The sequence below is a fragment of the Sorex fumeus genome, unplaced genomic scaffold, assembly GCF_029834395.1.
Source record: "Sorex fumeus unplaced genomic scaffold, SorFum_2.1 ptg000265l, whole genome shotgun sequence".
NCBI lineage: Eukaryota > Metazoa > Chordata > Mammalia > Eulipotyphla > Soricidae > Sorex > Sorex fumeus.
In genome coordinates this window covers 30,643,058-30,715,146 of record NW_026606322.1, presented here as the reverse complement: position 1 = coordinate 30,715,146, position 72,089 = coordinate 30,643,058, and the positions used below count along the sequence as shown (strand labels likewise).

The 72,089-nt window shown below is 40.2% G+C and overlaps 6 protein-coding genes and 1 non-coding gene across 7 annotated transcripts in view; 6 read left to right on the top strand and 1 right to left on the bottom strand.

Annotated features, from left to right (window-relative positions):
- Positions 1-426: 426 nt before the first annotated feature.
- On the top strand, positions 427-1,002 carry LOC130018485 (keratin-associated protein 13-1-like). The gene has a single exon (XM_056109177.1). It carries the CDS (start codon positions 439-441, stop codon positions 1,000-1,002), a length of 564 nt encoding a protein of 187 aa, XP_055965152.1. The 5' UTR covers positions 427-438.
- A 15,437-nt stretch (positions 1,003-16,439) lies between these two features.
- On the top strand, positions 16,440-17,050 carry LOC130018484 (keratin-associated protein 13-1-like). The gene has a single exon (XM_056109175.1). It carries the CDS (start codon positions 16,487-16,489, stop codon positions 17,048-17,050), a length of 564 nt encoding a protein of 187 aa, XP_055965150.1. The 5' UTR covers positions 16,440-16,486.
- Positions 17,051-24,100: 7,050 nt separating this feature from the next.
- Positions 24,101-24,203, top strand: LOC130018690 (U6 spliceosomal RNA). Its single transcript, XR_008791590.1, has one exon. It is a non-coding gene; the product is annotated as a U6 spliceosomal RNA (small nuclear RNA).
- Positions 24,204-31,599: 7,396 nt separating this feature from the next.
- LOC130018483 (keratin-associated protein 13-1-like) lies at positions 31,600-35,449 on the top strand. The gene is made up of 2 exons (XM_056109174.1): positions 31,600-31,609; positions 34,866-35,449. Exon 2 carries the CDS (start codon positions 34,886-34,888, stop codon positions 35,447-35,449), a length of 564 nt encoding a protein of 187 aa, XP_055965149.1. The 5' UTR covers positions 31,600-31,609; positions 34,866-34,885.
- Positions 35,450-40,342: 4,893 nt separating this feature from the next.
- LOC130018482 (keratin-associated protein 13-1-like) lies at positions 40,343-40,924 on the top strand. The gene has a single exon (XM_056109173.1). It carries the CDS (start codon positions 40,361-40,363, stop codon positions 40,922-40,924), a length of 564 nt encoding a protein of 187 aa, XP_055965148.1. The 5' UTR covers positions 40,343-40,360.
- Positions 40,925-64,848: 23,924 nt separating this feature from the next.
- On the bottom strand, positions 64,849-65,349 carry LOC130018480 (keratin-associated protein 13-1-like). The gene has a single exon (XM_056109172.1). The coding sequence runs from the start codon at positions 65,332-65,334 to the stop codon at positions 64,849-64,851; it is 486 nt and encodes a 161-aa protein (XP_055965147.1). The 5' UTR covers positions 65,335-65,349.
- A 6,355-nt stretch (positions 65,350-71,704) lies between these two features.
- LOC130018479 (keratin-associated protein 13-1-like) overlaps positions 71,705-72,089 on the top strand; it is a 576-nt gene continuing 191 nt past the window's right edge. The window contains exon 1 of the mRNA XM_056109171.1: positions 71,705-72,089. This exon is cut by the window's right edge and continues 191 nt beyond it. Coding sequence (XP_055965146.1) covers positions 71,705-72,089 — 385 coding nt within the window.

The following is a 72,089-nucleotide window of genomic DNA, read 5'->3' as shown; positions in this document are numbered from 1 at the left end:
TGTTTCTACAGAAATGATAAAGAAATAGACTTGATCAATTTCTGTGATTGCTTTCACCAAAAACAAGATGGCACATTCACAAGGGCTCAGTGCCTCTTGATCAAGTGGTAGTGTACTAACATTCCAGTCAGTGAATAGACTGAACATGGCATTAATTGCCTAGAGTCATAGCATTTCTGACACTGTTGGAATCTTTAACTTAGTAGTAAAGAACATAATGAAATTATCTATGGAGGTAAAAAAAGATGCTGAGTACTAATTCATTGCAATTAAAATTTATTGAGTAACCACGTGTAAAATGAGATAATCCTAGTACTAGTCATGTGATTGTAAAGCCACACCCATGTTTGAGAGTATAAAAGCCTCTCTCTTCAAGGAACACACATTCAACATCAGAAACCTCCCTCTCATACTCCACTCATCTCTTCTCCTGCCAAAATGTCCAGCAACTGCTGCTCTGGAAACTTCTCCTCCAGATCCCTGGGGAGCTGCCAGCGCTACTCAGCATCGGCCTGTGGCTCTTCTTACCCCAGCAACCTGGTCTACCACACCGATGCCTGCTCCCCAAGTCCCTGCCAGCTGGGATCCTCTCTCCACACCGGCTGTGGGGAAACCATCTGCAAGCCCACCAGGTGCCAGGCTCCCTGCGTGGTGCCCATCTCCTGCCAACCCTCCTGCTACCGACCTGCGACCTCCATCCTCTGCACACCTTGCCAGTCATCCTGCTCCCGCCCCAGGCCCTCCACCCTCTGCAGCCCCTGCGGGTCCCCCTACTATGCAGGGGCTCGGGGATGGAGCTCCAGCAGCAGCTGCTCCCTGGGCTATGGGGCTGGAAGTCGCTACTCCGTGAGCTGTGGCCCTAGCGTCTTCACACCCCTGGCTTGCGGGGCCAGTGGCTTCCCTTCTCTGACCTATGGCTCTGCGTTCTGCCGCCCTTCCTACCTGACTTCTCTGCCCTGCCAGTCTTCTTGTTATAGACCAATCTTTGGGTCTAACTGCTAATGATCACCTCATTATCTCCCTCACTTTGTGTTCCAATCTAATCAATGCTTCTCTTCTTGAGCTGTGTTAACCTCATCATCTCTACATGGAACTTCTCTCTTACTTTCTGACAGTTATTCTCAACTCTCTGTTACCTCAAATACTGGACACATGCTACAGAATTTATCTGAGTGTTGTATAACCCATATTATCCAAAAATAAAGTCTATATTCGGTTCTAAAATGAATTTGTATTTCTTCCAGATTCTTTCAAAAAATTCCTATTCTTATACTTTTGTGAGTTTATTAATGCTCTCATCCAGCTCTTTTATTCCTGCTGTGAGTTGAATAATAACAGAGTTTGTGAGAAGAAAAGGATGTTATCAGTGGATTTGGATTTCAGAATCATTATCAGAATTGATTTCTCACTAGATATGTATCTTCAGATATATACTTATAGGTAATCAATTGAGACTAGTTGAGAGTTCTTTTTTGTTTGCATGCTTTCTCTCTCTCTCTCTCTCTTTCTTTCCTTCTTTCTTTCTCATAAAAATGAAACTCAATGAAAATATAGAGAAGGGGTGAAAAAACTTGGCTCATTATGTTTGAGCCAAATTCAGTGGTGCTTGTTCCTGGCTCTGAGCTCTGAGATCTCTCTTGGAGGTACTTGAGAGACAGAGTGTGGTACTGGGAAATGAACAAGTGTCGGTTGCTTATCTCTTGGAATCTGATAGTTTTCCAAAAAAAATATTTTACTATAGCTTAGGTAACATGGTTAAAATAATGTCAATGCCAAGTGGTATTGATTTACAATATAGCTCCATCTCACTGTCACCAAATACACTCTGTAATACCTTCTACAAATATCTTTATGTCACTTCTGATCTATCTTGCTTCCATTCTTTCTCTGATCAGTTGTACACTGCTTTTTGTAATTCAAGGTCAAGGATTTGTTGTTCTAAATACTATATTTACTTTTTTTGATACCATCTACACAAATAAGTGAGATTGATAGTTTTTTTCATAAACTTCAAAAGGAGTAATTATATTTAGGTTTTTATGTAAGTATTTTATATGACATAAGAAAACATTAACTGAAGGCAAAGGACAATATGTACAAATAGGTAATTTTGCTTGATCATCCAATATTGGTGGTAAAATTTATCATTTGCCTTCATTTCCTACTGAAACTTCCACCTGAAGGTTTCAGATATATAAGGACATATAGCACTGTAACACTGTCCTCCCTTTGTTCATCGATTTGCTTGAACAGGCATCAGTAACATCTCCATTGTGAGACTTGTTGTTACTGTTTTTGGCATATTGAATCTGCCACCGGGAGCTTGCCAGGCTTGATAGATGTATACATTATTCTTGAGCTTATATTTTTCTTTTTCTTTAGAACTATATTTTTCATGGACATATTCATGCTTCAAAACAATGTCTGAATGTTTGTGTTTTGGTCTCACATATTAATGTACATATCAACCAAAAATGGAGGCAATGTTATTTTTCATTTTAAGGAAATATAATTCCAGAAAAACTAAATTAAGAAAAATTAAGTTGGAAGAGAAGGACAACATGGAGGGCGGAATCCACAGATCCCGAAGGGGAAATAAAAAACCAGGTTCCAAAAAGAGCCGAGATCATCGGGAAGCCCCAGATGGGGTAGGTACCGCATCCCGCCTCCCCCAGATGGAACCCCGGTGACCAGAAGTCTCTACAACCACAGCTCGAGTATGCGGGAACTAGGACTTTTCCTCAAAACCGCGCGGCCGCTTACGCATGATACAAAGTGATCCATGGGAAGTAAACCACCCAACGTTTCTCTGTGAAAATCATAGTTAAGTTTGGAGCACGGCCACAGCCCCAGAAACACTAAGACTTAATGCAAAACCCAGCAGCTTGGAGCAGAAAAGTGAATGGACTATGCGTTAATCCAGGCCATCAGGTCTGTCCGGAGGGGAAAGGTTGTTGCCCCAGTCGCCTTCTCCTCTCTGGAAAGAAAGATGGCGGCCACATGGGAGCCTTGTGGACAGCAGGTATGAGCCGGGGGACTGGGGGCGACTAAAACCTCATGGGAAGGGGGGCGTTTCGGTCCACCCTTCATGCCCTACCGAGGCCACCAGTTGCCCCCCACGAGCGGATCTCCAGCACGGCCACGTCTCCAGAGCACAGAAACCAATTTCTTAACTATCTGACTTTCAGTAGAAATACTTCCAGGGTCAATAGGTAAAATAGCAGAAATCCAAAACCAACATATAATTCTTGAACCCAGCTGTAGAAAGCAAATTACTTCACAATGCTTTTTCAGCATGTCTGATTTGGGGGGGGGGGTAAACTCTAAATAATAGTGGTGAATCTTTTATTGAAACAATGAATCTAATCAAAGCAGATAGAGTGTTAACTAGAATTCATCTGCCCCACAGGGACTGGGAGGGGTGGGGGGTGGGGTTTTATTGGGGTTCTTCATGGTAAAAAATAAGTTTTGGTAAAGGGAAATGTGTTTGATATTTGCATGACTGAGACCTAAACCTGAAAGCTTTGTAAACTTTCCCACGGTGATTCAATAAATAAATAAATAAATAAATAAAAAGAAAAAATAAGTTTGACACAAACCTTAAATGTGAAATTAAAAATATTTAAATAATGTTTAATAAATACTTTCACACACTATTTCTCATGACTGTACAATAGATTGTAGAGAAAGTTGTCCCTTATGGAAATTTTTATGTTAAATGTAAGAAAAACACAGGGGCACTATGAAAGGGAACTTAGAGAAAATCCATTTATGATCTTAAGAAATAGAATATATTCAATATAGCATGACACAGGAACATGAAAATAACAGTGGAAGCTGAATTAAATGAAGTAGAAAAGGATGAATATGCCCTCCATATACATTCAAGTGATAACTGAATATTTAATACAAAGAAAGTTTCACATGACATTACAATAACAAATATCACCTAAGATGTTTGATAAATAGCAACTACTGTAACCTATATTCAATTTTTAAAAAACATTTTTAGTTCACATAATAAATAACAAATTAAGTCTCTACATTTTTAAAAACTCATCACTGATTCAAAACCCTAAGCCACTGTTCTGACTGAGCATATTTATTTATATTTCTTTACTATTTAAATCACTTTCCTTTTTATATTTATTTATTTGTTTTTAATGTAGGCATATTATTCTTTATTCAGCGATTGATTGGGCATGGACTTCACCTTACTTTTTTTTCTTTTTTATAAATTTATTTATTGAATCACCATGAGAGAGTTTACAAAATTTTGGGTTTAAGTCTCAGTCATACATTGATAAAACACCCGTCCCTTCACCAGTGCCCATTTTCCACCACCAAAAACCCCAGTATACCCCCCATCCCACACCCTCCCCCAACCTGTGAGGCAGATTATTTCCACATTACCCTCTCTCTACTTTGATTTCATTCAATATTTCGACCCTAGACCCACCATTATTATTTGGGATTTTACCCCAACACTCAAATCAGCCAAAAACGCAACTGTAGACAAATTGTTTTCTATAGCTTAATCAATCACTTAACTTCCCGTTAGTCATCAATTTGCTCGAGCGGGTGCCAGTAATGTCTCCATTTGTCCCTGTCACGTGCTAGTGTAGCCCAATGGCATCTGTTCACTCTGGGAAAATGAAGGGCCTCAAACCGATCCTTCATGATCTTCACGAAGAACTCTGACCATCTGGTAGGTGGGCGGCCACAGGGTCTTTTGACATCCCGAGGAATCCAGTCAGTAACAGCTCTACTCCAGCGGTCATCTTTAAATCTCGTTACGTGACCAGCCCATCTGATTTTTGACACCTTGGCAAATGAGACAGCATCCCTGATTCTTGATCGTCAACGGATGTTGGAACTCTGGATTTGTTCTCTCATTTGAGTGAAACGTGATATTCCAGGCATAGCTCTTTCTATTCTTCTTTGAGAGACCTGAATAGCGTTCTCATCCTGTTTGCGTAGGGCCCAGGTCTCTGAGGCATATGTTAATGCAGGAAGAACAGTGGAATCAAAGAGATGTGCCCGGAGCCGGAGGTTCTTCATCCTCTTAGCTATTTCTTCGACGTTCTTGAAGGCGTTCCAAGCCGCTCTCTTCCTCCTGTGCAGCTTGGTTGCCAGGTCATTTGTCATGTTGACTTCTTGACCTAGGTACACATAGCTGTTGCATTCGGAGATGGTCGTTCTGTTGAGAGCGATTGGGGCATCAGGAACGAGGCTGTTTCTCATAAACATTGTCTTCATAAGATTCAGCTGTAGTCCTACCTTTCCACACTCACGGTCAAAGCATTTGTGCCGCTTGGCTGATGTTTGGTGTTATTAAAACAGTGTCATCAGCAAAGCGGAGGTGGTGTAATTGCCGACCATCTATCTTCACTCCCATTCCTTCCCATTCCAGTCGTCGCATGATGTTCTCAAGGGTGGCACTGAAGAGTTTCGGTGAAATGGTATCATCCCGCCAAACCCCTCTCTTGACATCAATGATCACTTCTTTGTAGAATGGTGAGATCCTGGTAGTGAATCCGCAATACAGTTCACGGAGGATCTTGATGTATTGGGCTTGAATGCCCTGATTGGCTAGGGCTTCAATGACCGCTTCCGTCTCAACAGAATCAAAGGCCTTCTTTAAATCAATGAAAGTTAAACAGAGCGGCATCTTGAACTCCCAAGAAACCTCAAAGAGTTTGGTTAATGTGTGAATATGGTCGATGGTGCTGAATCCTTTGCGGAACCCGGCTTGCTCGCATGGTTGTCCTTCATCTAGTGTTCTGCCAATCCTATTTAGGATGACTCGAGTGAACAACTTTTAGATGACAGACAATAGGCAGATCGGGCGATAGTTACCAATGTCATGGATGTCTCCCTTCTTGAACAGTAGTACGGTCCTGCTGGTTTTCCACTGGGACGGAACCTTGCATTCAGACAGGTAGCGAGTGAAGAGCTGAGCCAGTGTATTGATGAGTACTGATGGCAGGTTCTTCAGGTGTTCAGGTCTGACCTTGTCTGGGCCACATGCTGGTTGTTTCTTTACTGACGAAATGGCGTGTCGGATTTCGGAAGGGAGAACTTTGGGAATGACATATTCATCCTGTGGAATTTGGTGTGTCGGCAAGTGGACATGGCTATCGAAGAGATTTGAGTAGAAGTCATGGATAATCTTCTCCATTGCCGTTCTGGAGGATGTGATGGATCCATCAGGATGTCGGAGGGCAGTCATCTTGTTCTTGTAGTTGGCAAAGGACAGGCGAAGAACAGGCTTAACTATAGCTAGTTAAGAATAACATATGTCACGCAGTTGCAGTAGAGGCCATGCAATTTTGGAATTCCAAAATTTTAACAATTAAATCTGGAGGGATTTCTGCCAAAACCTGCTGGGTTGAGAGATTTGTTCCTGAATCTCTGGGATCATGGCGGTTAAGCAGCTTGAGCAGGAGCCAGAGAGTTAGTTTGTGGGCGGTGACTTGGGGTTTCATAGGGGGGCGGAGGAAAAGGGCCAGCTCCACCCCCATCCCATGAGGCCCTGCATGTTTTGTCACCGTGGGCCCAAACTTGACTGTACAATGGCCTCTGGAGGATGGTGTCACTGAGCTGCCGGAGGGAACAGGCCAGGGCACGAAACCTATTCCCATCTGGGGTGGCCCAGTGGCAGAAACCTCTTGCAGGGACAGATGCATCTCTGCCAAAAGCCATTGAGTTCTGAGATTTGTTTCTGAGCCTCTGGGATCATTGCTATTAAGCAGCTTGATCAGGAGCCAAAGAGGCCGTTTCTGGGTGGCAACTCAGGGTCTCCTTTGGTTGGGGAGGAAAGGCCCAGCTCCATCCCTATCCCATTAGGCCCCACGTGTCTCATCACTGAGGGCCTAAATTGATGGCAGCCACTGAGCTGACAGGCCAAGGCACAAAACTGATTCCCATCTGGGGTGGCCTGGTGCTGGTAACCTACTGCAGGGACCGGACACATTTCTGCCAAAAGCCGCTGGGTTCTGAGATTTGTTTCTGAGTCTCTGGGATCATGGTCGTTAAGCAGTTTCATCAGACACCAGAGAGGTCTTGCTTCCAATTATATAGCTGAGCCGGAGGTGGTTTGTGGGTGTGTCTCCCACATACCTAACTTTTGGCCGTATACTTTCTTGGTAAACTTGGCCCCAAGTTGTTTGGGTGTAGAAAAAGGCACAGCAGCAATTTTGGGGTATCTAGAAGTCTGAAGGAATCATCAGGCTGCTGATGCACTTGCCTCACAGTTACAGATTGACCTGCTGGGGGCACCATACCCCCATATTTTTTCTATTTAAATCACTTTCTTTTTATAACAAATAAAACGTAAATCGAAGACTGTCGTCTTTTTGTGGCTATCTCTCTCTTGGCGTTCCTCGCACAATCATGGAGGTACTGGACCAGTCAATCGTATTCCTTGTCAATGTTGTCAACAATGGCATCTTCCTATGTTGCAGCAATAGTGCCAAAGACCTCCTAGTTGGTGGTTTTCTGAGAGTTTTCTTCTTAAACTTTGCAGCCTTTTCTTCCTGCTCTGTGAAGTAGAAATTTGCATGACAGAGGTGGTGGTCTGATCCCGTTTGGAATTTTGGGACAACAGCGACATTGGTTAGACAAAAGAGTCGATTGAATATGATGTGGTCTATTGCATTGTGGAACCATCCACTGGGAGATTCCCATGTCCAATATTTAGATTTGGCCTTCTGGAACTTTGAGTTACCATGGATGGTCTTGGTCGACATGATGAACTCAGTCTCTACCCTGTTCATTCCATTCTAGGCCATGGGTCCTGATGTGGAGTTCTTTGGCTGATCTTCTCGGTCCTGTCTTGGCATTAACATCAAGAATAATGATCTTGTAGAAGGTATGGTCTTCTTTATAGAACTTCTCCAGCTCCATGTAGAACTCCTCAATTTCTCCTTCATCATAATTGGATGTTGGTGCATAGACAATGAAGATAGAAACTGCCAGTAGTGAGCCACATCTACTCAAGAGTATTCACCAACATGGTTTGGCACATGCCTCAGGCAACTGCAAGCGAATGTCTGAGCTTGCAAAGCAGTGCAGGGATGCCATCAAGGAAGATCTCAAAGAGAGAAGAGCAGTACTGGTAGATGTGGCAGAAGCTGGGAAAAGCATTCGTAACGCCCGCCTGTCCTTCGCCAACTACAAGACCATGATGACAGCCCTCTGATGTTCTGATGGATCTATCACATATTCCAGAAGGGCAACGGAGAAGATTATTCATGACCTCTACTCAGATCTCTTTGATAGCCATGTCCACTTGTCTGCATACCAAATTCCACAGGATGGATATGTCATTCCCAAAGTTCTCCCTTCCAAAATCCGACACACCATTTCCTCAGTAAAGAAATAACCAGCACCCGGCCCGGACAAGGTCAGACCTGAACACCTGAAGAACCTACTGTCAGTACTCATCAATACACTGGCTCAGCTCTTCACACGCTACCTATCCTAATGCAAGTTTCCGTCCCAATGGAAAACCAGCAGGACTGTACTACTGTACAAGAAGGGAGACGTCCACGACATTGGCAATTATCACCCAATCTGCCTATTGTCTGTCATCTACAAGCAGTTAATTCGAGTCATCCTGAATAGGATTGACAGAGCACTGAATGAAGGACAACCATGTGAGCAAGCCGGGTTCTGCAAAGGATTCAGCACCATCAACCATATCCACATGATAACCAAGCTTGTTGAGGTTTCTCGGGATTTCAAGATGCCACTCTGTCTAATGTTCATTGATTTAAAGAAGGCCTTTGATTGTGTTGAGACTGAAGTGATCATTGAAGCCCTAGCCAATCAGGGCACTCAAACTCAATACATCAGGATCCTCCATAAGCTGTATTACGGATTCACTACCAGGATCTCACCATTCTACAAAGATGTAATCATCGATGTCAAGAGAGGGGTTCGGCAGGGTTACACCATTTCACCGAAATTCTTCAGTGCCACCCTTGAGAATATCATGCGATGACTGGAATGGGAAGGAATGGGAATGAAGTTAGATGGTTGGCAACTACACCACCTCCGCTTTGCTGATGACGTTGTTCTAATAACACTAAACATTAGTCAAGTGGCACAAATGGTGGCCGACTTTGACCGTGAATGTGGAAAGGTCGGACTACAGCTGAATCTTATGAAGACAATGTTTATGAGAAACAGCCTCATTCCTGATGCCCCATTCGCTCTCAATGGAACAACCATCTCTGAATGCAACAGCTATGTGTACCTAGGTTGAGAATTCAACATGAAGAATGACCTGGTACCTGAATTGTGCAGGAGGAAGACAGCGACTTGGAACGCCTTCAAGAGTGTCAAAGAAATAGCTAAGAGGATGAAGAACCTCCAGCTCTGGGCACACCTCTTTGATTCCACTGTTCTTCCTGCATTAACATATGCCTCAGAGACCTGGGCCCTACACAAACAGGATGAGAATACTATTTGGGTCTCCCAAAGAGGAATCGAAAGAGCTATGCTTGAAGTATCACATTTCACTCAAATGAGAGAAAGAATCCGGAGTTCTGACCTCCGTCAATGATCAAGAGTCAGGGATGCTGTCTCATTTGCCAAGGTATCAAAAATCAGATGGGCTGGTCACATAATGAGATTTGGAGATGACCACTGGACTAGAGCCATTACCAACTGGATTCCACGGGACGTCAAAAGACCGCGTGGCCGCCCACCTACCAGATGGTCAGACTTTTTCATCAAAATCCTGAACTATCAGTTTGAGGCTCTTTGTGTTCCTAGAATGAGTAGATGCCATTGGGTTACTCTAGCACATGACAGGGACAAATGGAGACGTTACTGACACCCGCTCGAGCAAATCAATGATTAACGGAAAGTCAAGTGATCAAAACATAAATCTAGGGTTAGGTTCAAACTTTAAGTTCATTTCTAAGTGTGGAGAGTAAAAGTAATATCCTTACACATCAAAACAATTCTTGAAATACAACCAATGTATTTAACCTAGAAAATATAGACAAAAAATTATATGTTGAAATTCAGAAATTAGCATTGTCAAAACTTTTTAAAACTCACTTTCGTTATAGGTTAGGTAATATAGTAAGTTTTTAAGCTGAAAATATTGATTTAAAAAGTTACTGCTCACCATCACCTCCAACGGGACCATGAACCTCCACTACTGTCTTAGGACACCTTTGGACCTGTCCAGCTAAAAAAGAAATTAAAAGATGTTTAAATAACAATAAAACTTATAGATGAGTATTTTTTGTTAATGGTTTTAGATTAATGATGTTTTTTACTAAGCTTAAGAATGAATAAGTCTCATGATCTGGGAAAGAGAAATTAAAGGTCAGAAATATATAATAAAATTTTCTGGCACACCTCAAACCACTTTAGGACAGGATAAATAACCAGCGTTTCCCTTCCTACAAGCTCAGTTCCAAATCATTGCCATAGATGACTACATAAATATTATAGAGGGATGAACCTTAAGTTATTTAGTTATAAGTTTAAAAAAATTTAACTATAATTTTAAGTATATTTTACCTATATTTACATTAATATCTAATTAAAGTTAATGTAAATAAAGTTAATTATGAAGATTTAAATATAAATAATTTTAGAAATATATGGAATACATAAAAATGAACACATAGACATTATATATAGAGGAGTTATAGATAATATAAGTTTTGGTAATCAAACCTAAAACATTTTAAGATGCTTCAAGAAATAAAGAAATAATTAAATAAAAATGTTTTTGCAATAGAAAAACTCTTCCTTTCATTGTAGGAAACATTAGATATAGATACTATTATCTAACATTATCTAAATTATGTGATGAATTAAGTGTATAATTGATGAAATCATCAAAATATCTTAGACACAAGTGAAGAAATACTTGATGGAGAGTAGAAAATTTCACTCTAACAACTAAACAGTACACTTGTTGAATGGTGCGTTAGGAAAAATGAAACACGGTGAAGATAGCAAGGTCTGACAACATGGTACTGGCAATTCTGTATCCACAGTGTGACTGATATGTACATGTAGGGCGTTTGCCTTGCACGCAATCAACATGGCCGACCCGAGTTCGATTCCTCCGCCCCTCTCGGAGAGCCCAGCAAGCTACAGAGAGTATCTCGCCCGCACGGCAGAGCCTGGCAAGCTCCCCGTGACGTATTCGATATGCCAGACACAGTAAAAACAAAGTCTCCAATGGAGACGTTACTGGGCCCATTTGAGCAAATCGATGATCAACGGAAGGGCCTTTATCGTTTAAAAATACCTTACTCTACAGCTCCCGGAAGAGAACAACACAGAGTCTCCTGTCCCTGCGCCTGGCTGTCCTCACCCTGGCCCCTTGGAGGGGGAAGGTTGAGTTTCCCTCCCTGCCCTAAGCAGAGCTCCAGCAGCAAAGACCTCCCGGAACCAGCCACATCCATGCTTGGGACCATTCTCCACACATTCCGCCAAACCTCACACATGAAGGGACCGGCGGAGGAGCCCAGGCATGCAGGACCCGAGGCTGAGATCTCCAGGTCTGTTCAGATGGGCGCTGGGCCTTCTCCACCCAGATCTCCCATCTTTCAGTAGGTAGGCGTTACACATACCAACTGCCCCGGTGCTATGTTATCCCATCAATGGCCAAGACCCAGAGACTATAAAACCCAGCTCCAGGAAGAGAACAGTGCAGAGTCTCCTGCCCCCATGCCTGGCTGTCTTTGCTCCCCAAAGCGACCTCTTATCTAGTTCTTACTCTGGGAGAACCCAGCAGGCTACCGAGAGTATCCTGTTTACATGGCAGAGTTTGGCAAATTCCGCATGGCATATTCGATATGCCGAAATCCAGTAACAATGATGTGTCTCATTGCCCTGATCCTGAAAGAGACTCGAATGTGCCACTTTCTAAAATCTCAGGGCTAGGATGAAGGAGACATTACTGGCACCTGCTCGAGGAAGTCGATGAACAACATGATGACACTGATACAGTGATAGTGATACTCTACAACTAATAATTCTTGTTTGCTATTTTGAGATGAGTAAAGCAGGATTAAATTATTTTTGCTTTCTTTCGCAGGATGCAGCATTTCAAAATATTCCCCTTTTGTGTTGACGAATTTAAGAATATCTGTTTTAAGTAAAAAGGTTTTTTTTGTTTGCTTTTTGGGTCACACCCGGCAATGCACAGGGGTTACTCCTGGCTCTGCACTCGGGAGATACTCCTGGCGGTGCTCAGGGGACCACACAGGATGCTGGGAATTGAACCCGGGTCGGCCGCGTGCAAGGCAAAACGCCCTACCCACTGTGCTATCGCTCCAGGCCCTAAAAAAGAGTTTTAATATTTGGTTCAGGATCACAGACAGCCCTTTTTGGATTCAGTTTTGTTTGGAGGAAGGTGCACATGCAGCTGTGCTCAAGGCTTTTGTTCTGGGTTTATACTTGGTGGTGCCAGGTTCAAAGTGGACTTGGACTTCAAGATAATCTTTTATACCAGTGTGCTATCTCTGTGGCACAAATTATTTATTTTCATGGAGGTCATGTGATTTAAAGCAGTTTACACCTGGCTGTCTTACAGATGCAGTGATTCTGCTTCATCCTCAGCAAACACAGTGTCAAAGACCCTCATCCACAATCCCACAGTTCTCACTCTGGAATCCTCTGTTCATTGTTCTGCTGACATTATCTCAGGGTTTGTTCACATTATCTCAGGGTTTTGCTGTCATTCCCCTCCTTTGTTTCTTTATACTCCACAAATCAGTTCATCGGTGCTTTGTCTCTCATTCTGACACATGATGTAGAATTATTCCTCCAATTTCATCCAGGTTGCAGTAAACAGCAATATTCCATATTTTCTCATGGCTTTAGATTCTACATGCATTATATATATACTGCAATCATTCACCTTTTGTTGTATGCTTGGGTTACTTTCAGCTCTCTGGAACAACATTGTTATGCACATATGCATGTGAATATATTTGTGGATTAATACATTAGAGCTATTGGTTAAATAACCAAGAAGGGAGTAAATGGCTAATAAGTATGTTCTATTCTAGAAAATTTAAGAATTGACGCTTATTTATCTTAAAGGCTAGCAGAGTCTCCTGCCCCCACGCCTGGCTGTCCTCACAGGGGCCCCTTGGAGGGGAGCAGGTTGAGTTTCCCTCCCCGCCCCAAGCAGAGCCCCAGCAGCCAAAAACCTCCAGAACTAGTCACAGCCATGCTGAGACCACTCTCCACATGCATGAAGGAACCGGCAAAGGAACACAGGCATGAGGGTCCCAGGGCTGAGATCTCCAAGCCTGCTCGGATCGGGACGGGGCCTCTACCACCCAGAACCCCCCAAACCCCCATCTTCCAGTAGGTAGGCGTCACACCCACCAACTGCCCCCGTCGCCAGGTAACCCCATCAATGCCCAAGACCCAGAGACTATAAAACCCAGCTCTTGGAAGCTTATTATCCCGACATCTTATTATCTAGTTCTTATCTGGAAAACCCAGCAGACTACTGAAAGCATCCTGCCTGCACGGCAGAGTCTGGCAAATTCCCCGTGGCGTACTCAATATGCCAAAAACCAGTAACAATGATGGGTCTCTTTCTGACCCTGAAAGAGCCTTGAATATGGCACTTTTTAAAATCTCAAGGGCTAGGACAAAGGAGACGCTACTGGTGCCTACTCGAGGAAATTGATGAACAACAGGATGATCGTGATCGTGATCGTGATCTTAAAGGCTGAATCAGAAAACAGTGCCGAAAAGAGCATTAAGGTGCCATTTTCATGGATTCACCCTCCAAGCATTAGTATTTTCCATCTTTTTGATACCTGCCAATCTCACTGGCATTATGCGATAACTCATTTTTGTTCTGATTATCATTTCCCTGATAATTTGTAATGATGTGACCTTTTGTAAGTAGTTGGTCAATTCTTCTTTGAAGAAGTATCTGTTCATATTCCTTATTTCTTGATGGAATTTATCAGATTTTTATGTGGAACAATGAGATGCTTCAGATATCATGAAAACCAGTCATTTATCCTATGTAGGACACACAAATAGTTTCTCCTAGTCAGAAAGATATCTCTTCAAATATCAATTTTTCTCTGAAATAAAAATAATTTAGTTGTTCTGTGAAGTAGCTATTCCATTTTCCATAGTCTCATTTGTATACGCATGACTTCTTTGCCAGGCATATATTCTCATTCACAAATCTCCTGGAATCAATATTGTGGATAAATAGGCCTAAGTTTTCCTTAGTCTATGTAATAAAAGCCTGATGTTGGGGTCTTTACTGTATTTTGAATTAACCTTTATATATGGTGTGAGAATTCTAGTGTTAACTTTTTTGCACAGGGCTTTTTCCTTCAGAATCATTTGAAGAGAACTTTTCTTGATCCACTTCTAGCTGTAACAGATATTGTCACAGGTTAACTGCTCCTACTTTAAGGGTTTACCTCTGGACTCTCAATTAAATTACATATTTCAGAGGAAAGTTTGCTTCTGGTATTGTGCAGTTTTGCTTAATGTAAGTTTGTGGTAGAGTTTCAAAAGAAACCAAGAGACATTGCATTCTGTCTTTAAACTATATTTCAATGAAAGTCTTCAACAATGTAGTGGTTTAAATTCCCTCCTGTAATACCAAACCTACACTTTAGTTTTTCATCTGAATAAAATTATTTTCTCATTATTAATTTTTGTCTAGTTATACCTCTAAATATACATGTTATAGGACAAACATAATCTTAATGTTAATTGGAGGAAATGTAAATTGTACAAATATATAAATTATATATAATTACATGAATTATATGAAATTATCTGGTGCTAAAGATGTACAGGCATTGCCTAATGTGAGCTGTTCCAGAAATGGATATTCTCTGGACACATTTTAAGTGTAAATAAAATATAAGTGATGTGCATATAAAATCTGATGAACTCTTTAGATGCTACACCATATTTAATTTGAATGAAAAGGATTGGCAAAACAGTCATAAGTTTCCTTCTCTTTCCTCAGGAATACAGCTTATCTTCAAATATGCTAGGAAAAGGGTAAGTATATTTGTTCCCAGATTCGGCTATAATTTCCAGATGCATAATGCTTAATTCATTTGTGTAAAATGATACGGTATTTTCATATAATCTACACAAACTCCTATATTCAAAAAATAAAATCATTTCATATGTAGAAAATAACACAATGTTCTCCTAGTAAGAATTGCAATAGTGTAGTTTGGGGATAAAAGCAACAGTCAGAGAGATACAAATGTTCATATATTTATTTTATTTCAGTTTTAAAATCAAACCCAGTGATACTCAGAGCTGATTCCAGAATTAGATATTCTCTGGACATATTTTAATCATTTTAATTCTGATTCCTGGCTCTCAGAATTGGTATCACTCCTGGCAGGGTTGGGAGGGACCAAATGTAGTGCAGGCATCAAAGTTGGTTCATGACAGGACAAATGTCCTACACATTTTTCTATCTCCTTTGATAACAGAATATGGAATTCCACTTTTGTTTGAATTAATATTTGCAATATAAGTTTATGTGAATGGATTTCTGTATAATTGATATACAGATATTTTCAGTTATATATATATACAACAAAGGTAGAATTCACATAAATTCTATTCCAATGTAATTTTCATAATCATTTGCTTCTAAATATCTTGCTTGATCTATATAATCTATAAATATTCTGTTATAAATAAAAATGCAAAAAATCATGTATTTTCAGTCAACTTTATTCTGCTTCCCGTTTTGCAAAACTTTATATAGCAAGTAAAACATAGGGCAATATCTGTGAAATTGGGAAAAGAGAAAATTAAAGTTTTAAAATGGGAGATGGTATTGATGTCCAAGTGTTTCTACAGAATTGATAGAAGGAAAAAGAATCTTTTTTGTAAAATTTTTTGGGTTACACTGGTGATGCTCAGAGGTTACTCCTGGCTCTGCACTCATGAATTACTCCTGGAGGTGCTCAGTGGAACAAACGGGATGCTGAGAATCTAATCCAGGTTGGCCAGGTGCAAGGAAAACCCTGTGCCCAGTGTACGATAGCTCCAGCCTGAAAAAGAATCATTTAAATTTATATGGCTGCCATTAGCACCAACCAGACAACACATGCACAAAAGCTCAATGGGTTCCTGACTAAGAGGTAGTATGCTGAATTTCCAATCAGTGAATCCGTGATTTATGACATTAATTCCAGAGAGTCTTGGCATTTGTGACACTGTTGGAGTCATTGACTTAGTGTTAATAGAACATGATGAATTTACCTATGGAAAGCAATGATGCTAAGGAGTAATTCAATGCAATTAAAATTTATTGCATAATTCATATTTAAATGAGCTATTCCCAGTGCTAGTCATGTGATTGTAAAGCATGTTACACCCATATTTGAGAGTATAAAAGGACTCTTTCTTCCAGGAGCACACATTCAACATCAGAAACCTCTCCCTCAAACTCCTCATCTCTTCTCCTGCCAAAATGTCCAGCAACTGCTGCTCTGGAAACTTCTCCTCCAGATCCCTTGGGAGCTGCCAGCGCTACTCAGCATCTGTCTGTGGCTCCTCTTACCCCAGCAACCTGGTCTACCGCACCGACGCCTGCTCCCCAAGCCCCTGCCACCTGGGATCCTCTCTCCACACTGGCTGTGGGGAAACCATCTGCAAGCCCACCAGGTGCCAGGTCCCCTGCGTGGTGCCCGTCTCCTGCCAACCCTCCTGCTACCGACCCGCGACCTCCATCCTCTGCACACCTTGCCAGTCATCCTGCTCCCGCCCCAGGCCCTCCACCCTCTGCAGCCCCTGCGGGTCCCCCTACTATGCAGGGGCTCGGGGCTGGAGCTCCAGCAGCAGCTGCTCCCTGGGTTATGGGGCTGGAAGTCGCTACACCGTGAGCTGCGCCCCCAGCGCCTTCACACCCCTGGCTTGCGGGGCCAGTGGCTTCCCTTCTCTGACCTATGGCTCTGTGTTCTGCCGCCCTTCCTACCTGACTTCTCTGCCCTGCCAGTCTTCTTGTTATAGACCAATCTTTGGGTCTAACTGCTAATGATCACCTCATTACCTTCTTCACTTTTGTTCCGAGTGTATCAATGATTCTGTGCTTAAGATGTTTAAACCTCATCATCTCTACATAAGATCATACTCTCACTCATTGACAATCTTCATTGTTTATAATCTTAAATATTGGGCACTTAGATCATTCATTTGAGAATTGTTTATCTTAATTATAATTAAAAATAAAGTCTATTTTATTCCTGAACATTGAATACTTTTGCTTGCTTTTTATTTATAATTCATTTTAAATTGTAAATTTCTCATAATGCAATGTTTTTATCAACATTAATTAAGCTACAGATTCTTGTTTTGAGTTCATAAATGACAGGATTTTATTTTGTAGATTAAAGAAATACCCTTAGTGAGTTAAAATATCAAAATCATGAAGAGCAATATTTCTTCACTAAATATGGGTATTTATTCATAAAACTACTAGTGTATACTAGCAAAAATATTTCATTCTTTCTATAGAGAATCTAAAAGAAATGTTAGATTTAGACATATATGAAAATGATATTAAATGCAAAAAGATTAATTAAATAAAAATAGCACAGTAAGTTATATTTTAGAGAAATGTTGATTGAAGGTACCTAATTTTTTTTGAATGATCAAGTAACTTCATTTTCTTAATGATGCTTCCTGATAGTTTTCTTTGGAAATCAAGAGTGTAAGGAACTATATTGTGAAAACTGATAGAAGGTATTGGATCTTAGATTTTGTATTTATCCTAGGATTTAATCATGCTTAATACAACCTCTGAATAATATCAAGCGTTTGATCTTGTAAGAAGAAATTTGATATATTTTTCATCCAAAAATCTGTCAATATCATTTCTCCTTTATATGGTAATTTTTTCTGTCACATACTAAAATTCCAAAACTATAACTGGGGATATAAACAGTTTAGATAAGAAAAAAACATATTTAAAGTACTTATTGAATGCTTAATAGATAACTCAATATACATGTATTAGTTCTTTGACATATGGAAGATCTTAGAAAAGCGCGATAGCACAGTGGATAAGGTGTTTGCCTTGCATGTGGCCGATATGGCCGACCCAAGTTCAATTCCTACACCCATCTCTCTCGGAGAGCCCGGCAAGCAACCAAGAGTATCTTCTCTGCACAGCAAAGCCTCGCAAGCTACCCGTGACGTATTTGATATGCCATATTCGATATGCCAAACCCAGTAACAACAAGTCGAAGAAGACGTTACTGGGCCAGCTTGAGCAAATGGATGAACAACAGGAGGACAGTGCTACAGTGCATTATAGTTTTATGCTAAGAAAAAGAACACTTAGTCAATAGGAATCTTACATGAAAACCTATTTCATGACATCTTAAAAGACATAATCTACTCTAAACTATCAAGATGCATAAATGTGAAGAGGACAATCTTACGGTTTTAGAAGATAAATACAATAAACACAGCATGAAAAGATGAACATGCACTGAATATGAAAGTGATAATTGAGTATTTTGTAAACTTACACATTAAGGATATTTTTCATGGTGTTTCAATGACAAATATGGCTAAAGTATTTGATAAATACCCACTACTCCAACATAAACTCATTTGTATCATCAAACGCATTGCATTTTGTATCACCATAATTCTTATTTGCTTTACCTCCATTTCAAAACACTAAACCATTTTTGTGATAAATCATCTTTAATTCTATCTCTACTATCTGTGTAACTTTCATATTGAAGAAAACGGACCCTCAGTTTAAACTCTAAGTTCATTTCTGTGAGTGAATAGTAAAAATATACATTTATTTTTTAGTAAAGGCCCTATTTTTTAGTAAAGAGAAATAGTTTTAATTAAAAGAATTTACTTAAATAAGTGTGAGAGGATCTAAAGGAAGATACCCCGGTAAAAGGGAAAATAAGACTTCTCCAGAGTTAAAAAAAAAAGGCAAAATATGGGCCTGGAGCATTAGCACAGCAGGTAAGGCATTTGCCTTGCAAGCACCCGATCCGGGTTCAATTCCCAGCATCCCATAGGGTCCCTGGAGCAGTGCCAGGAGAAATTCCTGAGTGCAGAGCCAGGAGTAACCCCTGAGCAACACTGATAGTGACCCAAAAAGCAAAAAAAAAGGCAAAATATATAGTCATAAATCAAAACAATTCTTGGAACTAGAACTGATATATTTAATTAAAAAAAATCTAAACAAAAAGTTATATGTGAAATTATCTTCGGAGATAGTGCCCTTAACAAAACCCAAACCCAAGCTGAGCATAGTCCCCTAGGGAAAATACAGGTAAATTCTTAGATTATAAAGTGGCACCAAACCTACTCCAAGGAAATAACAGAATAGACTACAGAGCAAGGAAAGAAATGAACAGGAAATAATAGAATAGAAAAAATTAGGATCTTGTAGATGAAGAGGACAATATGAACAAAAATAGAATAAGAAACTCTCATGATATTACTTTATACTTTAAGGATGTCTGCTAATTGGCTTTGTGTTAAATGCATGTCTTTGCTCTGAATGTAGCCACTGAAATGCGATGTGCTTAGAAACTGTTTTAGTGCGTCTGCCAACTTAAACAATAACTTGCAGACTGAGAGCAAGGGTGGAGGTGAGAGGTATTGAATCAATGGCCTGGCTGCAAGCTCACTTGTGGCTGCTCAAGCAACCCTAAAGCTTGGACAATCCTGTTTGTTTGTGTCCTTATGTATTATTTGTGGGTCTAATTATCCGTGACTTGATGGAATTGTCCCACTTGATGGTGGCTGAAGACCCAGGTCCTATTAGCTTTAGATAATTATCCAGACATTAGGAGAGCGAAAAATTAATATATATATATGTAATTATATATAATTAATATGGTAGGAGGATTGTTTTCAGTTAATAGTTCTAATGTTCAAATTACTTCTTGGCCACAACACAAAGGCCCATGACTCTCCATGACTGTCTTAAGTTACCTCTGGCGGATCTAGCAGAACCAAAACTCAAGAGAAGTTTAAGTTAAAACAAAAATTACATAGTTTGTGACTAGTTTTAGATTACTGATGCTGTTTCACATAAAATGGTTAGAAAGAGCAGCATCTTGAACTCCCGAGAAACTTCAATGAGCTTGGTTATCATGTAGATATGGTTTATGGTGCTAAATCCTTTGCGGAACCCTACTTGCTCGCATGGTTGTCCTTCATCTAGTATACTGCCAATCCTATTCAGGATGACTCGAGTGAACAGCTTGTAGATGACAGACAATAGGCAGATTGGATGATAGTTGCCAATGTCATGGATGTCTCCCTTCTTGTACAGTAGTACAGTCCTGCAGGTTTTCCATTGGCACAGAACCTTGAATTCAGACAGGTAGTGTGTGAAGAGCCAAGTCAGTGTATTGATGAGTACTCACGCCAGTTTCTTCAGGTATTCAGGTCTGACCTTTCCTGAACCAGGTGCTGTTTGCTTCTTTACTGACGAAATGGCATGTCGAATTTCACAAGTCAGAACGTTGGAAACGACATATCCATCCTGTGGAATCTGGTATGTGGGCAGGTGGACCTGACTATTGAAGAGATCTGAGTAGAAGTCATGGATAATCTTCTCCGTTGCCCTTCTGGAAGATGTGATAGATCCATCAGGACGTTTGAAGTCAGTCATCATGGTCTTGTAGTTGGCGAGCGACAGGTGGGCATTAGGAAGGCTTTTCCTGACTTCTGCTGCATCTACCAGCACTTCTGCTCTTCTCTCTTTGAAGTCTTCCTTGATCACATCTCTGCACTGCTTTGCGAGCTTGGACATTCACTTGCAGTTGCCAGAGGCATGCACCAAACCACGTTGGTGAATAAGCTCAAGAGTTTTAAAAGTCAGGCGTTTATTTTTTTTTTTTGTGGCTATCTCTTTCTTGGCATTCCTTGCACAATCATAGAGGTGCTACACCAGTCGATTGTATTTCTCGTCAATGTTGTCAATGATGGCATCTTCCCATTTTGAAGCAATAGTGCCAAAGAGCTCCCAGTTGGTGGTTGTTCTGAGAGTTTTCTTCTTAAACTTTGCAGCCTTTTCTCCCTGCTCTATGAAGTAGAATTTTGCATGAAGGAGGTGGTGGTCCAATCCCGTTTGGAATTTTGTGACAACAGCAACATTGGTCAGGCAAAACAGTCGATTAAATATGATGTGGCCAATTTCCTTGTGGAACCTTCCACCGGGAGACTCCCATGTCCAACGTTTAGATTGGGCCTTCTGGAACTGTTACTTACCATAGATGGTCTTAGTCAACATGCTGAACTCAGACAGTCTCTCACCCTGTTCATTCCATTCTAGGCCATGGGTCCCGATGTGGAGTTCTATGGCTGATCTTTTCGGTTCTATATTGGCATTAAAATCACCAACAATGTTCTTGTAGAAGGTGTGGTCCTCTTTATTATTTATTATTTATTGCATCTTATATTCGATATGTATCCTTGGATGTAATCATGCTTAATTACAACATTGGAATAAAATCAAGCTTTTGATCTCATAAGAAGAATTTGATATATACCTCAATCAAAAATCTGTCAAAATCATTTCTCCTTTACATGGCAATTATTTTTGTCAGACACTAAAATTCCAAAAATATAACTGGAGGTATAAACTGTTTTAATAAGAAAAATAAAACAACTTCAATCAAATAAAGTAAATAAAATAAATAAAATCAAGTAAAACATTTTCAAGTATTCAATCAAAGCTTAATAGATAAATCCAGTATATATGCATTAAATCATTGAGATATGGCAGATCCTAGAGAATATGTGATTATGATATTTTTATGCTAAAGAAATAGAATACTTAATCGATAGGTATCTTGCAGGAAGATACCTATCTCATGACATCTTAAAAGAAATACTATACTCTAAATTATCAAGATGCATGAATATGAAGAGGACAATCTTACAGTCTTAGAAGATGAATAAGCACAGAATGAAAAGATGAATATGCACTGAATATGAAAGTGATAATTGATTATTTTGTAAACTTACACTCTACGGATATTTTTCATGGCATTTCAATGACAAATATGGCTAAAGTATTTGATAAATACACACTACTCCAACATCAGTGGAACAAATATTTGTATCATCAAATGCATTGCATTTTGTATCACCATAATTATTTGCTTCACCTTCGTTTCAAAACACTATGCCATTTTTGTGATCGAGCATGTTAATTTCTATATCTACTATTTGAGTAACTTTCATATTGAAGAAAATGAACCCTCAATATGTTCAGTTTAAACTCTAAATTCATTTCTCTGAGTGAATAGTAAAAATATGCATTTATTTTTTAGTAAAATAATAGTTTTAATAAAAAACATTTACTTAGAGAAGTGTGAGAGGAACAAAACGAAGGTATCCCAGTTAAAGGTAGAACAAGATTTCTCCAGAGTTTAAAAAAGGCAAAATATGGTGCTGGAGCAATAGCACAGCAACTAAGGCATTTGCCTTGTAAGCGGCTGAACCCGGGTTTAATTGCCAGCATCCCATAGGGTCCCTGGAGCACTGCCAGGAGTAATTCCTGAGTGCAGAGCCAGGAATGACCCCTGAGCTTCGCTGAATGTAACCCAAAAAGCAAAAGAAAAGGCAAAATATATAGTTATAAATCAAAACAATTCTTTGAACTAGAACTGATATGTTTAATTTTAAAAAAATCTAAACAAAGAAAATATATCAAAAATTATCTATGGGAGATAGTTCACTTAACAACCTCCCACCCCCCACAGCTGAACATAGTCCCCTAAGAAAAATACAGGTAAATTCTTAGATTATAAAGTGGCAGCAAACCTACTCTAAGGATATAACAGAATAAACTACAGGGCAAGCAAAAATTTGACCAGGAAATAATAGAATAAAAAAATAGCATCTTCTAGATGAAGAGGACAATATGAACAAAGATAGAATAGGAACTCTCATGACCTTACTTTATACTTTAAAGATGTCTGCTAATTGGCTTTGTGTTAAATGCATGCCTCTGCTCTGAATGCAGCCACTGAAATGTGATGTGCTTAGTAACTGTTCTTAGTGTGTCTGCCAACTTAAACAATAATTCGCAGGCTGGGAACAAGGGTGGAGGAGAGAAATATTGAATCAATGGCCTGGCTGCAAGCTCACTTTTGGCTGCTCAAGCAACCCTAAAGCTTGGACAATCCTGTTTGTTTGTATCCTTATGTATTATTTGTGGGTCTAATTATCCGTGACTTGATGGAATTGTCCCACTTGATGGTGAGTGAAGACCCAGGTCCTATTAGCTTTAGATAATTATCCAGACATTAGGAGAGTGAAAAATTAAAAAAAAAATATATATATATATATACTTTAGGTGATATGGTAGGAGGATTGTTTTCAGTTAATAGTTCCAATGTTCAAATTACTTCTCGGCCACAACACAAAGGCCCATGACCCTCCATGACTGTCTTAAGTTACCTCTGGTGGATCTAGCAGAACCAAAACTCAAAAGAAGTTTAAGCTAAAACAAAAAATTACTGTTTGTGACTAGTTTTAGATTACTGATGCAGTTTAACATAAAATCAAGGACAATGGAAATCACAGCTGGGAAACTGAAATTTAATGTTGAAATTTCCAGTAAAATTTTCTAGGACCATTAACTATGACTCTAGTGTAAACCATTAAGCAGTTATTTTTCTTAGCTAGTGGTTTAGTTAAAAATAATTACTATACACATTTACATTAGCATTATACAAGTATGAAATCTAAATCACTTAATTATGAGAAATATATGTAAATGTAAATGTCAGAGACTTAAAAACTGATACAGACATCATTTAGAAATATACAATATATAAAACAAACCAGCACTGTCCTCCCATTGTTCATTGATTTTGTTCGAGCGGGCCCAGTAATGTCTCCATTTTGAGACTTCTTGTTACTGTGTTTGGCATATCAAATATGTCACGGGTATCTTTCCAGGCTCTGCCGTGGGGCGATACTCATGGCAGCTTGACGGGCTTTCTGAGAGGGGTGGAGGAATCGAATCAAGCTCAGCCGGGTTGGCAAGGCAAACACCCTACTGCTGTGCTATCGCTCCAGCCACATCTTCAGCAGCACATATACTAAAATTGGAACAATACAGAGAAGATTTGCATGGCCCCTGCGCAAGGATGACAACATATATAAGAATGATTATATTCATTTTAATATATATATGTGATGCATAGATGATATACATACAGACTTTAATATTCAGGAATAAGAAAAATACTAGACCTTTTGAATAGAAGAAATTAACAACACTAAAATAGGTACTTGCAATAGAAAGGGATTCTCATATGGTTGAAGGAACTAGTGCATAGATGTTGATTATCTAGTCTATATATGCTTGAAATGAAAAACCTTCAAAGTTTTGCAGAGCCCTGAAACATACATATCAAAAGAATTATGTAGATTTTCCAAAATTAATAAATGTGATTAATTAAATATAGCACTGTAGCAATGTCATTCATCAATTTGCTCGAGTGAGCACCAGTAACGTCTCCATTGTGAGACTTGTTACTCTTTTTGGCATATCAAATATGCTACTGGGAGCTTGCCAGGCTCTGTTGTGTGGGAAGGATACTCTCGGTAGCTTGCCAGGCTTTCCATGAAGGAAGGAGGAATCGGACCTGGTTCAGCCCCTTGCAAGGCAAATGCTTTATCTGCTGTGCTATTGCTCCACCACCTGTAAAAAATATTTTTCACGGAGGGAAAGGATGAGATGATGATGTATGTGCGTTCACATGCTCTGTGAGCAGCTCTCTCTCGCCGCCCACGTTGGGTGCTCTCAAGCTGCTGTGTATGGACCGGATCTGTATGGCTCCTCCTTTGTGCTCTGCGTCTGTGTGTGCCGCTGTGCTCTCTTCTGTCTGTCTCTCTATTTCTGACTCTGTCTCTGCAGTCTCTCCTCTGGTCTCGTAGATCTCTCTCTGGAGCCTTTCTGCTTCTCTCTCTGGAGTGCATTAAATGTATAATTATATATATATATAAAATTATATGTTATATTGTATATATTATATATATAAAATTATTGGCTGGAATGATAACACAGCAGGAGGGCATTTGCCTTGCACTCAGCCAACATGGCTGACCCTGAGTTCGATTCCTCCACCGCTCTCAGAGAACCCAGCAATCTACCGAGAGTATCTCGCCCACATGGCAAAGCCTGGCAAGCTACCCGTGATGTATTCAATATGCCAAACACAGTAACAAGTCTCACGATGGAGATGTTACTGGGCCCGCTCGAGCAAATCAATGAACAATGGGAGGACAGTGACAGTGATACATAATTGTATACTGTATTATATGTCCACTGTTCACTGTCCTGTTGCATGAAGGAATCGGCAGAGGAACCCAGGCATGCGGTTCCCGCAGTTGAGATCTCCAAGTCTGCTTGGATCAGGGCTGAGCATCCTCCACCCAGATCCCCATCTTCCAGTAGGCAGGCGTCACACCCACCAACTGCCCCCGGCATCAGGTAATCCCATCAATGGCCAAGACCAGAGACTATAAAACCCAGCTCCCAGAAGCGTGCGGCCGCATTTGTGGCTGTGCAACATATTATTATCTCGTTGTTACTTATGACAACCCGGCAGGCTACCGAATGTATCCTGCCCACATGACAGAGTTTGACAACCTCGCTGTGGTGTCCTCAATATGACAAATACCAGTAACAATGATGGGTCTCATTCTCCTAACCCTGAAAGAGCATTTCACAGGGCTAGGACGAAGGAGGCGTTACTGGTGCCTGCTCAAGGCAATCGATGAACAACAGGATGATCGTGATCATGATTAAACATATAATTGTCACTGTCACTGTCCTCCTGTTGTTCATCGATTTGCTCGAGTGGGCCCAGTAACGTCTCCATTGGAGACTTTTGTTGGTACTGTGTTTGGCATATAGAATACATCACGGGTAGCTTGCCAGGCTCTGCGGTGCGGGCAAGATACTTTCGGTAGCTTGCTGGGCTCTCCAAGAGGGGCAGAGAAATCGAACTCCGGTCAGGCATGTTGGCTGCGTGCAAGGCAAACGCCCTACCTCCGTGCTATCGCTCCAGCCCATATAATTGATAAAATGGTTATATATTACATACACAACTGAGGAGAAACAACGTGCTTTTTTCAATATAATATGTACATCTGAAAAATAATTATATTTATAATTATATAAAATATATTGAATAGAACATCAGACAAGATGAGCAATGTGAGTATGGTAAGGTATAGCTAATTATAGTGGTAATCCTAAAATCATCACATTATGAAAGAAATATTAAAATTAAATTTTCATATTGAATATTGTGTGCAGTAATGATATAGATTTTTTCAGGTAACAAACCACTTAGAGAATTGTAACTGGATCTCCATCATTGAAATAATAATAAATAAAAACTGTAAGTCAAAAGGGAAAAATGCCTCAAAACAAAAAATGTAAGAAAGAATGAAAATTAAATAAACATTTGCCTGGGTAAATCTACAGAAATGTTGCCCAAGAAAGTATATGTACAATTATATATCAACATACATTAATATAACTCATATGAAATCAAAGCAAAAATATCCTAGGAAAGAATTATATTAACTGGGACAATGATAACTGGCATCAAAATTTCTAATGCCCCTGTACTGTTCGGAAATAAGTAAATTTTAAATATATTATTGAAAATACTATATATGTTGGGATATCTAGTTTTATGCTAAATTTCAGAGCTTTAAGCTATGATGTTGAAAATGTGTTGATCTTTGTTTCATCTCTGGCACCTATTAGCCACATTAAATCTTCTTTATAAATGTTGGTCCTATGACAAAGAAATGGAATGTATGATATAATGTTGTTTTAAGCGTGGTCATTCACTTATGTGTCACTTTTGGGGACACTACAGGAGGATTACGTTTTGAAGTAATATTAATATTAATATTTATTCTTAAAAAAGTAAAGGCCCTCCTGTTGATCATCGATTTGCTCGAGCGGGTCCAGTAACGTCTCCACTGGAGACTTTGTTGTTACTGTGTTTGGCATATCGAATACGTCACGGGGAGCTTGCCAGGCTCTGCCGTGCGGGCGAGATACTCTCGGTAGCTTGCCGGGCTCTCCGAGAGGGGCAGAAGAATCAAACTCGGGTCGGCCATGTTGGCTGCATGCAAGGCAAACACCCTACTGCTATGCTATCACTCCAGCCCAAAGAATTATATATCATTCAGAAGATGGCATAAAGATTTTTTTTTTTTTATTTATTGAATCACTGTGGGAAAGGTTACAAAGCTTTCAGGTTTATGTCTCATTCATGCAAATATCAAACACATTTCCCTTTACCAATACTTATTTTTTCCCATGAAGAACCCCAATAAAACCCCACCCCCCACCCCTTCCCATCCCTGTGAGGCAGATGAATTCTAGTTAACACTCTATCCGCTTTGATTAGATTGTTTCAATAAAAGATTCACCACTATTATTTAGAGTTTACCCCCCCCCCCCCAAATCAGACATGCTGAAAAAGCATTGTGAAATGATTTGCTTTCTCCAGCTGGGTTCAAGAATTAAATGTTGGTTTTGGATTTCTGCTATTTTACTTATTGACCCTGGAAGTATTTCTACTGAAAGTCAGATAGTTAAGAAATTGGTTTCTGTGTTCTGGAGTCGTGGCCGTGCTGGAGAGCCGCTCGTGGGGGGCAACTGGTGGCCTCGGTAGGGCGTGAAGGGCGGAGCGAAACGCCCCCCTTCCCATGAGGTTTTAGTCGCCCCCACACTCCCGGCTCATACCTGCTGTCCACAAGGCTCCCATGTGGCCGCCATCTTTCTTTCCAGAGAGGAGAGGGCGAATGGGGCAACAGCCTTTCCCCTCCGGCAGACTTGATGGGCTGGATCAACGCATAGTCCATTCACTTTTCTGCTCCAAGCTGCTGGGTTCTGCATTAAGTCCTTGTGCTTCTGGGGCCATGGCTGTGCTGGAGAGCCGCTCGTGGGGGGCAACTGGTGACCTCGGTAGGGCGTGAAGGACGGACCGGAACGCCCCCCGACCCATGAGGTTTTAGTCGCCCCCACTCCCCCGGCTCATACCTGCTGTCCACAAGGCTCCCATGTGGCCGCCATCTTTCTTTCCAGAGAGGAGAGGGCGAATGGGGCAACACCCTTTCCCCTCCGGCAGACTTGATGGCCTGGATCAATGCATAGTCCGTTCACTTTTCTGCTCCAAGCTGCTGGGTTCTGCATTAAGTCCTTGTGCTTCTGGGGCCGTGGCTGTGCTGGAGAGCCGCTCGTGGGGGGCAACTGGTGACCTCGGTAGGGCGTGAAGGACGGACCGGAACGCCCCCCTTCCCATGAAGTTTTAGTCGCCCCCACACCCCCGGCTCATACCTGCTGTCCACAAGGCTCCCATGTGGCCGCCATCTTTCTTTCCAGAGGGAGGAGGGCGGAAGGGAGCAACACCCTTTCCCCTCTGGGCAGAAATGATTGCCTGGATTAACGCATAGTCCTTTCACTTTTCTGCTCCAAGCTGCTGGGTTCTGCATTAAGCCCTTGTGCTTCTGGGGCTGTGGCCGTGCTGGAGAGCCGCTCGTGGGGGGCAACTGGTGACCTCGGTAGGGCGTGAAGGACGGACCGGAACGCCCCCCTTCCCATGAGGTTTTAGTCGCCCCCACACCCCCGGCTCATACCTGCTGTCCACAAGGCTCCCATGTGGCCGCCATCTTTCTTTCCAGAGAGGAGAGGGCGAATGGGGCAACACCCTTTCCCCTCCGGCAGACTTGATGGCCTGGGTCAATGCATAGTCCGTTCACTTTTCTGCTCCAAGCTGCTGGGTTCTGCATTAAGTCCTTGTGCTTCCGGGGCCGTGGCTGTGCTGGAGAGCCGCTCGTGGGCGGTGACTGGTGACCTCGGTAGGGCGTGAAGGACGGACCGGAACGCCCCCCTTCCCATGAGGTTTTAGTCGCCCCCACACCCCCGGCTCATACCTGCTGTCCACAAGGCTCCCATGTGGCCGCCATCTTTCTTTCCAGAGAGGAGAGGGCGAATGGGGCAACACCCTTTCCCCTCCGGCAGACTTGATGGCCTGGATCAATGCATAGTCCGTTCACTTTTCTGCTCCAAGCTGCTGGGTTCTGCATTAAGTCCTTGTCCTTCTGGGGCCGTGGCTGTGCTGGAGAGCCGCTCGTGGGGGGCAACTGGTGACCTCGGTAGGGCGTGAAGGACGGACCGGAACGCCCCCCTTCCCATGAAGTTTTAGTCGCCCCCACACCCCCGGCTCATACCTGCTGTCCACAAGGCTCCCATGTGGCCGCCATCTTTCTTTCCAGAGGGAGGAGGGCGGAAGGGAGCAACACCCTTTCCCCTCTGGGCAGAAATGATTGCCTGGATTAACGCATAGTCCTTTCACTTTTCTGCTCCAAGCTGCTGGGTTCTGCATTAAGCCCTTGTGCTTCTGGGGCTGTGGCCGTGCTGGAGAGCCGCTCGTGGGGGGCAACTGGTGACCTCGGTAGGGCGTGAAGGACGGACCGGAACGCCCCCCTTCCCATGAGGTTTTAGTCGCCCCCACACCCCCGGCTCATACCTGCTGTCCACAAGGCTCCCATGCGGCCACCATCCTTCTTTCCAGAGAAGAGAGGGCGAATGGGGCAACACCCTTTCCCCTCTGGCAGACTTGATGGCCTGGATTAACGCATAGTCCTTTCACTTTTCTGCTCTAAGCTGCTGGGTTCTGCATTAAGTCCTTGTGTTTCTGGGGCTGTGGCCGTGCTCCAAACTTAACTCTGACTTTCAGGGAGAAAGATTGGGTGGTTTACTTCTCATTGATCACTTTGTATATAGAGAGATGTTGCGCGGCCGCGTAAGCGGCCGCGCGGTTTTGAGAAAAAGTCCTCGTTCCCGTATACTCGAGCTGTGTTTGTAGAGGCTTCTGGTCACCGGGGTTCCATCTGGGGGAGGCAAGATGCGGCGCCTACTCCATCTGGAACTTGCGGGTGAACTTGACTCTTTTTGGAACCTGTTTTTTCTTTTTTTTTTTTTCCTCCGGGATCCCGCACCCTCCATGTGTTCTTTCTCTTATGCTTAAGGCTTCAAAGATGGCGCTGGGGGGCGGGCTGTGGGCATGACTTCCGGAATCAGAGGTTACCTGGGAGGTGTAGTTCGGCAGATTTGAGAAAAAGTCCTCGTTCCCGCATACTCGAGCTGTGTTTGTAGAGGCTTCTGGTCACCGGGGTTCCATCTGGGGGAGGCGAGATGCGGCGCCTACTCCATCTGGAACTTGCGGGTGAACTTGACTCTTTTTGGAACCTGTTTTTTCTTTTTTTTTTTTCCTCCCGGATCCCGCACCCTCCATGTGTTCTTTCTCTTATGCTTAAGGCTTCAAAGATGGCGCTGGGGGGCGGGCTGTGGGCATGACTTCCGGAATCAGAGGTTACCTGGGAGGTGTAGTTCGGCAGATTTGAGAAAAAGTCCTCGTTCCCGCATACTCGAGCTGTGTTTGTAGAGGCTTCTGGTCACCGGGGTTCCATCTGGGGGAGGCGAGATGCGGCGCCTACTCCATCTGGAACTTGCGGGTGAACTTGACTCTTTTTGGAACCTGTTTTTTCTTTTTTTTTTTCCTCCGGGATCCCGCACCCTCTGTGTGTTCTTTCTCTTATGCTTAAGGCTTCAAAGATGGCGCTGGGGGGCAGGCTGTGGGCATGACTTCCGGAATCAGAGGTTACCTGGGAGGTGTAGTTCGGCAGATTTGAGAAAAAGTCCTCGTTCCCGCATACTCGAGCTATGTTTGTAGAGGCTTCTGGTCACCGGGGTTCCATCTGGGGGAGGCGAGATGCGGCGCCTACTCCATCTGGAACTTGCGGGTGAACTTGACTCTTTTTGGAACCTGTTTTTTCTTTTTTTTTTTCCTCCGGGATCCCGCACCCTCTGTGTGTTCTTTCTCTTATGCTTAAGGCTTCAAAGATGGCGCTGGGGGGCAGGCTGTGGGCATGACTTCCGGAATCAGAGGTTACCTGGGAGGTGTAGTTCGGCAGATTTGAGAAAAAGTCCTCGTTCCCGCATACTCGAGCTGTGTTTGTAGAGGCTTCTGGTCACCGGGGTTCCATCTGGGGGAGGCGAGATGCGGCGCCTACTCCATCTGGAACTTGCGGGTGAACTTGACTCTTTTTGGAACCTGTTTTTTCTTTTTTTTTTTCCTCCGGGATCCCGCACCCTCCATGTGTTCTTTCTCTTATGCTTAAGGCTTCAAAGATGGCGCTGGGGGGCGGGCTGTGGGCATGACTTCCGGAATCAGAGGTTACCTGGGAGGTGTAGTTCGGCAGATTTGAGAAAAAGTCCTCGTTCCCGCATACTCGAGCTGTGTTTGTAGAGGCTTCTGGTCACCGGGGTTCCATCTGGGGGAGGCGAGATGCGGCGCCTACTCCATCTGGAACTTGCGGGTGAACTTGACTCTTTTTGGAACCTGTTTTTTCTTTTTTTTTTTTCCTCCGGGATCCCGCACCCTCCATGTGTTCTTTCTCTTATGCTTAAGGCTTCAAAGATGGCGCTGGGGGGCGGGCTGTGGGCATGACTTCCGGAATCAGAGGTTACCTGAGAGGTGTAGTTCGGCAGATTTGAGAAAAAGTCCTCGTTCCCGCATACTCGAGCTGTGTTTGTAGAGGCTTCTGGTCACCGGGGTTCCATCTGGGGGAGGCGAGATGCGGCGCCTACTCCATCTGGAACTTGCGGGTGAACTTGACTCTTTTTGGAACCTGTTTTTTCTTTTTTTTTTTTCCTCCCGGATCCCGCACCCTCCATGTGTTCTTTCTCTTATGCTTAAGGCTTCAAAGATGGCGCTGGGGGGGCGGGCTGTGGGCATGACTTCCGGAATCAGAGGTTACCTGGGAGGTGTAGTTCGGCAGATTTGAGAAAAAGTCCTCGTTCCCGCATACTCGAGCTGTGTTTGTAGAGGCTTCTGGTCACCGGGGTTCCATCTGGGGGAGGCGAGATGCGGCGCCTACTCCATCTGGAACTTGCGGGTGAACTTGACTCTTTTTGGAACCTGTTTTTTCTTTTTTTTTTTTCCCTCCGGGATCCCGCACCCTCCATGTGTTCTTTCTCTTATGCTTAAGGCTTCAAAGATGGCGCTGGGGGGCGGGCTGTGGGCATGACTTCCGGAATCAGAGGTTACCTGGGAGGTGTAGTTCGGCAGATTTGAGAAAAAGTCCTCGTTCCCGCATACTCGAGCTGTGTTTGTAGAGGCTTCTGGTCACCGGGGTTCCATCTGGGGGAGGCGAGATGCGGCGCCTACTCCATCTGGAACTTGCGGGTGAACTTGATTCTTTTTGGAACCTGTTTTTTCTTTTTTTTTTTTCCTCCGGGATCCCGCACCCTCCATGTGTTCTTTCTCTTATCAAGATTTTTTTTATACGGCGTATTTGATATTCCAAAAACAATAACAACAAGTTTCACAATTTGTTGTGAGACGTTACTGGTGCCTGAGCAAGCAAATTGATGAACAACAGGAGGACAGTGCTACAGTGCTACCTTGCTTTTTACCTAATAAGCATCTAATTAATTAGTAATATTTACAAGATTTTAATCAACAAAAACTATTGCAATTTAAAACCATGAACTATTTTTTTCCCTTTATTTTATTTTTTTTTTTACAGTTGTAGATTTACAAGTTTTTGTGCTTTGGTTTCAATTATACAATAATCAGATACCCATCCCTCCACCAGTGCCCATTTTCCACCACCATGGATAATATCCCTCCCACCCCCATCCCCCCATCCCCCCTGTCTCTGTGGCAGGGCAATCCCCTGTGTTCTCTCTCTCCTTTTGGGTGTTGTGGTCTGCAAAAGAGGAATTGAGTGGCAAACATGTTCAGTCCATAGTCTACTTTCGACATGCATCTCCCCTCCTGGGAGGATCCTCCAAACATCCTTTATTTGGTGCTCCCTTCTCTATCTGAACTGCCCTTTCCTCTAGGATACCCGGCTGGCCTCCTAGTTATGGAGTAATCCTCCTGGTGCTGATCTCAGCTATTCTTGGGTATTAATCTCATACTTCGTTACTTTATATCCCCCAGATGAATGCAATCTTTCTATGTCTATCCCTCTCTTTCTGACTCATTTCGCTTAGCATGAAACTTTCAATATTGTACCACTTGTATGTAAATTTTATGACTTCATCTTTTCTAACAGCTACATAGTGTAGATGTACCAAGGTTTCTTTAACCAGTCATCTGTTCGTGGGCATTCAGGTTTCTTCCAGTTTCTGGCTATTGTAAAGAGTGCTGCAATGAACAAACAAGCGCAGATGTCACTTCGATTATACATTTTTGCCTCCCTGGGATATATTCCCAGGAGTGGTATTGCTGGGTCAAACCATGAACTATTTTAATGCTAATACTTAGAAGTAATTCACACACACATGCACACAGAAATATATATGTAGTATATAATATATATATATAAAATTTTAGGTAAATTATTTTGCAATATTCCCCAAGCTTCTGTTTTATATCTGCAGTGCTACTTCAACCTCTTCATTACCCCTTTAACCGTCCTCTAATTACTGTATTGTTGGAAATATTTCAGGTTTGTTTCCATATGGGATTGTCTACTGTATAGCTTTGGTTCTTTATACCCTGCATATACCAGGCATAACATCTATTATTTGGCTTTTGCCTTCTGCCTAACATCACTTAGCGTTATATCCTCCAATTCCTCTCAGGTTGCTAAGAATTGCCGGATTTCTCTTTTCTCATACTTTAATGTATATCCACAATTTTATTATCAACTCCTCTCCTGTTGAGCACTTCGGGTATTCCCAGATCTTGATAGTTGTAAATAATTCTTATGAAGATATGTATGTTTGTGTGGATTTATGATTCAGAGTTCACAGGAGTAGATACCTTCTCTTTTCTATAGATTTCAATAGCTTTTCAATGATCCTGGTAAAATGGAAGTAATTTTGGTTTCTGGATTCCAAAGGCAATGGTGTCAAAAGGCAATGATGCTCCCTTCTCTTATGTAAAATGACATAGAATTTTGTATTAGCTACACAAATTCCTATACTCACAAACTCATCACAACACTACTTACAGCAAAGAGCACAATGGAAAGTTTAAGTAAATAGTTGATATGCAAGCATTTAGGAGATAAAACTTACAGATGAATAAGTATAAATTTAGTTTTATAATCGGTTCATGTGAAATACTGTTGCATTTAATCTTTGAGACTTTTCAATCTTGCATATTCGCATAAAGCAGAATCCACAGAGACTGAACTTCAATTAGGCCTTTCTCAATTATTTGACATCTATGTACTGTATAACCCACTATTCTTCTGTTTTCCTCTTAAGAAGTTTAAAAATGCAGATAACAATAATTAAGAATTACTTTCTAATAAAGTGAAAAATAATTAAGAACTACTTTCTAACAAAGACTTCATTGGTAAAAATTAGATGTCCCATAGATGTTACAGAAAAAAGGTGTAACTTCTTTTCCTTCAACAGATGCCCTAAGCCTCACTCAGTCATCATAAAGGGAAAGACTCAATGACTTTTTGACAAGGAGTAATGCAGTTATTCATTCCACCAGGAAAAAGAGGACATAATGCCATAGAGTCATAGTATTCCATACATTATTGATGTCATTGACTTACTGTTAAAAATATGATAAATTTCTGAATCAAAAACAATGATGCTAAGGATTAACATGTCACAATAAAAAATATTATTGAGTTACACAGATGCAAATGAGTGACTCCTGGTCTTGGAAATGTGATTTTAAAAACTGTCACACCCATATTTGAGAGTATAAAAAGGCTCTCTCTTCCAGGAACCTACATTCGACCTCAGAATCCTTTCCCTCAAACATAACACATCTCTTCTCCTGCCAAAATGCCCAGCAACTGCTGCTCTGGAAACTTCTCCTCCAGATCCCTGGGGAGCTGCCAGCGCTACTCAGCATCTGCCTGTGGCTTCTCTTACCCCAGCAACCTGGTCTACCGCACCGACGCCTGCTCCCCAAGCCCCTGCCAGCTGGGATCCTCTCTCCACACCGGCTGTGGGGAAACCATCTGCAAACCCACCAGGTGCCAGGACCCCTGTGTGGTGCCCATCTCCTGCCAGCCCTCCTGCTACCGCCCCGGGACCTCCATCCTCTGCACACCTTGCCAGTCATCCTGCTCCCGCCCCAGGCCCTCCACCCTCTGCAGCCCCTGCGGGTCCCCCTACTATGCAGGGGCTCGGGGCTGGAGCTCCAGCAGCAGCTGCTCCCTGGGTTATGGGGCTGGAAGTCGCTACTCCGTGAGATGTGGCCCCAGCGCCTTCACACCCCTGGCTTGCGGGGCCAGTGGCTTCCCTTCTCTGACCTATGGCTCTGCATTCTGCCGCCCTTCCTACCTGACCTCTCTGCCCTGCCAGTCTTCTTGTTATAGACCAATTTTCGGATCTGGCTGCTAATGATCATCTCGTTACACCTTTACCTTATTTTCCCCAATGTTATCAGTGCTTCAATTATTAAGCTTTATTAACTTCACCAGCTATCTAGTTGTTTATCCTCTTATTTCTTGATTATCCTCATATTACCCTGTCTATGGCCTCATGTGTGACTTTATTTGAAATTATATACTTCAATTTTTAGCTGAACAATAAATTCTAAATTTTGCATTGAAAATTCAATACATGTGTTTGTTTTTTCTTACAAAATTGTGTGGCCTTTGAACTGGAGCATTCGCACAGCACATTACCTTGTATCTGGCTAAATGGTATCGATTCCCCATACATTGAAGATAGACCCCAACACTGTCAGGAGAATTTCCTGAGAGCAGAGTCAGAAGTAACTCGAGCATCACCGTTGTGATTCCTGTCTCACCCTGCCCCCAAAATTTTCATGAGCAAATGGGTATATTTTAAAGTAATTTGTTATTTTATAATTACACTCATATATAAAGCTTCAGAGTTATTTGATTGTAAGGAGTAAAAGAGATCTTAACTAGATTATCAACGTATGCAAACGTACTTTGAACAGTTAGCTATTGTTAAGTGATAGTTATGTATGAAGGAATCTGGTACAATTCAACATATCTTATCCAAAATATAGTTGTAATATACAAAATATAGGGGTAAATATCACTTGGAATTGTTCCTAAGCCCAGTTTGATTAGACAAAAGTTAAATAACAAGTTGAACATTACAACTCCATAAATGTTTCATCAAAACTGTCTGCAAATCTGAACATCTATTAAATGGTATAGTGAACCATAAATATATAACTCCCTTACTAATTGAGATTTTGCTTGAAATCATCTATAAATAATTAGTTAACATAATATTCAGATGAGCCTTGCCTGTTTTCATTATTTAGATGCACTGAAGTAAAAATATCGGAACAGTACAGATGTTAGGTCTTATGCCTTGAATGCACTAAATCCCTGTTCTATGTCCAGGATATAATGGATCTGAGAATTTCTGGGTATGTTCTACAGACCTCAGAGCACTGTTGAGGGGCCCTAGCGGTTTCTAGCACTGCAATGTCTGAGCAATAATGCATATTTGAGCCCTAGAACTGAAGTAGCTAGCCTGGTGAGTTCTGTATTACTGGGAGTGGTCCCCAGAGCCTCCTGAGCACTGCTTGGGATATCCACACACAGAATATCAGAGAAGTTGCAACAGAGTAAGATGAAATGAGGATAATAAGGAAAGAAATCCTAGGAGGTAAGACGAGACGGATGGGATATTACCATAGGGGTAGAGGCCAGGGATTTGGTTGCATTACTTATGTAGAGCTGTGGTTTATACATATGGCTACACCACAATACTGAAAGAATGAGATGCAAACTGCAATAAAAATGGCCTGAATGCCACTGGAGCAATAGTACAGTGAGTAGGGAGTTTGCCTTTCATGTGGCTGAGCTGGATTCGATTCCCGGCATCCCATATAGTTTCCCTGAGCAACCCTAGGAGTAACTCCTGAGTGCAGAGCCAGGAGAAACCCCTGAGCATCACCAGGTGTGACCCCAAAAAGAAAAAAAAATGTGTCTGTCAAGGTGGTGTAAGGTTTATGGGAGGGAACATGGGGACATTTGTGAAGAAAAATCAACAGTGGTGTGGGACTCTCCTGGTAACATTATACACCTGAAATTCAACTGTGAATATACAAATTATGGTGCCTTCATATTTTTAAAAATTAGTGTAAATATGTTAAAAAGCACAATTTTAACAGATGCATTAAATTCAAGCTGGACTGATAGCACAACGGATAAGGCATTTGCCTTGCACGTGGACGACCGGGGTTCGATTCCTCCATCCCTCTCGGAGAGCCTGGCAAGCTACCAAAGTATCCTGCCCCAACCACAGAGCCTCGCCAACTCCCCGTGGTCTATTTGATATGCCAAAAACAGTAACAAAAAGTCTCACAATAGAGACATTACTGGTGTCCAGTCAAGCAAATCTATGAACAATGGAAGGATGGTACTACTGTTAAATTAAATCTACATATGTGTGTTCAATAAAAACTAGCTAGTGTCAAGAATGCACCAAGTCCATAAAAAGTAACATAATAGAAACTATTGCAGAGGCAATGTTTCAAGTAGTAAAGCAATATAATTTTATCCACTCAAAAACCCTAAGAACTCCATGCTTGATATATACTAAGAAATGTCTACACTTAGGAACCCTGAAGTTAAACTGATGAGCCAAAGAGAAAAAGGTAAGAGAATGAGAGTGAAAGAAACACAAGTCACCTTCAAAAAAGTATTAAGACTGCAACTGAATTCTAGTAGTATACTTAGGAAGGTACATAACAATTATGTTGAAAAGGTATAAAGATATTATATATCTCTATACATTTATGATAAGACTCTGTAGTATAACTAAACATTATAAAATGTTATGAAATTTGTGGATATGGTTTTCTGAATACATAGGTACACACGTTTATCACAGTTATCTATCAGTTTTTATAGTATTATATAAAACTGTAACAGTAATACATGAATCACGATCAGGATAAGTGGTCTTAAGTCTCTGATATTTTTGTCTTCTTTAGGATTTATTAAAGGTATTTAATTATATTTGCTTATGAACCATGATATTCAGTGAAGTGATATCCCATTCAACATTATGAAAGACTGAAAATATTTGCTGAGACTTTTGAGTATATGGTACCCATAGGCCCTTATATTCATTCAGTAATTTAAATGACTTCTACTATTTGAGAAATCAAATGTTAAATGAGATATTCTAAGTCTAATATAATGCATATTGGCACAGGTGATTTATCGGAGGGTGTAGCTTTAGAATGACCTTTAAACAAACAGTAAACTGATCTGCATATTCCTGGAAGCATGACAGAAATGTTGCTCAGCAATGTCTTGCTCTACTTGCTTTATTATCTAATAAATGCTTTGTCAGTGATTAAAACTTAAGATTAATGAAGCGGAAGTAACTGATTTGTTTGTTTGCTTTTCCTGATATGTTTATTCATACTTTGCCTTTTTCAGCTTCCTTATATTTAAGATAAAATTTATTGGGGCAGGACAGGGATTATCATACCTGGCAGTGCTCAGGGTTTACTCCTGACTTTCTCTGAATGATCACTCTTGGAGGGGTAGGATGGATTATGTGGGTACTAGGGATCAAACTCTACGATATGTACTATTGCTCCCTAAGATCATATATTTAAAGTAGGAAATTATATATCTAAATATTGCTTAGTCCTGCTATATATGATTTATATAGTCATATTTTTGACATAGCCATATTTCTACATATTTACTATTGTGCAATTTGACCCATATCTTATGCCCCTTTGTATTTCCTTTAATGCTTTAAAGAGAGGGTCATAAAATGTCTTATTTTAATCCATTATTGATATTTTAATTTCAGCAATATCTTAAGAGACTTTAATGATCATCATAGTGTTTTATGTTCCTATATACATAATTATCATCAAAACTAGGTCTACTAGTATTGTGCACTGTATTGTTAGACACAATTGACATATATTGAAGTGTTTTATTTCTGCCAAACAGACTTTTAAACTTTCATAATTGTCTCTTAAGTTAGTGAATATTCTTCAATATTTCTAATTCATTAATCCAGACATGAGAATACTTATTTACAAAAGGATATATAGAATATTTTAAATGAAAAATAATATTATATGTATACCACATATATCAGGAATGGAATGTTTTGTAATGAAAAGAAAATTGCACAAAATATGCTAAATATACTAAAAGTAAACATGCCCTGAAGAAATTCTCTCATCGCTGTTGTTCCAGAAAAGTAGGGTCTCTGGAAAAATGTACATGGACATGGCAAAGGGAGAATGCATATATAAATTCCCATGTGTATGTTATTATTTCATCTATTTTAATTTGAATTACACAAAGAGATGGATAAAACCCAGAGTTCCTATATTTACCTCTATCATCACTAGCATAGTTATACCTAAATATTCCCATGGAGGATTAAGGTTATTGGTTCAATAATGCCAAAGTATATACCAAATTAACCAATGACAACTCTATCAAACAACACTGCTTAATGTTTGTATAAACTAAAAAAAATTCATAACTTTATTATCTAAGATAGCTTATAAAGGATGTAAATAATGATAACTCATAGAACAATGCCATGTAGAGTTGCTATGCTCCATTATTTATTTAAAACTAGCAATCATGAAATATGGAGTATCCAGAAATTTTGACTTACAAATCTTAAATATGTGTATGTGTTAGATACACTGAGATTCTGCTTCAAATTAGAAATCCATAGCAACGTTGTATCTAAACACATGACCTGATTTATCTCTTAACTCTGGCATTTCTTAATTTATCAATATCTTTTGTCCCTCAGCTAGATATGAGAAGAAATATAAATGACTAGAGCAATACATGTAAAACAACTTCAGGTGATGAAATTTAGAGAAAGGACAGCATTCAAAACAATTATTTTCTTTAATTAAAAGAAAAAAAGAGTCTTTCTATTGAACCCTTATCCCTAGAATTATTCAACCCCTAGTCAACATACAAAAGTAGTATAGGGTTTGTCCCCAACTGGGATTACAAGCCATTAAATGGAATAGTCACAGCATTTAAGACACTAAAAGAGCTTATTAGATTAGGCTGTAACTTCCTGATAAATATAATTTTAATTTAAATGAGATTGTAAGAAACATTTTTATGCAATTATAGAAATTGTTTCCAGACTACACATATGGAAATGAGGGATCCCTCCTCTTGGGTGATATGACTGTGAAGAATGGCACACCCATTGCTGAGAGTATAAAAGGGCTCCAGTACAGGAATTGACATTCAACCTCAGAATCCTTTCCCTCTAACTCCACTCATCTCCTCTCCTGCCAAAATGCCCAGTAACTGCTGCTCTGGAAACTTCTCCTCCAGATCCCTGGGGAGCTGCCAGCGCTACTCAGCATCTGCCTGTGGCTCCTCTTACCCCAGCAACCTGGTCTACCGCACCGACGCCTGCTCCCCCAGCCCCTGCCAGCTGGGATCCTCTCTCCACACTGGCTGTGGGGAAACCATCTGCAAGCCCACCAGGTGCCAGGCCCCCTGTGTGGTGCCCATCTCCTGCCAACCCTCCTGCCACCGCCCCGGGACCTCCATCCTCTGCACACCTTGCCAGTCATCCTGCTCCCGCCCCAGGCCCTCCACCCTCTGCAGCCCCTGCGGATCCCCCTACTATGCAGGGCCTCGGGGCTGGAGCTCCAGCAGCAGCTGCTCCCTGGGCTATGGGGTTGGAAGTCGCTACTCCGTGAGCTGTGGCCCTAGCGTCTTCACACCCCTGGCTTGCGGGGCCAGTGGCTTCCCTTCTCTGACCTATGACTCTGCATTCTGCCGCCCTTCCTACCTGACCTCTCTGCCCTGCCAGTCATCTTTTTATAGGCCAATCTTTGGATCTGGCTGCTAATGATCACCTCATTTTCTTTATCACTTTTCCCCAGTATATTAATGCTTCTCTTCTTAATCTGTTTAAACCTCATCATCTATAGAAAAATTTATCCTCTTCTTATTAGACCCTCATATTGACAGCTCTCTGTTGGCTCAAATATTGAACACTGAATTCATCTGAAAGTTGTATATTTCAATTTTATCCAAAAATAAAGACTATATTTGGCTTAGAAATGAATTAATGTGTTTATATTTTCTTTCAAAATAATGTTAATAGACAAATTATAATACATTTATCAACCTTGTTTCTTAAGTCATATTTTTGTGACTATGATCATAAGTAAAACATTATGTAAGGATAATATTTTGAAAGCCTATGTTTGAAAGTTTTAACACATTTTGGGAATTTAGTTGTTTTCTCAATTTGTACGCTGTTGAAAATTACAGATATATATATATATCTTATACTATATAGTGTAAGGAATACTATATAGTATAAGCTTATACTATATAGTATAAGACTACTATAAGACTGGGCTGGAGAGATGGCACAGCAGGTAGGGCGTTTGCCTTGCACGCAGCCAACATGGCGGACCCGAGTTCGATTCCTCCGCCCCTCTTGGAGAGACAGCAAGCTAATAAAGAGAGTATCTCGCCCACACGGCAGAGCCTGGCAAGCTCCCCGTGATGTATTTGATATGCCGAACACAGTAACAACAAGTCTCATGATGGAGACGTTACTGGGCCCGCTCGAGCAAATCGATGAATGACAGGAGGACAGTGATAGTGACTATAAGACTACAGATATCCTATGTTGACTCATAGATTAACATTTCAGTATCATAAATTTCATTCCCTAAATATTAAATTTGCTTATTACTGTATTGATCCTCATGAGACACATATAAAAATTAATTCATAATCATGCCTGTTTCTAAAAATATTGTTAGAATTATTTTATTAGGATTATACATGATAGAAAGAGTTAGGGGACAAATAAAATTGACTATGTACAAAATTTTAAGTAATGGTTTTAAGTCACTGAATATTTTCTAGTGAAAGTAATGGTTTATCATTATTTTCCTGCAGATTTTTCTCTATATTAGCAGATGAATGGGAAGGTTCAAGATAATGGAGTTTATATTCCATGCTGTTTGACTAATCTCTAGAACCAAAAAAAGCTGAGGATTATAAGAATTTGATATCAACCTAAATAATAAAGAAATATGGATAACAGTAAAATATTGAAAACGTGTTCTATTCTGCATTTAATTATCAAGCCATATGCTTTCAGACATAATCAATAAAAAACATAGCTCCCAATTGAGTAACACTGATGTAAACCAATGTTGCATTAAAAAGTTTTTGATTTCCATAAGGTACTGTGTAATGAGAATTGCTTTTATTTCTTTTCAGGGATTGGAGTTTTACCCAGCAGTGTTCAGAAGTTTAGTTCTGGTTTTCTATTCAGGCATTACTCCTGGTGTACGTAGACACCACATGAAATTCTGGGGATCAAATTGGGATTGGTCATATGGAAGATTACTCTTATACTATCTCTTCACCCAACAAGGACTATTTTAGAAATGGAGGAAAAAATTCTGAATATGACAAAAGTAAGTGAGTAAACAAAACACCATAAACTATACTGAATTTTAACCACTTTTTCTTGAATCATATAATGAGAGAGAAACCCACAAGAGTCAGAAACTCAGCCTCCCTTCAGTAGCATATAGTTGTTCTAGGCACAGGATGTCTCTCATATATGTGGGATATAAAGAAACAGAAAATAGGAAACCATGCGAGCTGCAGTAGCACATTTGGAACTAGACAAGTTTCATGCTGCGTGAAATCAGAGGGAAAGGGACGAATACAGGAAAACTACTCTCATATGTGGAATATGTTGTTGAATAGAAGATGATTGTAAAGGGTCCTGAGGCTGGCCTACACAACAGTCTGCTAAGAAGTGGGATGGCAGAGGTGGGGTGGGGGGTGGAGTGGCAAATGGGAACCTTGAGATTAGAGGGGGCACACTGACACTGTCAGTTGATGTAGTGCTGGGTTTTACCAACTTTGTAAATCTTAGCACCTTAATAAAAATTTAAAAATAACACTTAGGGCTGGAGTGATAGCACAGCGGTAGGGCGTTTGCCTTGCACGCAGCCAACATGGCCGACCCAAGTTCGATTCCTCTGCCCCTCTCAGAGAGCCCAGCAAGCTACTGAGAGTATCTCGCCCGGAGGGCAGAGCCTGGCAAGCTACTCGTGACGTACTCGATATGCCAAACACAATAACAACAAGTCTCATGATGGAGACGTTACTGGGCCCGCTCGAGCAAATCGATGAACAACAGGATGACGGTGACAGTGACAAGCACTTAGGAAAATGAGAGATTCCAAACATAGGAAAATTGATTGCCAAGAACATCACACCCATGAATGAGAGTATAACAAAATTCTACTCCAGGTGGTGATATTAAATCTCAAAATCTCCTGTAACTCATCTGAATTCTTATCTCATCACTCATTTGAACTAATTTCCTGTCAACATGTCCAAAAACGGCTGCTCTGGAAACTTTTCCAAGTCCCTTGAAGCTGCCTGTTCTAACCAACCTCTCCCGGTGATTCCTCTTACCCCTGAAACTTTGTCTACAGCACCGACCTTAGCCCTTCCGAAATCTGCGAGATGGGATTCTCTATCATGGCTGCCAGGGTACCTGCTAAGAACCTTCCAGGTGCCAGACATCTTGGGCGGTTTCCTGCTCCACATCTTGCTGTTTAACAGATGGCTCTATAGCATGCAGTACCTGGGAGATAAATTCCACAGTCCCTGGTCTCAGGGTCCAGCAGTTACCACTTCCTGGGCTCTAAACCTAGAAGTTACAGAGCATATGACTTCCGTGAACTCTCATACCAAATTCTGTGTTCCTGCTCTCTTCACTTCCAGAAACTGTTCATAATCAAGTTAGAAGCCAATCTGTGTGTCTTCCTTCTGTCTATTATTCCGTTGAAGCTTCAGGTTATTTGGGCAATAGCCTCTAAATAGAGATTTTTAATGAATCCCCATGAGATTAACAGTTACAAAGTTGTTCCTGATTGGTTTTTATTCATACAATGTTTCAATTCCCATCCCTCCAACAGTGTACATTTCCTACGATCAATGATCCCAATTTCCCTCTGGCCACCATCCCCATAGCCTGTCTCTATGGCAGGCACTTTCCTTCTCTAATAGAGTTTTAATCTTATTAATCATAAGAAAATCTTCTCTGTTCAGCTATTCTTCTTTTTTTTTCTTTTTGGGTGCAGCTGACAATGCACAGGGGTTACTTCTGGCTCTGCACTCAGAAATTACCCTTGGCAGTGCTCAGGGGACAATATGGGATGCTGAGAACCGAACCCGAGTCAGCCGTGTGCAAGGCAAACGCCCTACCCACTGTTCTATCACTCCAGCCCCTCAGCTATTCTTCAATCAAACTACTGACTAAAACCTGCCTCTAAAATATACTAAGCTTAATGATTAATTCTATTGCATGAATAAATATGATGAATGAGATTAATGAAACAAATTTGTTAATGAATAGAATTCATGTTAATGCACAACAGATAAATGAACTAATGTAATTATTGTTGCATTTTATTTGTAAAATAGACAATAATACAAACGAATTTAATCCAATAAACTCATTTTTTTATTTCCAGTTGTGTGTTACTTCTACTGTTAGTTTAATTGGCTATTTACAAGTATTTTATCCTTTTTATTTGGGGTAGTTAGATTAATCTTCACTGTATTTCTGAAAGCATATTTGGAAATCTAATAAATGAAGTGTATGAACGTATTAACATACTAAACACTTACTTCTTCAAAAATGCTGTTTTATAGATTTCTTGTATTGTATGCATGATTTTATACAAATAATCATCTCAGGAGTACAAAACATTCCTTCAATAAATGTGGAACCTTGATGCTTGTTGACGAAAGAAGGGGAAAAAAGGAACTTGGAAAATGCAATTGAGTGGGTAAATAGATTACATGGAAAGTTTTATACATTAGCTAAAATACCTTTCTTTTATTCATTCAATATTGTGTGACCAAAAAATAGCCATATTTCTTCATCTCACTGAGTACTTTTATATAATTATTATCTTTATGTGTGTCAGCAGGAAACCAACAATTCTGTATGAGAATTAATAAGCTTTGTGAGATGTGGAATTTCATGTTCTTATATTTAATACTCAAACTATTCATGACTTACAGAAAAAATCATTAATACTCCTTTTATGTTGCTAGTCTGAAATTTTAAAGGCATTACATTTCAAGAAAAAAAATATGTGCTAAGATAACATGTTAGGATTTAATGCTAATAACAAAATCTCAGAATCTTTATGTAGAAAACTAATGTTAAAAAAAAGAAGAAAAGGAAAGAAACTAATGTTCAAGAATTTTTCTCTCCTCCAATTTTAGGCTGTCTGTAAGAATAATGAGAATGTAGCACTGTCCTCCCATTGTTTATCAATTTGTTCAAGCGGGCCCAGTAATATCTCCATTGTGAGACTTATCGTTACTGTGTTTGGCATATCGAATACGCCATGGGTAGCTTGCCAGGCTTTGCCATATGAGCAAGATACTCTTGGTAGCTTGCCGGCTCTCCGAGAGGGGTGGAGGAATCAAACCTGGGCCAACTGGGTTGGCCGCATGCAAGGCAAACACTCTACCCACTGTGCTATCACTCCAGCCCAATGAGAAATGTACAATGAATAAATTACAAATTTCAATTTTTCTTATTTTATTTCACACGAATTGAAGCAAAGTTCAGTATAGACTCTAGACCTACAAAGGGAACCAAGATCCAAAAATTCAAATTGTAAGACTACAAAAGACAGCAAGAAAGTAGGTAGAGAGATAAACTTAATAACCTTTCAGTACCTGTGTAATGCCTCCCCACACACACATACAAAGAGAGCTAGAGAGTGAGAGCAAGAACAAGAGAGAGAGAGAGAGAGAGAGAGAGAGAGAGAGAGAGAGAGAGAGAGAGAGAAGTACCTCCCTTAGAGGGAGGGGAGAGGAGAAAAAAAGAAACTGGGGACACTGGTTGTCAAAATGTACACTGGTGAAGGGAAGCATGAAGGAACACGGTATGACGGAAACCTAATCATTAAGTCATAAACAGAGTTGTTTATGACTTAATGATTGTATCATTAAGTCATAAACAGAGTTGTTTATGACTTAATGATTCTAATATCACTGTCACTGTCATCCTGTTGTTCATCCATTGCGATTGCCTAGAGCAGACCCCAGTTAAGTCTCCTTCGTCCTAGCCCTGAGATTTTAAAAAAAGTACCACATTTGAGGTTCTATCAGGGTCAGAAGAATGAGACCCATCATTGTTACTGGTTTTTGGCATATTGAATATGCCACGGTGAGTTTGCCAGACTCTGCCGTGTGGGCAGGATACTTTTGATAGACTGCCAGGTTCTCCAGAGTAAGAACTAGACAATAAGATGTGGCGTGGCTGCCTGCTTCCAGGAGTAGGGTTTTATAGTGGCTGTGTCTTGGCCATTGAAGGGGTTACATGGTGCCGGGGGCAGTTCGTGGGTGGAACGCCTATGTACTGGAAGATGAGGGATCTGGGTGGAGGAGACCTCAGTCCCAATCCAAGCAGGCTTGGAGATCTACACCCCGGATCCCGCACACCTGGGTTCCTCTGCTGGTTCCTTCATTGTGAGGCTCGTCCGAATGTATGGAGAGTGGTCTTAAGCATGGCTGTGGCTGGAACCGCAGGTCTTCAGCTGCTGGGGCTCTGCTCAGGGTGGGGAGGGAAACTCAACCCACCCTCCTCCAAGGGGCCCTGGTGGCAGCCAGATGCGGAAGCAGAAGACTCTGCAATGATTGTACATTTCACAATTTAAAAATTAATTAATAAATAAAATATTAACAAAAGTAGATTGGAGCGATAGCACAGTGGGTAGGGCGTTTACACACAGCCTTACACACAGCCAACATGGCTGACCCAAGTTCGATTCCTCCGCCCCTCTCGGAGAGCCTGGCAAGCTACTGAGAGTATCTGGCCCACACGGCAAAGCCTGGCAAGCTCCCCGTGACATATTCAATATGCCAAACACAGTAACAAGTCTCACAATGTTACTGGGCCCACTCAAGCAAATCGATGAACAACGGGAGGATTGTGATTAACAAAAGACACCAGCAATATGAAAGGAATTTCAGATAATTTTGTAAAGAAATAAAATGAGCAAGGCAGAAATGTATAAAATAATCTATGTTAGGGGAATTTTTTTTGCGAGGGGAGTTATAATTTGCAATTAACAAACTACCTTGTCACAAAGATGGCAAATCAGACTTGATACTTATACTCTATTATTACAATGTTTGGGTATCTCATTTACCTTAAGAATCATCTCCCATTCATACATTTAAAGTAGCATTCTATTTAATCACTCTTTTCTTACCTGTTTTAAAAAATGTTAAATACATATAAAATCTTTGTCAATTATATAAAGCAATGCATTGCTATATTAATTAATTTACAGAAATATATTGATGCTAATTAAAGGATATAAATATATTCTAAGAAAGTCTCTTGCTTCCAAAATCTATAAATAAGGAAAAAAAGTACTTGATAGACTCTTAGGGTACTAGATGAAACAGACTCCCTTCCTAGTAATTACATCTCTAAGCTATGTATGAAATTTTTATTGGGTCAGGATCCAGAAAGGATCCTGCCAGACTCATTTCAAATAAGCACCGTGCTCCTATTTGAGCCAGGCAATGTGAAAGATCATTTGGAGTTGGTGATATATCATAAAAGCAACATGTAATAATTGATGGCAAGTTCCAGTGAGAGATTCATACAGTAGTCCCCAATAAAATTTTTATAACAAGACCTATTGGTCTCTAAGAATAAACTTATCTTCTAATTGGGCCTTTACCCTGAAACAAGGCAAGAGCTGTTAATCGTTGTCCATCATGAGCTGAGCCTTGTAGAAACCACTAAATCATAAAGTCAGTGGGCTCAATATCAATCTACTATAAGATGGAAATAATCTGTTCAGAACAGTACATTCACAGAGGAATAAATTATATTGGAAATCCAAGAGCTAGATGGCAATGTCACTGAGCAGACTTGTACCCAACACTCCTTGGTAGATCACAAGTGGCCATATTGACTTACCTGAACAATCAAGATACCCAAAAAAGGCTGACTTCAGAAAATCTCACTGCAAATTTTAAACCAAGGTCAACTGTTTTTTGTTATTGTTATGTTGTTCTTTCCATGGCAGACTACTATCAAGGATTGAAGAAATTGCTAGAATAATATTTTCTTTTACATGTGATTTCTTTTATCAATTTTGTTTTCTCCTCTTTCTGTCTCACTCTCACCTTCCTGGACAAATCAACTAGCAAATATAACAACTAGCAAATATTTTCTCTACTTCTTTTTTTAAATTGTGTTCTAATATTTTTCTACTGTCCAAAACATCTATTTGTTATCTAAGTTTATCAGATACAATAAGCTTATTAAAGATGAACATTCATCACATATGTAAGCTAAAAGAAGAATAAATCCATAGGTGATCAAAAAGATTTTATGTTTTCAGAGGAAATTGCAAGAAAGCCGTTGGCTTTAAAATGTACAAAACATGCTATCTTTGATCAGTGAGAAATCTGAGTTGTTTAGGATACAGCCAGTCCTGTTTTAAAATTTTAATTATATAAATGAAACATATGAAAGTGCATGCACTACATTCATGGTCATGGTCCTCCCGTTGTTCATCGATTTTCTCAAGCAGGCCCAGTCACGTCTCCATCGTGAGATTTGTTACTGTGTTTGGCATATCAAATACCTCACGGGTAGCTTGCCAGGCTCTGCCGTGTGGGCGAGATACTCTCAGTAGCTTGCCGGGCTCTCCAAGAGGGGCGGAGGAATAGCACTCGGGTCAGCCATGTTGGCTGCGTGCAAGGCAAACGCCTTACCCACTGTGCTATGGCTCCAGCCCATACACTACATATGTTTTCAAAATGTGTCTTCATGATATTTAGATTAAGATACCATAGGCTAACAACAGTAATTGCAATCCATACCTGAAATTCCTCTCCATTTTTACTCCTATATTATAGTTTCATCTCTATTTTCTCTTTAAATGGGTTCATGGACATTTCTTTTGTGACTTTTTCACTTTATTCTTTGTGAATCACTTTATCTTTAAAATATTTTCCTCTTCTTTTGTTTGTAGTAATGTCTCAGTCATTTATCATTATTCTCCCTTTCATTTGATGTAAAGAAAGTACTGTATTATAATTTGTGATGAATGAAAAATAAATTTGGAGAATGTGAATCATGGGTGACATGTAGAATCAATCACTAGAAGCATATTTATAAAAAAAATGTAATGCTTTGCTACTGATCATTTGACATCATATAAAAGTGACAGAAAAAATTCAGAATAAAGTAGAAATCCATCTGCATGAAGTCATGTGCCAGGGAGAAAGGGGGAGAAAGATTTTTTTGATCATAAAATCACATGAATAGTATCAACTTTCCCATAATTTCTTGCTATAAAAACAGATTATAAGACCCATAAACATGATTGGTATCAAGTTTGAATTTTGCCATTTCAATGAGAATAAATGAATTATACATGTTCTGAGAAAGTTGTGCAAATATGAAGGGACCAAACCACTCTGTGCTACATCAGAACCCAGTCTACAAAGATGACCTTAAACATTAGGCACTTCTGAAACTTACTTGAACTCCTATTTTCTATCAACAGGTAAACAATTGCTGCTCTATAAACTTTTCCTCCTCATATGGGATAACTTGGTATAACCAGACTCTGTTTATGACTTTGCCACCCTGGTAACCAGGTTCAGACCACTGATCTCTATCCTATCATGTGCCATCTGGAAGTCTCTGTCTACATGAAGTATCAAGAGACCCACTATGTGTCTTCTCTGTATCATGTCATAGAACTATGTTCAAGAAGAAAAAAATGGAGCAAAATATTTATGTCATATTTGGGGACTTCATGGGATGATGTTTTTCTGATATAACACTGAGAAATGTGACTATAAATATTCAATTATTATCATCAATCTATTCATCAATTTAGATGACTTGGAATTTAGAATAATAAGCCTTGTTTTCATCTCTCATTAAAATATGGGGACAGGCTAGAGCGAGAGCACAGCGGGTAGGGCATTTGCCTTGCATGCAGCCTATGCAGGAACTCGATTCCCAGCATCCCATATGGTCCCTTGAGCACTGCCAGGAGTAATTCCTGAGTGCATGAGCCAGGAGTAACCCCTGCACAATGCCAGGTGTGACCCAAAAAGCAAAAAAAAATAAAATAAAATATGGGGACAGTTGGAAGAATTGCTAGTTTAGCTTCCTCCATTTGTTTCTGTCTTTCTCTAACCAGTTCCATAGGTAAGGTAAAAGGTAAAGGCCCTCCTGTTGATCATCGATTTGCTCGAGCGGGCCCAGTAACGTCTCCACTGGAGACTTTGTTGTTAGTGTGTCTGGCATATCGAATACTCTCGGTAGCTTGCCAGGCTCTCTGAGAGGGGTGGAGGAATCGAACTCGGGTCGGCCATGTTGGCCGCGTGCAAGGCAAACGCCCTACCCGCTGTGCTATCGCTCCAGCCCAACCAGTTCCATATGTGACTATAACTTCTATGATATTTGATGTCCCCAGGGACTCATTGGGTCTGGAAGCAGATTCTCTTTCCAATCAGCTGAGTCCTGAGAGCTTCAACACCCGACCCACTCCACTATCTGCTCAGAAGGCTCAACTCCACGTTGCCTAAACCATGAGGCTGCATATGCAGGCACTTGACAGTTCTACCCATCACACTTCACACAGCTCACATTTAAACTTTCTGTCACTGTGTGAAGATCAGTGGGGCAGGAAAAGAGCAACGCCCAGCTAAGACCTCAGAGAGTCTGGAGGCAGTAGGGTGGGTTGGGAGCATTACTTATAAAGGCTCAACTCAGCACAACAGGAACACAGGAAACACAATTGGAGAATAGATATAGAATTCCACCAAACTCATTGAGTGAAAATAAGTATGCCAAAGGCTCTACCAAGTATAAAACCAGTCTGTAAACTCTCAGTGAATTTAATGACACCTTATTGAGATGTTCAACAAGCTGAAAAAAGTGGTCAGCAAAGCACAAAGAAATATGTGAGTGGAAATGAGAAAAGTACAATCATAAATGAAAGAAATAAAGGTATGTAGGTGATATAAAAATTCAAGATATAAGCAGCAGAATAATAGAGCTTAGGTGATGTTAAAGGAACTCCAAAATTGGATGTGGGAAACCTTTAAGAAAACAAAGGAAGTTAGAAAAAAATGAAAGGAAATACCGCACCAGAGAATCATAGGATTAGATCAAGAGGAATGGTGGAATAATAAATACCCAAAAGCAATGGAAATAAAGAACATGAGAATAGTATTCAGTAGGAAACATGCCACTTGAAGAGGTTGGGAGATATGACAGGAAGGGGGACACATCTATAGTGGAGCAAAGCACTCAAGCAAGGAGGAAAAAGTGATACTGAAAGATGAGTGAAATCATATCAGGAATAGTACTGTAAACCACAATGCAAAACATCTTTTTGTAAACCACAGTGCAAAACATCTTTCTTTCTTCCCCCTCTCTCCCCTCCCTCTTCCGCTTTTCCCCTCCTCTCCTCCTTCCTTCCTTCCCTCCCCCTCCCCACTCTCTCTCTTCATCTCTCATAGAAGCAAACTAGTGCATGAGAGTGAGAGGCAAATGGGGATGGGTGGAGAGAAGGTGTCACTAAGAAAGGATCAATGTTGAAATATAGTATGCCTGAAACCCTATCATGAATAACTTTCTAATTTCAGTGACTAAATTTAAAAAAAGGACCAATACAAGAATCATGTGAGTCCCTGAACAACAGGAAGGCAAATTCTTTGAAGAACAATTACTTAATGAAGTCCTAATTAAAAATTTTCCAGAGTTGAGGAGTATAGTCATTGAGAACCAAAAGGGTCAAAAGACCCCACCAAAAATATGCCCAAATAGAAATATTAAATGTTTCCTAAGTCTCTACTCCTCAGTTTTAGTAAATTATATATTTGTACTATTTACCTAGTTCTTGTTAATTTTTAAACATAATAGCATACATTATTCATATTATTTTTATTTATATGTCTACAAAAAGAGACAGATGCAGTTTTCAAAACAAAAAATATTTTATCAACATCATTGATTCATAATTGTATGACATTTCAAGAGTTTGAAAATCTGTATGTGTTTTGGTATAACTTCCTTCACAAAAAAATAACTATTGCAAAAAAATAAGGTCTAAAGATGTCCATTATAACATTATGTAATTCATATAATCTTTTATATCCTTATGAGAAAAATACATATAACTATGCAAAGTGTTCTGTATAAGATTTGATCACTGAACAAAGAATCAGGTGAGGTAGAGTGTGTAAGTAGGTCATAAACTCTCTTATATGTATAAAACTCTGAGTTCAAAACCAGATATCCCCAGAAGGTTTCTTTGTTTAACTTAAAGTTAAATGCCTCAGAGACTATACAGTGATTATTTTAAACTAATATCAGTTGTTTAACTAGTTTTAATATATGTCAATTTATTTTCTGTAGATGTGCTTAAATATATGATTTTCCTATGGGTTAAAATATAAAAATAAAAATGGATAAACATTTATAGCACTGTAGTACTGTCCTCCCATTGCTTATCGATTTGCTCGAGCAGACACCAGTAACGTCTCCATTGTGAGACTTGTTGTTACTGTTTTTGGCATATTGAATACTCTACAGGGAGCTTGCCAGCCTCTGCTGGGCAGGAGGGATACTATTGGTAGCTTTCCGGGCTCTCTGAGAGGGACAGAGGAATCGAACCCGAGTCGGCCGCGTGTAAGGCAAACGCCCTACCCACTGTGCTATTGTTCTAGCCCTCCTCTCCAAAGTATAGATCACAATTTAAAATTTTGTTTATTTTACTCTATTTTATTGTTTATTCTAGATTGATTCTTGCCTCACTGATTCATATGCACCATAAGTTTCAGATCCTTCAGGATCCAACTGTATATCCAAGTGCCCATGATCTTACCTCACTCACATACATGACAGAAATAGACCAAATCGATCCTGAACCCCTATCCCTATCTTTGGGTTTCTGAGAGGAGTGATGTTCTATCCTGGTTTCAGACTCCTCAGCCTCACAGTTTCTGTGAACTGTCTTCTTCTTAGACCCTGGCCTACCTCTAAGGTCCCCAGGAACTCACCCTGTGTCCTTACCTGGCAGTTGATGTTACTCAGCAAATAGATGGCAAATAGGGTCCAAAATATTAAAAATGACCAGCAAAGGAGGGTGTCGTAATTTTTAGGGTCCACAAACCACCCCATAGGGTAGCCTGGGTATTGGAAAAATGTGGAACAATGACCGTTTTTGAAATTCATGTCAGAATTAGGGAAATCAGTTTTCTTGCCTGTGGCAACTTAGCCCAGAGTGTGCAGGCCCTAGTTATAGAGTCTGATGACATCACTGGGCACTGAAGTCACAAAAGGACACAAGGTCAAGGAGGGGATGCCATGGTAATGAAACCCACAGTTCTGCCCCACCCATGGTCCTAAGTAGTCTCCCAGCCTCCAGGACTCCTGAGGTCCTTCGGTACTACCTGCCCTCCTCTTTCCAATCCTTTCTGTCAGCTCCCTGGCCCCATATCTGTTCTCTCTCGAACCCAGAGATCACCTGAGGCCCTGGACCATTTGATGCCTGACTGGGTACCTCCAGTTCGCTGCCTCATAAGTCTGACAGAGTCCCTGCATGTGGGCTGACTCTACCCTCTGGATTGAAATTGTGTTTAAATCTTCTTTCCTACAAAATCGTCTCACAAGAATCTAGAACTTGACTGCCTCAGCAAATTCCCAGGACATAAAGGAAATCACGTATCTCTTGGCGCCTCCTGGGAAGTGATCCAACAGGCATCAGGTATGTTGGTTACAAAAAAAATGTTTAATGATAACATGGATATAAATAAAATGTGTCCATGGGATGGGAGTGTTCTCATCAAGCTGAATAACCTCTCATAGAACTTCCTGTGAAATTTTAAGTAATGTCTGTGACAAGAGAGTGATGAAAGAGAAGCGAAATTGAGAGGGTTACCAGGGATGTGCCTGAAACAAAAATGTGACTGTCATGCTGATTTCAATTTTGCTTTCTCTGTTTATTCATAAGTTAGCTTAATCTTTCTGGTATTTTGAGGAGATAAGTCTAAGTAGTATTTTCCCCTCAATCTGTAACTGCATCTTATTTTTAAAAGGGGCACCATTGCTCCAGGCTTCAGTGAAGTTTTCATGAAATAAATTCTTGACTATATATAAAATATATTTCAGATATTTACCCCCTCACAACATTAATTGACAAAACCCGTTGTCATTAAACTTAAAGCAACTGCCTAAATTCCATATAAAATGTGCTATAGGAAAAGACTATACCCAGCTTCACCCAAATTTTGCAAGATTATATATTTAATAGCACCAGAGTAAGGTTCTTTATATATTCTAGTAGCCTAAGAGTAACTTTTTGTCTCCATAGCTAACACCAATCAGATTGGTACCTTCAACCATTTGTCCAGAGGGGGCGCTTTCACAAGGAATGTGACAAACAGATAAAGAGACAAACAAATAAACAAATAGGACTGTTTTGAGTCTCTTGAACAGCCATGAGTTGAGCCCACTGAAATGCCATTTACTCATTCAACTGCCCGGATTCCCAACACATAGACCATTGTTTAAGTTAATAGAGAAAGATACTGGGACTGCAACATTAGCACAGCGAGTAGGGCTTTTGCCTTGCACTCTGCCAACCTGGGTTACTATTCCCAGCATCCCATGTGGTCCCCTGAGCACCACCAGGAGTAATACCTGAGTGCAGAGCCAGGAGGAATCCCTGTGCATTTCAGAATGTGAACCAAAAAGAAAATAAAAAATAGAGAAAGACAGTAAGCACAACAAAATTCAACAGGTACATGTAGAAGCTGGGATAATCAATCATTGGGCATCCTTAAACTATAGAGCAAATTCACAATTTCTTATTCTATTTTTGCCTGTTGCCCTCTACATTGAAAAAAAGAACAACTAAGCTGATGTATTTATTCTTTCCTGGCATATTTCTTCTTTCCAGATTATATTCTAAAACACCTTAAATGTTCTACCCAGGGGGCTTTCTCTACCTTGAGGTGGTTAGAGGAGTAACTGCCCACATTTCCGGTCCCTTATAATGGGAGTTCATTCTCTACCAGCTTCCTATTAAGCCTCCTGTGGGTACATAAGGCTACGCCTCCTTCCTGCTTTAATCCTGCCCATCTGTTCCACTCACTGGCTATGTAAATTTCAAATACATTTCCTAGAATATTTTGAATTCCAGATCCCAAATTCCTGTTGCTTATGCCACTTAATTGTTAGGGATTGCCTGTTCTATTTTTCAGATCATCATGCAGTGCTGATTTCGAGGAATTAATGTATTCAGTTCCTCAGGGAATTTGTCATGAATCATTTCTATGCAATTGATTTCACCATTTTTTGTTTCTTTATTCTTGTCACATTAGTGATTACAGATAGCAGCTTTGTTCTTCCCCAATCTTAACTCCCGTATTTTTATTAGTCATGCCTCAGTAGTAGGTTGTCAAACATCTTGTAGGTAACATTCAGTTCTCAAAATAGTATTCATTCAGCTGTGTTCTTATAGAATTCATGATGAATAACTTCTATTATCTTTTCTTAGGAGAATTCAATTTCTTATATATTGATTCATACTGAGAAAATTTTGAAAACAATTTTCAATGTGTATTTGTATTTTATTTTTCTGAACTTACCATTAGCAAGGGGCTAGAGCCATAGCACAGCGGTAGGGCGTTTGCCTTGCACACAGCCAACATGGCTGACCCGAGTTCGATTCCTCCACCCCTCTCGGAGAGCCCGGCAAGCTACCGAGAGTATCTCACCCGCATGGCAGAGCCTGGCAAGCTACCTGTGACGTATTCGATATGCCAAACACACTAACAACAAAGTCTCCAATGGAGATGTTACTGGGCCCACTTGAGCAAATCGATGAACAATGGGAGGACTGTGACCATTAGCAAGGTAGGTAGATGTTTGCCAAATATTTATTCAATGACAAATTGCAAGTAAACCTGTAAATGAGAAGTTCTTTAATATCCGGGTACATGCAATGATGGTATCTGAACATCACAGAGGTCAACAAAGCTTTCCAGAGAAAGTAACTCCCAACCTGAGTTTAGTGAGAATATACAAATTGAACTGGACAAAGGATATCCAACAAGATGATTTCACTAGTGGAGTAAGAATGATAAAGCATTATTAATTTAAGTCCAATAGTCAGGTTATCCACATACATTCATCCTACCTCCCTAACTCAATGTGTGCTTTTACCATCCTCCACTATCAACCAATTCTTCCCTTTATACTAAATAATGATTTTTAATATCTGCTTCAATAATTTCAATTTACCCTTTTAAACTTCCTTTCATCTGATCTCATATTTTAGTAGCCCTAGTATATTTAATAATGTAATTCCTACTTTATTATTTTTCTTTGCAGTTGTTGCAGGGTCCATACTGGTTATGCTTGAGACCTTTAGGGACACTTCAAGTGATACTAGGGTTCCTGTGTCACTTTTAGGGACTCTTGGAATGCCAGGCCATGGAATACCAGGAGTAGAAGATAGGGTCTCACCCCTGAAAACATGTGTTTTAACCCTTTGATTCATGGATCCCAACTTTAGTTTTATTTATAATATCATTTCCTTTATAACATGTCTATCTCCAAATAAATATTTTCTTCCGTTCTTCTGAACTTGAGGCTAAACCATATTGCAACAAATTTTAAAGAGTGTGTAACAAGGATAGATGTTCTAAGAAGTATGCAAACTTGAAGTCAACAATTATTTTGCTATGCTGAGGAGAGTTTGACAATGGAGTTCTCAGGTTCACAGAGTATAGCACTGCCCTCCTGTTGTTCATCAATTTGCTCAAGCAAGCCCAGTCATGTCTCCATTGTGAGACTTATTGTTACTGTGTTTGGCATATCGGATACAACACAGGGAGCTTGCCAGGCTTGCCGTGTGGGCTAGATGGTCTCGGTAGCTTGCCAGGCTCTTCAAGATGTGCAGAGGAATCGAACCTGGCTCGACCGGGCTGGCTGTACGCAAGGCAAACGCCCTACCACTGTGCTATCGCTCATAGAGTATGAGAAAGCAAAAATGCTCCTAAAATGTCTTATAAGTAAATGAAGTTAATAGTATTAATTTCCATTGATTACCTGAAAGGTTATAATTTTATACATTAATAGCATGATCTTAAAATTTAAAAGTTGCATATTTGTCATTCTGATAAAGGTATTACTATGCATTCATATATATGCAAATACAATCACATTAACCTATTTTAACTAAATATCTGGTTGTCATTGTATTGCATGACTCAGCCACAGCTATAGAGCAATAAAAAGTCACAAATATAAACAAAAATGTAAGAAATATTTTGTTGATACCCCAAAACTGAATATTTACATTAGAGAATTCTAAGATACCTGAAAAACAAAATTAAAATATATGAAAATTAAGTCAAACATAATCAAGAAATATTTTCATATTTAACACCATAAAATATTATAGAGAGAAATAAATGAACACCAGAATAAAGACATAATGAACTGATGAATTTAAATAATCACTAATTTATGTTGAATATGTTCTGAGTGAAACAATGCTACCAGTTGTTAGTATAAAAGCTATAGGACTGATCTAAAGTGTATATAATTCCAAAAAGAAAAATGGGAAATTAATCTTGAAAATTAGAAGTAAACTTGAAATATTTAAATTGTTTGATTTATGACTTAATAAAAAAGTAAATTAATATATGACTTTTGTAATAATTATAAAGAATTCACAGGAACTGAATAAGGTTTGGGAATAGATGCTTAAGCATATTACCAATGCTTTTAAACATAAAGTCAGATCAAATGGGAAAATGTGTTTTTAACAAATTATAGCAGCAACACTACGGAAGTTAAAAATATATAATTAATAAAGAAAATGTGTTGATGTGTATAATAGACCCATTCCTGAAGAGCTAACTTGTCACATGTGTAGAAAAAAATAAGAAGGGAGAATATCTTTGCAGCCTAATAGTAATATTTTTTAGAATGGAAAGCACTGTAAAATAAAAGATCAGCTACAACATGGAGAATCTCAAAAATATTGTTTCTAAAATACAGTGGTTACCAGAGAGGACAGGAAGGGAGACAGGAGAAATGGTAGAGCGGGTTCAGTTTGGCATATCCATATATCAAGGTCAGAAGCTGTTCTCCATGCAATTATATTATATTACATAATAATTTAAAATCAATAAAAACGTGCTTTTAAAGATAAAAAAGTGTTGAATGAGGAAAAAAGGAAAACCAGGAAATAATATCCTATGATCTAATTTCTATGAATTTCCAAAATAGACAATAAAAATATCATTGCAATATTTGCTCATAAGGGGCAAGAATTGATTTAAAAAATCAGAAAATTTTTAGTTTGAGAAATACTCTGCATCTTTATCAGCTTGTAATAAATATATTGAATATACTTATTTGTAAAAAAACAGTCTTTTAAAAGATGTTATTTTGCTAGAAAGCATTAATTGAATTAAAGAAATTATAAAAACTGAAATAAAATATATTATACTTCTGCTCACAACATTTCATGATCCATTCCTGTGAAAAGAGCTCAATCCTGAATCAATTCACTAAGATCTTGCCAAGAATGATCCAAAATCTTTGTGGTTTATATTCAAGTTATCTCTGCCTTTTCAGTCAAAAACGGACCAAAATGGCTTTCAGATTTATAAAGTACATTCTAAGACATTGGTCCCAAAAATACTTTCTCTCCAAGTCCCACCTATTTGCTGTATATTGATTTCCTTACACCTTATTTTAAAAGCTATTTTTAGGAAACTTTTCCTTTATGTCAGTATTTTAGCATCAAGAAGACATTTACATCGCATTGTCATTGCCATTACATAATTAATTATTTAGTATTTGCATTTTCTATTACACTTATAAGTCCCATTCAAAGACATATCATGCAGTTAAAATATAATTTATTTCATTCTGAGCTTATACACAGCAATGCAATCTACTAAAAAAAATTCCACAGTATCCAAAAGCTCAGGGTCTAGTAAAGTCTCAATAGGAAAGTATCAATGAAATTATACTGTAAAAAGTAATGATTTTGACAAAATCTTCTGACAGTATTGAAGCATTCACAGAGTTGATGGGGGTTATAGGGAGCCAGCAATGAGTTCTTATAACATAATAAATCCAAGATGGAATTTGACAAAGTTACTCTCTCACTAGCCCTAAACCCATTAAAAAACATTATTGTCACACCCACTTTATGGACACACACGGGAACTGAGGACTGATAAGACCCTAACTGCTGCCAGCACAGACCAGAGTAGGCTGTATCCCCTCTGGAAGAAAGTTCCAGCAAAAACAAGAATAGGGATAAGCACATGAAGGAGGACCACCAAAAGTTTCAAACTTTTCTCCTTGACAGTGCCATAGTGATGCAATCTTATATAGGTAGAAAGCCTCCTGTGAGGCAGCTTGGGAGAAAACCTATAAGAGTGGCTTTGTAAAGGTAAGCCTATGCCTCACCACTTGGAGGTGTGGGTTGCCTGCCTCTCCACTTGAGACTTTCATAGACTTCCAGACTCCTAGTTATCTCCCCACTTCCCTCAGGAATATTCCATACTCTCTCTCTCTCTCTCTCTCTCTCTCTCTCTCTCTCTCTCTGTTTCTCTCTCAGTCTCTCTGTTTCTGTCTCTCTCTCTTTCTGTCTCTCCTCCCCCACCCTGTGTGTGTTTGTCTCTTTCCTTCTTCATAATCACTAAATAAATATGATTTGTATCACTATTCCTCTCTTCCCCAAATTCTTTACAGCAATGGTAAGGCAATGGACCCCCAAAGCCTGGGTAAAGTCTAGCACTGATTTTCCTTTTCTGCAAAGAATGATTCTTTGCTTCAGCCTGAGTCCTCTGCTCCCCAAGAAATTCAGTGTCACAGATCAACTCCCATGCCAAGGAAAACTAGTGGGGCCAGGTGTACTTGATGGCTTCTTCACAAGGCTGGTGAGACATGAGGTCTGTCTAGATTATCACGCCAAGATTTCCCCAGGCACTTTTCAGGTCACCAATGTGCTAAAGGGGAAAGAGGCCTACTCCCTTCTTGAGGCTGACGTCTCTACCTCCTCGACACTTCATATAAGTCAATGTGAAAATACATTCTTTTAAAAAGCAAGGACAGATACTGTGTGAGGATAAGGCTGTTCCTTGCAATCCCTTGTGAGATAGGCATTAATCACGATCATGATCATGATCATCCTGTTGTTCGTCAATTGCCTCGAGCAGGCACTAGTAACGTCTCCATCTTTCTAGTCCTGAGATTTTAAAAGAGCCATTTCAATGCTCTTTCAGGGTTAGGAGAATGAGACCCATCATTGTTACTGGTATTTGGCATATTGAGTACGACACGAGAAGTTTGCCAGACTCTGTCGTGCGGGCAGGATACTTTTGGTAGCCTCTAAGGTTCTCCAAAGGAAAAATGATATAATAAGATGTCTCCACTTCCAGGAGCTGGGTTTTATAGTCTCTGCATCTTGGCCGTTGATGGGACCAACCTGGTGCTGGCGGCAGCTGGTGGGTGTGACGCCTACCTACTGGAAGATGGGGGGTCTGGGTGGAGAAGGCCCAGTCCCAATCCGAGCAGGCTTGGAGATCTCAGCACCGGGACCCACATGCCTGGGTTTCTCTGCCAGTTCTTTCATGCATAAGGCTTGTCTGGACGTGTGGAAAGTGGTCCCAGCAATGGCCGTGGCTGGCTCCAGAGGTCCTCAGCTGCTGGGGCTCTCCTGGGGGGGTCAACCCACCCCCCTCCAAGGGGCCCCAGTGAGGACAGCCAGGTGTGGGGGCAGGATACTCTAATAGATTAATAGATTTAATTAATCTATTAATCTAATTTATAGATTATAGACTCTAATAGATTAATAAGCATTAATAGATATTGCAATTGAATAAATAGAAATTGTAAGTGAGAAAATTTTCTAGACACTGATTGTGAAATCAAACCAGGGAGAAATCAAACCAGGGTGCCAGCTAGTAAACACTTGATCAACCGAAATTAGTTTCAGGGGCAGCAGAAGCTTGGGGTCTATGCTTCTGTGTTAAAAGTTATGGTATTGGGGCCAGAGAGAGAAGAACAAGCAGTAAAGTACTAGCTTTGCACACAGTTGGGCCAAGTTTGATCCCCAGCATCACAGAAATCCTCTAACTCCCAGCAAGAGTTATCCTTAAACAACAGAGACTGGTATAAGTCCTGAGTACTGTCAGGTGTGTCACAAAAATAAAAAAACAATCTGCAGCGTGATGCAGCAATCAAACTATAGAGCAGAAAAAAGCTGGAATGCTAGAAGAAGAGAGAGAGAGAGAGAGAGAGAGAGAGAGAGAGAGAGAGAGCAGGGCAGCAAGATGGAGCATGGAGAGACTAGCAAGGGGGCAGAGAAAGAGGAATGTAGAGGAATAATGCAGGAGCAGGTGTGTGGAGAGATGAGAGATGCGACTGAGAGATGGAGTGTGGAGAGATGAGCAGGAGAGACAGGAGGAGACAGGAGTGAGGGGCAGTGTGAAACTAGAATGAGGAGCTCAGAGAGAGTAGAACAGGCATGTGGGGAGAATGGACTAAATGGCAATTGATCATAAATCAACCAGCTTGGCCCTCGTTTTCTCCTCTGTCTGCCCATGGCATTGGCCTTCCCCAGCAGGAGAGTGGCCCTTGGCAGAAAGAGAGAGAGAGAGAGAGAGAGAGAGAGAGAGAGAGAGAGAGAGAGAGATCCGAGATCCATGGGGCTCCCTAGCCACTCCGAGATTACACAGTTGACTTTAGTCAATTTGTTCAACTTATTTTTTCCAATTTTTCTTCTTTTAATTTTTTATTTATTTAGAAAACTGTGATTAACAAAGTTATTGATAGTCGATTTTTATGCATATGATATGCCAGCACCAAATTCCCCCATGGGGTCAACTTCCCTTTTGCTGCAAACTGTCCAACATTTGCATAGTTACACCATAGTAAATGTGTATTGTTTAGGCCACTGACTTCATTATGTTCTGTCACTAATTTTTTGCTTTATTATGCCAATCAAGGGCTGGAGCGATAGCACAGCGGGTAGGGCGTTCGCCTTACAAGCGACCAACATGGCCAACCCGAGTTCGATTCCTCTGCCCCTCTCAGAGAGCCCGGCAAGCTACCAAGAGTATTAGATATGCCAAACACAGTAACAACAAAGTCTCCAATGGAGATGTTACTGGGCCCGCTCAAGCAAATCGACGATCAACGGGAGGGCCTTTACTTTTACTTTTACTTTATGCCAATCAAAGAAAATGAAAAGTACATTCCCAGAAGCTAGAAAACCTCTCCTGTCTCTGACATCTGAAGAAATGAATAGAAGCCTCAACTTGGCCAAATAAAATAAACTCAAAGCACAAAACTACTTCCCATGACCCTTCTGCTTTTGCTCACATGTTGGATATGAAATGCAATGGTGGTTCTTGGCTGGTGAAGAGTGTGAGACCAGCAGAATCATAAAATTCATGAGCAATCCCATTCACAGAGTAGTTTACTATTTACTATTTGAAATTCTGTAACTGGTCCTTACTTTCTTCCTAAAATTTCTTTTAAAATAATTTTGGATTTTCCCTGTAAACACATAAGCATTAGTACTATTTCCTAAACGTGGTGGAGGAGAAGGAGGAGGGAGAGGAGGAGGAAGAAGGAGCCCAGGAGGAAACACAGAGGCTGGGTAGTGCAGGCAGGTGGGATGACGTCCTGCCATTCACAGGTGCACAGTCACTAGTAACCTTGTAAAATTTCATCTAACTCTTCTATGTCGCAATTTCCACTTCTGTATAATAAGCAGTTTGAATTTGATGAACTTCTCATCTTCTTCGGTTTGTTTGGGAGCCACACCTGGCTGTGCTCAGGGCTAATTTCTGACTTGGCATTCAGGGATCACCCCTGTTGGGGCACGGGACCATGAGTAGTGTGAGGGTAGCATCCAACAGCTGTGCTATTCCTTTGAACCATCTACAGCTTCTTTTGAATTTTACTCTTTATCATCCTAGTAGTTAAGGAGGATCTAAAAAGAGCTTGAAGGAGTGACTGAGATACTTATTTCTAGGCCTGATTTTTTCCCAAGCATCTTACATGATATCTCCCCCATTTAAAAATGTCAGGTATATTTAAGGATCTTATTAAGTAAGAAATTGTAAAAGTATTGTTACATTGCACATCTTTAATTTGTGTCCTTAGTTATTACCCTAGCATCTCTGTTAGTACCTGGTATTTTATAATATTGATAATATGTAAGAGAAAAGAATGGAAGAAATAAAGAATATCCATTTTTATTTCAATATACACCCCAAACAGTACTTTTCATAAGGAAAGTGTTTTGTTTGCAGCTAGAGCCAGTTAATATGTTGGCAAAGTATCCAGGTGCAACTTTACACCTGCTGAATCTAGTTAGTTCTTATCTAAGTTTGGCGCCTTCTTCCTTATACAAATAGAAATCAGTTGAGCAGATTGAAAACTAATTCAGTAAGGGAAATTAGCCAATTAAAACATATAAAATGTTTCTTGTACTGTGATGAGTAAAGATCATAGGTTGCTTTGTAAAAAAAAATTAGATCTTCATGCTTTCTTCAATTTTAATATTCAGAATACATAGATCTAATGATATATATATATAAATTGTATTTCTATAGTCTTCAAACAGCTCTGATAACAAATACCTTTCGAAATATAAGACCCATATTCATTGTGTGAGTAAAAATAATCAAACATCTTGATATCTGTAAATCTTTGTCCCCTGAAACAGCATCTAAGGAATATGTGCTTAGGCAGCATCAATTTCTGATTTCTTCTACATTTGGTGGTTTATCCACATCTCAATCTGAGATATATAATAACTTTTTAAAATTTTTATCACACATTCTCTCTTGGGCATTGGCCCAACTCTTGAGAAGTGTACTCTTGGCTCTTAATCAATGTTCCTTCTAGCCTCTCTCTCTCTCTCTCTCTCTCTCTCTCTCTCTCTCTCTCTCTCTCTCTCTCTCTTTCTCTCTGTCCGTCTATATGTATCTCTCTTTATCACCCCTCTCTCCCCTCATATTTCTCTACATGTAGCTATTTTACAAAAAGAACAGATAAATTGAAAAACTAAGCTCAATAAAAAAAAATTAGTGCACACACCCAAATCACAGCAGTAGGACATTTACCTAGCACACGGCCGACCTGGGTTTGAATCCTCTGCTCCTCTCAGAGAGCCGGACAAGCTACTGAGAGTATCCCTCCCATATGGCAGAGCCTGAAAAGCTCCACGTGGTGTATTCAATATGCCAACAACAAGTCTCACAATGGAGACGTTACCAGTGCCCACTCAAGCAAATTGATGAACAATCGATTCAGTGCTCCCCCAAATCCTGAATATTCCAAAGTTTATTAACAGAAGCAGTAAAAACATATATCCTTATTGATCTGTGTGATAATGACCAACATTGACAGAATAATTGAAAAGCAGAATAAAATTTTATTAGAAGAATTTGACCTTCCAACCATTACAGAGAATGTAACACCATACATCATATCAGCTGCAGAATTTTGGTTTGAGGGCAGAAGAAGAAAAGATTTGCCAGAAGCCAGAGAATATTAAAATAATTTCCAGTGGAGAAAATTAAGACCAGTAGATAATTTTGGAATAGAATCTGCATTTCTCAACTCCGTTGGCCTTTCCACAAAAATAATCAGTAAAAGCCAAAGGTGTAGAGGGGCTGATAGTAAGATGAATAGAAACTTCTGGAAGGGAAGTAGGCAGGGCTGCAGAATCTGGTTCCAGAGCTCAGGAAGGGGAAGCCGCAGGATCTGAAGCCCCGAGATCCGCATCCCACTGAGCAGGAGCTTCTCGACCCAAAGCCCAGGGAGCGGCTGCTGTAGGAGTCACAGCCCAGAGACCCAGTGTAAGTCTCGCGGAGACTGCAGACGATGGAGGACCTTGGTTGGAAGCAGGACGTCTGACAGGAACGGGGAAGCACGACTGATGACTGGCACCTGACGGGCTCAGAGCAGGTGTCCCGGCAGTCCCTGGGGAAGTAGGATCCCAGCTGGCAGGGGCTGGAAGAGCAAACGTCGGTGCGGTAGACCAGATTGCTGGGGTAGGAAGAGCTGGGACAGCGCCGATAGCCCCCAAAGGAGTTGCAGGAGAAGGCACCGGAGCAGCAGTTGCTGGACATGTTGATGGAAGTGAGTTGAGCTAAGTTATAGCGAGATGGAGAAGGTTCTGAGTTTGAGTTTGGCCTTTTGGACAGCGCCTATATATACTCTGAGCAGTGGGCGTGGCGATCTGCAGGGTTATCCCTTGCATCTTTGCGCCCCTTATTTACATATGCATAATTCAGGAAGCATCTCTTTAATTGCCATTGACTAATTTTCCACACATTGTAGTTATGGGTGCTGCAATTTGGTTGTGAAGGTGCAAAGGCAAAGAACTGTTTCTATGTTAGAAATGCTATGACGGGTTTCCAGCTAATATTTTTCTCATCCCAGCCACCAGTGTGACTTTAATCTCTTCTCGTAGTCTCCATCTATCCTGGTTCTAGCAGTGATGGACAAATGTTTACCCCAAGTGGTGGAAAATAAAATAAAATTAATTTTTTCTTTGCCAATGAACAAAAGCCCCCCCACACCCCTTTGGCTTTAATCAGCAATGTTTTCTTCTCACTGTTTTTTCATTATCAATAATTATTATTCATCCTTTCCATTCTGCTATAAACTGTGTCTTGGATCCAGTCAAGAGGAAAAAAAGATTTGACAAGATAATACAAATATTATTTATATCTAGAACTGGAGAGAAACTAGACAATGATAGAGAAATGTGTTGGCATAGAACAAAGCGGAGATCAATGTGAACCTTCTAAAGAGAATTAAGTCTAAGGCATATTGATATGGGGGAAGGAAAACATTGGGTTTTAGATTTAGAGTATCAAAAAGGAATCTAAAACCCTAGTAGCACTTCACCTCTATATGACTGAGAGCTTGTTTCTTGGAACTGGCTACTGGAAGCTTCATTTACCCTGGTAAATATAACAATAGCTATAGTCCAAAAAGTAGCACTCAAGGGGGCCAAAGCATTAGTTTTCATATGGGACTCCTGTCAATGACAGAACACAGAGACTCATTCCTGGGACACACCGAACTCATTGGAGATTTTTCAAGGGTCCTGGGGGACTCTCTAGCATATGTGACTGTGTCAATTATTTCCTTTGCATTTTTTCTTCTCTCTGTTCAGATTGGCTTTGGATACAAACCATTATAATCATGTGAAATAATGAAGCTGAGAATTGATTTGAATTTGGTAATCATTTCACCAAATTCATTGTTTTGAACTCAAAATAGAACTTCCACTGGTTCAGATGTGATTTTCTGTTTTTTTTTAATTCTGTTGGAAACTTCTCATCCCTATTTTGACTTGTAAGTGTAATATATTTTATAGTTTTTTCTATATTTTATAATCATATAGGTGGTTGAGATTTCTTCAAAAATGCCTTACTTGTGTATCTGGAAAGTTACAAGTATATAGACAAATCCAGTCTAGAAAAATTTTAATCCAATTATGGATTAAGATGATTCAGGATTAGACAGCTAATAGAGATGAAGATTACTTGCTGGAATTACCTCTTGCAGGTGTGGAGTATTTCCAAGCATTCCCAGTCTTTGGTAAACTCTAAATTCCAGTTTTTCTTCTTTCTCCTTATGAGTTTATGGAGATCTTCTGAGCCTCTTAATCACCGATATTAAAATAAGTATGCCACACTCAGAGATTAGTAATTCCTGATGTAGCTCATTTCTTTCCACTTCCCTTCTGGCTCATCACAGATATTGTGAGCATGAAATTCTTTGGTATTTCTCTGGCGTCCAAACAGAGATTGTTATACATTGTCTTATCTCCAGATTTTCCTCTATTTTTCTCTCTTATCACTCTATTTCTCTCTCACTCTCTGTGAAAGAAAAAGGCTCAATTTGTCAAGCAATGTTCAATTGCTATTTACTGTAATTTTAAAAGATTTGTTTTCAAACTTCAGAAGTAGTGGAAATAAATGGTTATTTACAGTGGAGATTGTTTAACATAAGTTTATTGGATTGTTTGGGGCACTTTGGTAGTGGTGAGGTGTGGTAATCATACATAAAAACCATAAACAAGAATAAAGTGGTAAATTTGTGATGTAAATATAGGTAAAAAAGGTAAAGGCCCTCCCGTTGATCGTCGATTTGCTCAAGCGGGCCCAGTAACGTCTCCATTGGAGACTTTGTTGTTACTGTGTCTGGCATATCAAATACTCTCAGTAGCTTGCCGGCTCTCCGAGAGGGGCGGAGGAATCGAACTCGGGTCGGCCATGTTGGCCGCGTGTAAGGCGAACGCCCTACCCGCTGTGCTATCGCTCCAGCCCATATAATAATAGCCCATGTAAATATAATACATTTTAAATGGTTGTTTAAATATTCTTATAGTAGATTACGTAGCAGTAGAAGACACATACCAAGATTTAGGAAATTCAAGCTGGTGTTGTAACTCTACTTACTTCTAGTCTTTTTCAGGTTGAGAAACACCAATACTCAGAGTGCAGGCCTGTGCCAACAGCCAGCACAAATAGTCTTGACCAAATACCTCCTGGAGTAGCACCAGGCCATGTGAGCTTGGGAGACTCAAGGAAAAATAGCCACAATACCTAGACGCAATGAATATAGTTAAAAAAACAATTTGAAAGCCTCTAATCTGTGGTAGAGTATGTATATTTGATTGTTAATACTTAAAACGGGATGGAAATTAAAGAAAATCCTCATGGAGGTGTGGGTTTATAACCACTGTGTCTCTAATCTAGAGGATTAGTGAAAATAAGATCCCTTATAATATACTGACAAGTTTCTTTATAACCTGAAGTGGGAGGTAGATGCTAAAAGTTTTAACTATGGATGAGATTTCTGTGAAAACTCATTTCAAGTTTCAACATCATTTCATTCAAAACCCAGTGAACCAGATGTCGATCAAACAATCAGAAGCCGTTGGCCATGCTTGCCAAAGTTATATAGCTTATTTGAAACAGCATAATCTGTATGTATGATCAATCACTCAAACAGAAAAGAAAAATTGGTGGGTATCTTTGTAATAAAAAACAAACAACATAACTTCTTGGCTTCATTCAGTGCAAGATTAGATCATTTACACATCTTTCTTAAGCTAAAACCTTCAAGATTCTCAGCAGAGAGAAGTCCTATAATCAGAGAAAAGTTCTGTAAAACACCAGAGGAATTGAAAGCAAGGACATTTTTCTGACAAATGAGTGTTTCCCATTTAATCCACAATTTTTGTCCCCAAGATTATTTTATTGTTTGCCACTTTAAAAACATATAAGTCGGGCTGGAGCAATAGCACAGCGGGTAGGGCATTTGCCTTGCACATGGCCGACTTGGGTCCAATTCCCAGCATCCCCTATGGTCCCTCAAGCACTTCCAGGAGTAATTCCTGAATGTAGAGCCAGCAGTAACCTCTGTGAATTACCAGGTGTGACTCAAAAAGATTAAAAAAGAAGCATATAAGATAAATAGGTGTTATATTCAATTAAGGTAATATGTGATATTTTGATATCATTCCATAATACTCAAATTTATTTGGCCTACTGTTACCGTTTCAAGAAATTAAAATTTTCAGTTCTCACCCCTTCCCCTATTCCACTATTGCCCTAAAGAACAAACAGAAAGTTTTCCCCAAAGTGCTCTTCAGATTATCAAGACATCTCGCCCGTGTCTTCCATCTTCTAGTACCTTGCCCCCACCCCTACACCTTCCCAGGGAACAGTATCATCCATTTTTGGAAACAATAAGTAGGTTTATTTATTGAGAATTTGTTCCCAACTTCGAACCTATTGGCAGATCCATCATTTCACAAAGTAATAATATTTTGTGGTGAGAAAAAATTAGATTTGGTCAGAAAATTTCAAGGATGCAAATCACATGGCTAACTACGACCAAATGCTATAGATCTCCAGAAGTTTCATCCTGCCTAGCTGAATTTTTGTATTCATCAACCAATACTGGTATTGTTTTTGAAATCTTGTCCTTGAAAACAGAGGGTAAGATGGGGTCCGTAGGATACTTGAACCACCCGCTGGTTCGCAAAGAACAGGGAAACCAAATTCTTGATTTGAAAAATAAAAAAAAAAAAAGGATTCCCTAAATAGCCTTTTGGAATGGGTGCATTTCTTTTCCCTTTCCTCAGACAATTTTTTTTCTCATTAGTCTACTTGATGTTACTTTGCAAATTTCTGCGAATTTTACTGGGAAAATTGTCAATGTATTTAACATGATTTTCAAGTCTATCATAGTACAGTGAAAGTCTTATGCTCAGTTCAAGTGGTGCTGGGAACACCAGGACTGCCAAAATGGTTTTCAAGAGTAACAAGAGATGAACCTGGCAGTGCTGGGTGATGGTGCATGTTTGGTGCTGAGGAAGGAACTGATGCTTGCCCATACAAGGCATATGCTCTAATCCCTTGAGTGAGTTTCCTGCCCTCAACACAAAAATAGCTATGTTTTATCACATAGCAAATATTATGTGGATGCATATAAAGAAACTGCTTGAACTCTAAAAATAGGAAAAGTCTGTGGATTTTTCAGCTTTGAATCTATAATTAAGCAGAGGCAAGAGATATAACTAAAGGGAAGGGCATAAAAGAAAGTCAAATTGAAACATAGAATACAGAAAAGAAAGATGAGGGTACAGAAGTCGAAGGAAGAGATATAGAGGCTAGAACAGACAGAGAAAAAAAGAGGACAGACACAGAGACAGAGATAAAGAGTGAGATGAACATACCCGTGGAGAGCAAAAGGAACCCAAAGAGAAACTTCACATTTAGACAAAAAGATACAGGGTATCACCTGACTCTCTTTCTATGGGTACCGGAATCATTCATGTTTTGTGTATTGAAAAACTAAGAGATAGTCTCAGAATTAAAGATGATAGACATGGTCGAGAGAGGTAATATAAAAGTGCATGTTATGCACATGATTGATCCATGTTCTATCTCCAGCATTGCATATTGAACCCTGAGCATTTCCAGGAATGATCCCTCAGAAAGAGCCAGAAGGATGCCCTGAGCACTGCCATGTGTGGTATGAAAAGAACAGCAACAAAAAGTGTTAGATGGGGGATAGAGCAGTAGCACAGCGGGTAGGGCATTTACCTTGCACGCGGCCGACCTGGGTTCAATTCCCAGTATCCCATATGGTCCCCACCAGGTGCCCATATGAGCACCACCAGGAGTAATTCCTGAGTGCAGAGCCAGGAGTGACCCCTGTGCATCTCTGGGAGTGACCCAAAAAGAAAAAAAAGTGTTAGATGTTTATAAGGTTAGATGATAAAAAGCATATAGTCCATAATTCAAAAATATATTAATTTTTATGTGTTAATTGTGAGTATATCAGGCAGATCATTTGAGCTTTCAATAAAAGAAACTAAAGTTTTGGAGCAGGATTCAGAAGTTTTCGAGTGGGTTCCTCCTTCAAATGTTTCCTTCTCTTCTTAGACAAGTGTTTCACATTTGATGGTCTAAAGATAGACTATCTTCCCTGAGGTTGTTCATGTTTTATTCTTTTTATCATCTGATATTTAATACTGTATTGTTTATTTGTAGTTGCTTCACAATGATATATGACCTTCAGGATTATTGCTTCCTACCTCAGTTAGTGTATATATCGCATCTGCATTAACACAAATATTCTAAAGCCAGCACACAACCAAATTGGTTTCCTCTACCTATTCTACCCATCTTCCTTTCCCTTTATTTCTGGAAACAACCAAATTTTTCTCAGTACTCAAAGTGATGTTTGTCAACATCTCTAAATACATGGAGAGTTCTCATTCAGTTTCAAGCTCTCTGTCTCTTACTCTCCAACTCTCCATCTCTCTCTGTGCGACTCTCTCTTTTTCTTTCTCTCCCTCTCCCTCTCTCTTTCGCAATGTTTCACACAATTTTGTTCTTGATTGGATTACAGATACACATTGATTTGCTGTGGTCTTGGTGTCTTAGCTTTCTATTACTGCTGAGTTTTTGCCATCAAGTAATATCGGAGAATGGGAATAAATTGTAGATCAGCAAATCATTTCCCCTAGAAGATTCCAACATAGATCAAATTTGTGCCTCTGATCTATCGGACAAGGAGAAGACTAATCTTGCCTATCAGCAAAACTATATGTGGAAGGACAGAAAATAGACACAGATAGCATAAGCTAGAGGGAAGAGCTTCCCTGGTGATGAGAGGTTACGCGTTTATGGGAAATAGTCATAGTGTATCTGGCATAGGAGTAATCCACTGGCTTTGGCTATAACAATAAAATTATAGCACCCATAAATACAATAGGTGCTAAACTATTTTAAAATAGTTTGCAATGACAATTACAGAGATTACTGTGTTACACATAACGAAAGAGGAAATCTAATGTAGGAGTGATGGTGCCACACCCACTGCTCAGAGTATATAAATGTCACTGTACAAGAGTGTATTTAAACTCAGAATCTTCTTACTGTTGAACTCCCATCTCCTATTAATATGTCCAACAATTGCTGCTCTGGAAATTTCTCTTCTAGTTCCCCTGGGGACTACCTACACCACCGCTCAGATTGGTCCTGCAGCACTTATTACCCGGGCAGTCTCATCTACAGCACTGACTTCATCTCTCTCAAGCCCTACCAACTTGATTCCTCTCTCCACAGTACCTACCAGACCTGCTATGAGCCCACCAGGTGCCAGACATCTTGTGTGGTGCCGATATCCTGTCAGACATCATGGTACAACCTGAGACCCTTCATGTTTCCTAGTCCCTCCCAGTCAACTTGCAGTCACCCAAGAGCCTCCATGCTCTGCAGTTGCTCTGGGTCAACTTACACTGAGTCTCGGGTCTCTGGGTCTGGCAGTTGCTGCTTCCCAGGCTTCG

What these genes read in the sequence shown, in the direction of transcription:
- LOC130018480 (XM_056109172.1), bottom strand. Translation starts at nt 65,334, where the DNA reads ATGTCCAGCAACTGCTGCTCCGGTGCCTTCTCCTGCAACTCCTTTGGG.
- LOC130018484 (XM_056109175.1), top strand. Translation starts at nt 16,487, where the DNA reads ATGTCCAGCAACTGCTGCTCTGGAAACTTCTCCTCCAGATCCCTTGGG.
- LOC130018482 (XM_056109173.1), top strand. Translation starts at nt 40,361, where the DNA reads ATGCCCAGTAACTGCTGCTCTGGAAACTTCTCCTCCAGATCCCTGGGG.
- LOC130018483 (XM_056109174.1), top strand. Translation starts at nt 34,886, where the DNA reads ATGCCCAGCAACTGCTGCTCTGGAAACTTCTCCTCCAGATCCCTGGGG.
- LOC130018485 (XM_056109177.1), top strand. Translation starts at nt 439, where the DNA reads ATGTCCAGCAACTGCTGCTCTGGAAACTTCTCCTCCAGATCCCTGGGG.